This window comes from Hyaena hyaena, unplaced genomic scaffold (assembly GCF_003009895.1).
Source record: "Hyaena hyaena isolate Hyena2069 unplaced genomic scaffold, ASM300989v1 scaffold_412, whole genome shotgun sequence".
In the NCBI taxonomy this organism is placed as follows: Eukaryota; Metazoa; Chordata; class Mammalia; order Carnivora; family Hyaenidae; genus Hyaena; species Hyaena hyaena.
Genome location: NW_024081043.1, coordinates 361,302 through 432,571, shown reverse-complemented (window position 1 = coordinate 432,571; position 71,270 = coordinate 361,302). Strand labels below are relative to the sequence as shown.

General features: G+C 39.9%; 4 protein-coding genes across 10 annotated transcripts in view; 2 read left to right on the top strand and 2 right to left on the bottom strand.

The window, feature by feature from the left end:
• Positions 1-12,750: 12,750 nt before the first annotated feature.
• Positions 12,751-30,666, top strand: CCN6 (cellular communication network factor 6). The gene is made up of 5 exons (XM_039252204.1): positions 12,751-12,798; positions 20,586-20,862; positions 24,207-24,449; positions 27,620-27,813; positions 29,163-30,666. Exons 1-5 carry the CDS (start codon positions 12,751-12,753, stop codon positions 29,442-29,444), a joined length of 1,044 nt encoding a protein of 347 aa, XP_039108135.1. The 3' UTR covers positions 29,445-30,666.
• A 10-nt stretch (positions 30,667-30,676) lies between these two features.
• TUBE1 (tubulin epsilon 1) lies at positions 30,677-47,841 on the bottom strand. Of its 3 annotated transcripts, XM_039252217.1 has the most exons (12): positions 47,776-47,841; positions 47,602-47,675; positions 46,945-46,997; positions 43,982-44,039; positions 41,080-41,195; positions 39,469-39,590; positions 37,082-37,269; positions 36,699-36,874; positions 35,699-35,839; positions 32,960-33,100; positions 32,002-32,176; positions 30,679-31,232 (listed from the first exon to the last, which is right to left on the bottom strand). In XM_039252217.1, exons 1-12 carry the CDS (start codon positions 47,798-47,800, stop codon positions 31,074-31,076), a joined length of 1,428 nt encoding a protein of 475 aa, XP_039108148.1. In that variant the 5' UTR covers positions 47,801-47,841; the 3' UTR covers positions 30,679-31,073. The 3 variants fall into 3 exon arrangements, with proteins under 3 accessions (XP_039108149.1, XP_039108148.1, XP_039108150.1); XM_039252218.1 differs by lacking the exon at positions 35,699-35,839 and having other exon boundaries at positions 30,677-31,232; XM_039252219.1 differs by lacking the exons at positions 43,982-44,039; positions 47,776-47,841 and having other exon boundaries at positions 30,682-31,232; positions 47,602-47,618.
• Positions 47,842-47,988: 147 nt separating this feature from the next.
• Positions 47,989-61,356, top strand: FAM229B (family with sequence similarity 229 member B). 4 transcript variants are annotated; one of them, XM_039252216.1, is made up of 4 exons: positions 47,989-48,087; positions 57,792-57,894; positions 59,690-59,828; positions 61,132-61,356. In XM_039252216.1, the coding sequence occupies exons 3-4, from the start codon at positions 59,704-59,706 to the stop codon at positions 61,247-61,249; spliced, it is 243 nt and encodes an 80-aa protein (XP_039108147.1). In that variant the 5' UTR covers positions 47,989-48,087; positions 57,792-57,894; positions 59,690-59,703; the 3' UTR covers positions 61,250-61,356. The 4 variants fall into 4 exon arrangements, with proteins under 4 accessions (XP_039108147.1, XP_039108145.1, XP_039108144.1 ...); XM_039252214.1 differs by having other exon boundaries at positions 47,991-48,087; positions 57,795-57,951; XM_039252213.1 differs by having other exon boundaries at positions 47,991-48,087; positions 57,792-57,951.
• A 9,533-nt stretch (positions 61,357-70,889) lies between these two features.
• Positions 70,890-71,270, bottom strand: part of LAMA4 (laminin subunit alpha 4) — a 150,404-nt gene continuing 150,023 nt past the window's right edge. For both annotated transcript variants that reach the window (XM_039252211.1, XM_039252212.1), the window contains one exon: positions 70,890-71,270. This exon is cut by the window's right edge and continues 88 nt beyond it. In XM_039252211.1, coding sequence (XP_039108142.1) covers positions 71,213-71,270 — 58 coding nt within the window. In that variant the 3' untranslated portion in view covers positions 70,890-71,212.

Genomic DNA, 71,270 nt, shown 5'->3' with positions numbered 1-71,270 from the left:
CAAAAACACTGTTTTTAAGACTCTGGGGGAGGAGTGTGTCTCATGGAGCCCAAGAGCTGATAATTGCTAAGATTTTGGCAAATGATAGAAACTTGAATGCTTTCAGGATTCTGCCCCTAATATTATTATAATTAATAGTAATATTTATGAAGCACTTATTATGGGCTTGAAGTTATTTTTAATAGCTACTCTGTGAAATCTGAATGAAAATCACTCTCATTTTACAGAGAAGGGAGCCTGGAGAAGTTAAGGCCTGTGGCCAATGTCACATAGTTGTAAGTAAAAGAACAGGTGTGGACCCAAAACCTGTGTGTGTGACCCTCACCAGACTGCATGCTCCTGTTTGGTGCAGACCCTCGGTTCTGCAGACCCCTCATTTCACACCTGCTGTGCATCCGTCAGCCCTGGGAGAGATCACACCTCCCTATGTCCATGTCCCACCGCTCAAGAAAGCAACTGATTGGCCAGCTTGGCTTAGCTGCCAGGGGTGCCGTCACCCTGAATAGCTTTGCTACAGCCAAGTAGATGGGATGGGTGAGGGAGCAAGGCTTCAGGGGTAAGGTGACTGCTTCCAGAAAATAAGGGTTGCTGGCAGCCACACAATGGTCAACTGCAAATTTCAATGTTGCCTTTTGCGTGACTTTTCATTTCACCTTAGTCTCTAGCAATTTAGAAATAAATGAAATTTTCAAAGGCAATGGCTAACTCATTCCATGTGTCTGGGATCATCCATTACTCTTTTATAGAACTGTTTTCTTCTTTTATTTTCATTAGAAAATCTCGATTTTCTTATTTCACACAGCACTTGAGTTTTTGGGTAAGTGACCTTAGAGCCTTTATGGAAGTGGGTGAAGGATAAATCATCCATTAAGAGAGAAAAAGACTACCCAGTTGTGCTGTCCAACATGGTAGCCCCTAGCCACATCTATTTAAATTTGAGCTAAAACTAATTAAAATTAAATAAAAGATTAAATTCCATTTCCCAGTTGCACTAGCCTTATTTTAAATGCCTAATAGCAAGCACAATACAGCTCTAGATTATTGAATATTTCCATCACTGCAGAACGTTCTACTGGGCAGTGTGACCACGGAGGGTTCCAACAATTGCATGGACTGTGGTGAACAACAGGCTCCCTAATGAAAGTGGCTTGCTGACCTGGTGTGACCCACCAGCTCCCAGGAGCTGGGAGTTCCCATTCTCTTTCCCCCTGCTGTGCTTCCTGTCGATCAATTCCTGACTTGCTTCCGTATTCATTTTCTCAAAGCCAACGTTAATACCACATACACTGGAGTTATTTCTTTTCTATTGGAGAAAAGGTGTACAACTGTGATAGAAAGCTTTTGAGCTGGAGGGACATTGTTATGGGATACTGAAGAGAATTTTAGAACTTTTTTTAATGTTTTATTTTTGAGAGAGACACAATATGAGTGGGGGAGGGGCAAAGGAAGAGGGAGACAGAATCCACAAAGCAGGCTTCAGGCTCTGAGCTGTCAGCACAGAGCCTGACACAGGGCTTGAACCCATGAATCACGAGATCATGACCTGAGCCAAAGTAGGATGCTTAACTGACTGGGCCATCCAGGCACCCCAATATTGAAATCTAATGCATTTGCTTAATTATAGTTGGGACTGAAGGAAGGTATGAGCTGGAGATGCTGTTTAACAACATGGAATGCTTGGATGTGGAAATGCTTCAAGAGCCCAACAACAGAGCCCCCACATTCTGCAAGGTGAGCAGCTTTCCTTCCTCCCCTCTTTGTAACTGTCCAGAAAAAAAAAAGATATTCTTGATTAAGACTTATTTCAATGCAACACCAGTCCATCAACTGTTCCTACTACCCCCTTGGTTCTGGAGAAGGTCATGATCCCATCTGAAAGGGCTTATGGCTGTTACTGTTTACAGTAAATTCCACCCCAGAGTGGAAGGGGACAGAGGCCTGTCTTTGGTGTCAACTGGACAGACAGTGAGGGAGAGCTTCTCCTCCAAGACTAGTCAGAGGGCTTGCAAGAGTGGGGGCTGCTCCCTATTCCTTGGCTGTGTGCTGCAGAGATGGAGGGACATCCCTAGGGGAGACCCAAGCCAGAGGGACTGGACCCCAGATGCAGGACCTTCCAGGTCACCGATGATTCTCATACCCCGGGAGTGGGGCAGAAATAGACTCCCGATCTGAAGAACATGGGGGCTGGAACAATGTGGCCTGTGTGTGGCAGGAAGCTAGTTTACCCTGACAAAAATCAGGATGGAGCAGGTGCTGGATAATGATTATGATTCAGTTGCCCATCATCTCTGTGGCAGGGGGACGTGGAGCCACACGTCCCAATTTAAAGGATGCTAAAAATATATGCTATCTGTTGTACATTTGCATTGCAGAACTACTACAATTCCTGCTTGCTGTGGTTGAATATACGGAGTTTGGACATAGAATCTGAGGCTGGTAAGGGCAGTGTCTGTGTGTCTGGCACAGGACATGGATGGTATTCTAGCAGCCAGCAGCCAGAACTGAAGAGTTACTTTCCATAGTCTGAAATTCTGACATGCAACTCACGTTTGAGTGTGTTTTGTGGGGAGCCTCAGCAGCTGACAACCCCTGCTGGAGGGCTGTGAGTGAGCTCGGTTTTGTTCTCCCAGGTCTTAGGCTAGATAGCGTGTGATTTAGCGATTGATTCAATTACATTACATGTGGATTTGGCTAAGTGATAGGTTAAGTGTATACTTTTTTTATCAGTCTCTTGAAGAATGATTATGATTTTTCTGAGGTCAAGTAGAAGCTCTCATAACTTGCCTCCATGTAACAGATTGGCCAGATGAACTAGCTTTCCATTTCCTTTGTGAAATAAACCAACTGTAAATTGAAGCAATGTTTATATCCCCTCAAGATTCAGATGTCGAAATCCTAACCCCCAACGTGAGGATATAGAAGGTGGGTCTTTGGGAAGTTATTAGGTCATGAGCCTTCTCGAATAGGATTGCTTCTTTTATAAGAAAGACCCCAGAGGGGCAACTGGGTGGCTCAGTCAGTTAAGCGTCCGACTTTGGCTCAGGTCGTGATCTCACAGTTCGTGGGTTAGAGCCCCAATTCGGGCTCGGTGATGACAGCTCAGAGCCTGGAGCCTGCTTCAGATTCTGTATCTCCCTCTCTCTGACCCTCCCCTGCTCATGCTCTCTCTCTCTCAGAAGTAAATAAGACATTAAAATTATTTTATAAAAAAGGAGACCCCAGAGAGCTCTCCCCTCCACCATGTGAGTACTCAGTGAGAAGGCTGCACTCTATGAACCGGGAAGGTATCCTCACCGGCACACAACCATGCTACAATCCTGATCTGGGGGCTGCCAGCTTCCACAACTGAGAAATAAATTTGTTGCTTATTAGCCACGCAGCCTTGGTATTGTTTATAGCAACCTGAGCTAAGATGCTAATGCCCATAGTCCACCAACAGCTACTGGCTGATGTGGCAGAAGGGGCTGTTTAGTAGTTCACAGTGTGTGTGTTGGTTTCTTTCTAAACCTGCCCATTCCATTTGACTGTATTCCAATAATCATACAATTTGACTGCATATTATTAAAGCCAGCAATACAAGAATACACGAGAAAGAGGAATGTGTTACCAATGAAAACCTCACTGCTCTGGAAAAAATTCAGTGAAGGAAAGTGGTTTTAAAAAGTGTTGTTAAATTATATTTGATGGTTCTCAGTGCAGTATCTAGAAAAATTCTTGAATCAAGATGCTTTGGACTGTCTTTAAAGACTCATTTTGCTAAGGTAATCCAAATGCTACAGCACAGAGGATGCATTATGGGAGCGGTTCGCAACGCAAGGGGACAAGACAGCATTCTAACCGGCAAATCCATATTCAAAGGCCCTGCAGGCATTGGCCAAACAAAAGGGTTGGGGAGTGAAAGCACATTTTAAAGATTCCTATTAGAACACAATGTTTGCTGTATATATGTATCACTTGGGCGTGTGATTCCCTTTTTGTCCGGATGCATTACTGCCCTCTACTGGTCAGGAGGGAGGGATGCCACCCATGGATCGCATAGAAGCCCCACCCACCATTTAGTTTCGGAGTATCTATTTTCATTTAGAATGTGCAGATTTCCGGTTAAAATGCTGGCTGAAAATGCAGCCCTGGTTCCATCAGTTAATGGTATTGTTTTACATAGATAAATTTTCACCTATTTACAGACGAACGTTGTATAATTGGGTGATGAACCCCCTCACCCCACCCCCACACGATTTTTTTTATTGCCTTTTAATTACACTCGGTAATATTTTAAAATAGATGTTGATTTCAGAGGCAGTGGCTTTCACAAAGTACAGCTGCTATTCTTTGGTGCCGCTATTCACAATGACAATGCGAAATAAAAATGGTTCCGACTAGTGAAAGGTTCCATCTTCCTATGAATGGGAACAACAACGCGTGCAGTCGAGAGCTCTCTCTTCACACATCGTAGGACTTTTTGCAGGGAGGGAAGAGCTTTCTTAAAGGGACGTCGGCGACGCTGCGGACTTGGCGAGATGGCGGCGGGCTCCTCCCACCTCTGCGGCAGCGTCACAATCAATAATGCAGGGCTCTGCGGCAGAGCCGCGCCTTTATCACCGGCGCCCGCAGCGCGCGCGGGAAGGCTGCTCCGTTAGCCCGCTGCGCCATCTACAGTCCGTCCGTGCTCATTGCAGCTGGCCCTGGAAACTGCAATCAAGGTTGCGCATGGGGCAACACTTTGCCTTCGAGAGTGGATCGAATTTACAAAGGCAAAGAAAAACCAAGAGTGGTGCTTATTAATATGCCTGTAAGATGAACAATTTTAAGGCTAGATATTCCAAGTGCCCATCATGTAAGCTAAATAATGGCTATCAAGCATCTGCCAGTCATTTCGTGGGTACCAGGACTATGCCGAGGAGTCTCCTCAGGCTTCACTTTCACGTGACACAGCCTCGTAGGGAAAAATCCATATAAACGTACACCCAGTTAAACTTGAATTTCTGGTCAACCACGAATAACAGTTTTGTGTATGTCCCATATATACTTGCAATTTTTAAGCGGGCATCCTATTATTATTTTTTGTTAGCTAAATCTGACATTCCTGTAGGGAAACAGATGATCGGCCCAGGGGTGGTGCACAAAAGGCTTCAGGAACTTTGGGGTGCTGATTGGGATGGCTTCTCAGGGGAAAGTCACTTGTGCAAATGGTTCACCAGACCAGTGAAAGGTGGGCAGGGTTATCCTGATAGGGCAGCATAAGCAAAGGCAAGGGGCTGGGGAGGCGGAGACCACAGCATAGCAGCTTTGTGCTGCTAGAGCACAGGGGTGAGGAGGGGAGAGGCCCAACGGGGAGCCTGCAGCATCACAGAGGGGCCTCTAAGGTGTTACCCAGGAGCTGGATTTCCTCCTGTATGCTAGGGGGAGTGAAAGAAAGGTTTCTTGTCTTTTTAAAGGATTTTCTCTTTAAGTAGTCTCCACACCCAGCGTGGGGCCCAAACCCACAAACACAAGATCGAGTCCCACGCTCCGCCTACTGAGCCAGGCAGGCACCCTGAAAGGTTTTGAGTAGGAGAGTAACATGGTCAAATGTGTTTTTAAGGAGGTAAATCTGGCACTGTTGAGGATGAATCAGAGGGGTTAAGCACAAAAGGTGGGATGGGGGGAGACTAAGGCCAGTAAGCTAAGAAGTAGCAGAACTTGGATGTGAGCTGGGGTCTTCTGGCTCCGAGTCCAGCCTGCCTGTCACCCGGCCAAGCGGCCTGCCCTTTTATTGGATTAGGATTCACACATGCAGTCATTTTTAAGATCAGGAAGGACATACCACATTGTGCGAGCTGCTCTTCTGAAGGAGGAAGTCCACCCACATTTGAAAATATGGAGAAGAACCCCGTCCTCGCCTTCTCTCCTTTCCTGCTTCTCATGTGGCATCCTCAGTGCCCGCCTCCTCTTTCCCATACGGGCTCCCCCTGCAAACCAGACTAACAGGGCCAAGTAACAAGGTGAATTAGATCCCTCTGAGGTACTTGGCCTTGTTTTCCTTGGGCCACAGCCTTGCGTCTTGATGCCCTGGAACGAGGAGAGGGCACCTGCTTCTTTTCTAAAGATGTGACTGTGAGCCCCCGCAGATGGTGGGGGGGGGGTTGTGGTTGCCAGGGGCTGCCGGTTCTTGGATATGGTTTGCTAAAAGCGGGACAGGAGGGGGCCGCTGACAGTGCCTTCGCATAGGGCAGCGGCTCAGACAACGGGATGCACAGGTGTTGGTAGACCAGGCTCGCACAGGTAAGTGGAGGAAGCAGTGAAAATACACCTGCTCTCTCAGGCTCTGGCACAGAGCTCACGGTGCACTCTCGAGGCTGCAGCTTTCTAAAAAGTTGGGGTACGTTTAAGATGAAGACATAAGGGGGAGCCTGGGTGGCTGAGTCGTGTAAGCCTCAGACTCGGCTCAGGTCATCATCTCACGGTTCGTGGGTTCAAGCCCTACATTGAGATGGTCTTTCACCTTCTCTCCCTGCCCCACAAGTGCTCTTTTTCAAAATAAATTAAAAAAAAAAAAAGAAGAAGAGGGGCACCTGGGTGGTTCATTCATGAAGCATTTAACTCTTGGTTTCAGCTCAGGTCAAGATCTCGCGGCTCCGGAATTAAAGCCCCACATCGGGCTTGCTGCTGTCAGCACAGAGCCTGCTTCGGATCCTCTGTGTCTCTGCCCCTCCCCCACTCGTGCTCTCTCAAAAATAAGTAAGCATTAAAAAAAAAAAGATGAAGACATATGGGGAAAAGGTAAGAAGTGCACTAATTAGTAATAGTTAGAAAAGGAACATAAAAGATGCAGTGAATACAATGTGTACAAAGATAGTCCTGCTTCGCTATGGTAGGGAGAGGGTGATTTTAAAAGGAGTCCTTTTAAGTAACCAACACGTTTTGATTGAACGCCTGCCACGTTCCTGTTCTTCAGCACTGTTACCTCTGCAGTCGCAAGCCGGCTGGGAAAATGAATTATTAGCGATCTGGTTGGAGGCCCTGCTGCAGAGAGCCGCGGGCCAGAGGAAACGGTACAGACGTCCCCAGCTTCCATTTCGGTCCTGAGGCCTGTGAAGTTTCAGGGAAGAGAACGCAGTCAGGGAGCATGGCAATCTCTGGAGACCTAAGGATTTGTAGCAAGCATGGGTGACTCTGCAAGTCTCGTGGTGAAGTGCTGGAAACGCCCATTTCTTCGTGTTCTTCAATTTCAAATTAAAAACTTATTAATTGATTACATTTTAATTAAAGTGAAAATGAAACCAGGCTCCGAACCCCTCCCCTCCCCCTGTCTCCATCTGGAGAGAAATTTATTCTGAGCTATCACTGGTGCGTCCTTTGCCATCTCCAATACCAGCACAGACACCACCGCCAGCACCATCAGAGGCTGAGCAACAACCCAGGGCCCTAGGTGCCCAGGGAAGAGCCAGGTCCCGGGTCTTGACTTTCTGGGCCCTCTGCCCACACCCCGACGCTCCAGGTCTACGTGGGCACTGGAGGCTTTGCCTGCGCACAGACGTCTGCGGGGAGCTTTTGGACGTGGAGGCCCCCATACTGGGTCTGTTCCCAGAAGGCTCTGTTGAACACCAAGTCCCCCTGGGCTTTGACGCGGTCACTTCCGTGGCCTGAGCAGGCGGTCCTGGCCCAGCCCCCCTCCACTCGCTTCCTGCTCTTCTCTGCTGCTTCAAATTCACTCCTGTTCTCTCAGCCTCAGCTCTTCAGTGACATCAAGCTCCCCTAAAAGAGGAGGTCAAGCATCCCAGTGGCTTCCATTTTCTGCTTGGAGGATGGACCAGAGACATTTAAAAGGCCTCATTAACTTCTGGAGTTTGGAGACAGGAACAGGAAGAAGAAAAACACAGAACAAGACTGTCCCAAGGAATCATCCTGCTACAGATTATTCTGAAATTTATAGGCCATGCAGAGAGGTAGAAGAGCATAGGGAGCACATGCTTGGAATCTTGGTTCTCCTGGCTCTCCATGTGGCCTGGCCTGGTGGGTTCCTCATAAGTGACACGAAAGATGTACCCATCCTGCGGCGTTGCCTTGAGCCTCAGACCAGTCAGTACATACACAGATGCCAGCTCAATGAAGGGGCCCCTGAGCACTCCTGTTAGCTCTTATATTCCATCTCCAGCTTCCCCGATGGTAACGCAGGCCCCCCCTCATAGCACACGTTCAGCGTGTTCTTCTACCAATGGTGTCTCCCTCCCACAACACACACGAGAGGAGAAAAGAAGGTGTGGGTTTGGACCTTTGCCTGTCTAAGTGGCTGGTCGTTCCGGGAGAAGGGAATATTCTAGCTGTGATGATGCTCCTGATAGCAGAATTTTGGGAACCTAATGGGAAGGGCAGTGGGCTGTGGTCTTAGCAGATGGAGCTTATCACCGTCAGAGGCGTGCATTTTGCCAATGGAAGGAGCCCTGGAGCAGGAGTCTTCCCCAGCTCTGCAGCGGGCTTCATCTCTCAATTCTATAAGTGCCATTTCCTCAGAGATGTCCTCTCTGCTCCCTGATCTCAATTACCTCCTCCCTGTCATGCTTTCTTAAACTTTCTTGTTCTTTATTATTAGCCTTTACTCAGTTTTTAGTTATGGATACTTTGCATGTATGTTTAGTGACCGCTCTCCAGGTAGATTATATATAGCTCTAGAGGGCAGGGATTAAGTGTGTTTTATTGACCAAGTACAATCACTTAACTTCAAGTTTTTAATATGTTTAATGAGGAAGGTTAATACTGCTTTTGCCTACCTCATTGAGCTGTGAAATTAATAAAGATAATAATGTGAAACTTCCTTATAAATCTTAAAACAGGATGCAAATATTAGCTATGCTCAGCACCACGTCTGTTTGAATGCACATCACACGCCGAACACTTGTGCTCCTGGACAGATGAGCATTTTGTTAAATGAGATAATAAAGGAACATGCTTAGTACAGGATGCACCCCATGATAGGCTTATTAAAGATGGCAGCCCAGGCTCTAAAAATACCATATTCACCTAATCCATCTGTAATAGGCTTGCAGTAGTTAACTAGGAGCATCCCCATGGCTGGAGACGTGTAAACGTGTGACTGAGTAACCCTGAACCAATCAGTCTGTACACTTCAGTGAGGGAGGGGGCTTAATGTTGGTTCTCAGCCAAGAGTTGCTTTCCTCCTAAGAGGCAAGGATAGTGAGAATGACACCTTCCCCTGCCCTGTGCAGAGGGAGTACAGACGGAGGGAAGACCGTTCCAGAAAGATGGCAGCTGCTCTCAGAATTTCAGAGTGAAAGGGAGGAGCATACACAGATATGGGCAGCACCACATTCAGAATGGGGTGGGGGGGAGGGGGGTTGGAGCAGGAGGGATGGAATTGACTAGTACACTAGTCCTCAGCCAGGGCTCCTCTGCTTGGGATGGACCAGCTAGGAGAGGAGAAGCAATCCATTCTGATGGCCAGTGTGGGACATGAATCACTGAGGCTGGGACCCAAAGATCAAACAGTATTAAGCCAGAAAGATAGAAGAAATAGATTGGATTGGATCAAAACAGATACATTTTCCCTTACTAGGCCATTCGCAGGTTTTCTATTTCTTAGGGAGGAAACAGAAGGAATTGACATCACAACCACACTGGATATTCCTTGCAGTTTGGTGTGATATAATTGTGGTTTAATTGACTAATTTAGTAATCTGTGTAGAGTTTGTTTGTACCGTATGGAGTCCCTGGCTCTCTGAAGAGCCCAGATCCCCTGTGGCTGGCAGAGAGCCCAGATTTTCCCCAGCCCCTCGGCACTAGGCTTTACTTCCTGTGTCTTTTTTTTATGTTTTTATTTTTGAGACACACACACACACACACACACACACAGTGAGTGAGTGAGTGAGTGGTGGAGAGGGAGACAGAATCTGAAGCAGGCTCCAGTCTGAGCTGTCAGCACAGAGCCTGACAAGAGGCTTGAACCCACGAACAAGATCATGACCTGAGCTGAAGTCAGATGCTCAACCAACTGAGCCACTCAGGCGCCCCTACAGTCTTTATATAGCTGCGGCTGCTTGAACGAAACCAAGGTGAGCAGAGAACCTGGGAGAGGCAGAGTAACAAAAGATAGAGTGTGTAAAGGGTCAAAAAGAATAGAAATAGGCCCCAGGATGGGGGCAGGATGGTGGACCAGATACGGGATCCAAAGGAAGACAAAGCCCCAATGCAGAGGCACATGGAGATGCCTAAGCCAAGACCAAGGCTGAGAAAGTGGGATGAATGGGATGAACAAAGGTCATGTTGTGCCCGAATCGCGAGTCCCAGAGACCTCCAAGGAGCCGGCACAGATGCAAATACAAAAGGGTCTTTATTACAAGCTCGAGCAGGGGCTCACCAGCCTACCGGTGTCGGGGCAGAAGGTGAAGCCAAGAACAATAGCAAACAGGGTTTTTAAGGAGTAAGGGATGGGGGTGTTACAGTACATGTAGCATCATCACATAAGCACCAGTTACAATTGTACAGCACCCCTGGTAACAGCTTCGACCATTCAGTGTCTGTGAGGTGTTCATTACTTTTGGTGGGACCCAATCATGACTTTTGAGACTCCTTTGAAAATGACCAATGATGAGGTGAGTTCAAAGGGCCCACATGGGGTTCAGGCAAGCGGGGAGAAATTGGCTAGTTTGTATCTGCAGTTCCCAGCCTTGACTCAGACCATAGGAGTGTTTCTTCTTCTTCTTTTTTTTTTTTAAGCTGAACTGAGGGCGGTCCGAGGATGGCTTTAGCCTTGAAAAATCTGAGGCTTTTCCTGGAACTGGGACTGGGGCTACGTGCAGCCCGAGGTTGCTCTTAATGGAGGACTTAATTTTTGGCTCTTCAGTCACATACAACTAACACAGGAGGAGATGGGCTGGTGGCCACACACACCTCAGAGGTGAGATTTAGAAGGAGAAGGGGTACAGACCTGTAGTAAATTTTTTTTTGTCAATCTTCTGCAGGGGTCCAGCCTCTGTAAGCCAGGGTTGGCCTGGAGAGTGATGGTTAGCGTCGGCGAAAGAAGACACAGAGCCAGCCTCTTCAGGTGGACTGCTCAAATTTATTTTTCAGCTTAGGGTTTTTATACAGCAAATTCAAACAATCATGCTTAAACAATTTACATTTTTTGAGTACAGTCATAGGACTTAACATTTCTAAGTTTTCTTGGCTACAGTGACTTCACGGTACATGATTTCCACTTCAACCAATAAGATTTAACCAGATGGTCATAACAAAGTTTTATATATTCTTTACTACGTATGGCAGGGTATCTAAGGATAAGTGGAGCATATTGCCAGAATACAGGAGATCACAGTGCCCTTTAATTGTTTAAATTCAGTGGGCATGCAAAAACAGGATATACTTGTACCCGCGGTTGTAGGTAACAGACTCTCACAACCCCTTACTAAGAAAGAACAATGTCAACATTTATCATAGATGACGTATGGAAATGTTTTACGTGAATCAACTAGAATTTCATCTCTCCATTTACCGATCTCATTCTCTGGCCAGAACAATCCATAAGTTACCTTACAGGCTTGAGGTCAGCAGGCAAATATTTCTCTAATGCTTTTCTGAGAAAGTCCTCCAAAACTAGTAAGTCTTGTTTTTGTCTCTGCTTATAGCATAATATGTATTCTTACTGGCAATTAGACCCATACAAGGAAAATGAATTCTAGGTCTCTTATAGACCCAGCGTATACCGGACTGTCTCCAATTTTGCTAATTGCTACAATATTCATTAGACAACATCTGATTGAGGGGGTGGACATGATATTTAGGTACATTCCATTTTGGAGGAAGAGGGGAACTTGGGGGCAATTCTGGTTTCATATTAACCCTAGAATAGACTAATAGCAGAAGTGAGAGTAAAAGGTACAGACAAAGTAGAGAAGAAGAATTCTTCCGGGGGTTCTTCTGACTGCACTGCAGTCTCTGCCCTGGGCCTTGCCATCAGGGATGACCTGTGCAGTTTTGGTCTCCGGCAATCTTCATTTGTGAAATGCTTGCTAGTGGCATATTGTTTTATCTTAGCCCAAGAAGATTGGGGTTAGCTTTACTTCATCTGTTGTGGGGCTGTGGCCAGAGAGAGGTTCTTCTCTCAGGCCAGATACTCTAGGTGCACCCATATTCCAGCTCCATTTTATCCAGTCCTGAGCCAGCTGGTGTGAGGAATGTGCTGGGATGGAGGGAAGTGCGGGGCACCGTGAGGGCATCTGAGGGAGAATCAGGAGCTGGGCGGGGGAGGGGAGGCAGGGAAGGCCTTTGGCTGTCCGGGGAAAACTCCAGAGCAGGCTGTGGGCAAAGACCAGGCCAGCACTCTGTGCTCCAGGGTCTGGGAGGGAAAGGGCCCTGCGAGAGTCTGGGGCAGGGCCAGCCTAGGGGGCTGAGGGTGAGGAAGGTGACTGTGTCTGCTTTACCATTTAGCCCTAGGGCAGACTCTGATCTCTGGGAACTGGTGAAACAGTTACTCAAGGAAAAGTTACCACCTGACTTACCCTTCTGAGTCCCCAGGAGAGCGCTCACACCCTCCTGACACACTCCACACCCTTGCGAAGGTAAATAGGAGGAGAGTCATAGCAGGAAAGAAAACAGGGTATTAAAGCAGATCCGTGAGAGCTAAAGCCGGGCTGAGAGTGTGAGCACAAGGTCGGTGGCGTGGGGGCTGGAGGCGTGTGTGTCCTGCTGAGGAGACAGAGGGCAGCTTTGTGTGGGGCCCGGTGCCTCCCATCCTCCTGCTGCTGCTTCCTGGGGAACATGCGGGGGCTCCTGCTCTCCACACTCCTCGGAGCCGCTCTGGCACAGGTAAGCTCCCTCTCCTCAGCGCTGCCCCTCAGGAGACTACCCCAGTTTCAGATTTCTTCAGGTCAGAAATTAAAAAGGAAGAAGATGGGGGAAGAGGGGGGATAAATTCCTTGTGGAAAGACTTCATGCCAAACAGGGAGCCATTTTCCTCTCCAAATAAAAGTTGGGTTTTAGTTTAGAAGCTTCAGGAAGGAAGTGGAAAACATCTCTCGCTTTCAGGTAAATGGCACCGAATCCTACTTGCGCTATGTTTGAACGGCTCCCAGGCTTGAATAATGTATACTTTTTAGTGGAGTACGACACACACACACCGTGGAGTCGGGAGGCAGCCGGAATGAACAGTTGCCCCTTCATCTGGGCTCCAGGCTGGGGCTCAACTTTCCGTGGCTGTGTGCGAGATGTGCAGAGAGCCACTGGAAAAAGTGATTCCGACCACTTCCTTCAGTTAAGCTTGTCCTTGTTTGAAAGGAGCACTTCAGATAAACATTTCTATTTTTAAAACATTCTGTTACTTTGTCTCTTCTCCACTCATGTGTTTCTCACTTTGCCTGAGAAGGAAGTGGTCCATGAAGACTTTGAAATAGTTTCAAGCAACAGACCAAAGGGAAATTTAAGAGGAGCAATTCGTTGCCTTGGTATTTTTTAAGAAGATGAAAACAGGGTGCCTTGGGTATGGGGATTTATTTACACGGTGGAGTTTATGGCTTGCACAGAGGACAGAGCTTTTGAAACCTTCTGGTGATTCAGGAAACATGGACGTGTCTGAGTTAGCGGAGTAGGGAGGTCAGTTGTGTTGTAGGAAGCACGAGACTGAAATGTGTGCTACTGTACACAGAGAGATTTAAGACTGTAGAAGAATGCTGACAAGAACACCAGTGGTGTGGTTGATCTGCACTGCTGTGTAGAGGGGCATGTTTCCCCAAGGGAGGTGAGCGGAAGCGGTCTCCCTTCTTGAGTAAAGGCCCATTATTGTTGTTGTGGATTGAACAGTACTCCAACAGACAGAAATGTGTCCAAAATAAACAAAAACACAGACAGGTGTTAAGAGACGGCAACAGGAAAGTGTTATTTTGCTTAGTTTTGCCGTGATGAATTGTTGAGGAATAAAACCTATCACTTGCTGAACCTCTACTACATGCCAAGCACCGTGCTAGGTACTTTAGTCATTACCTTAATCCTCAAAAGAGCCTTATGAGGTGGATTATTATGAAACCCATTTTACAGAGGAGGATTGAGGCTTAAAGAGCAAATAAATGACAGTCACCTAAGCTCACAGAGCTGTGCCAAACCTCAGCTCTGGTGTCAAAACCCCAAAAGAGCCTATTTTGGTGCACCACAAGAGTTCCGTTGCATTTCTTTTCTGTTGCAGCAAGAAGTCTACAGACTCTTGATGTTCCAAGATTTTGGTTTTGAAAACAATCAAAATGTCTGAAGAAAAAAAAAACAACCTAGTTCTTTATACTTCCCAAGTATTTGCTCTTTCTGGGACTCTTCATTTCTTTATTTCTGAATTACTAAATATTGTATTTTTTCATTAGACCGAAGATCCTCCTTTGATATTTTTTGTGAGGCAGGTATGCCAACAACAATTTGTTTTTGTTTAACTGGAAATGCCTGTAATTTCACCTTCCCTTTTGAAAAATGGTTTCACTGGAATTAGAACACAAGGTTGACAGTTGTTTTTTTGTTTTTCCTTTCAGCATATTGGGTTTTCTCTTCCTCCCCCTTCCCTTTTTTAAAAGACTTAATTTTTTTTTTTCAGAGCAGCTTTAAGGTCACAGCAAATTTGAGAGGAAGGTGAAGAGATTTCCTGTATACCACCATTTCATATAAATGCACGGTCTCCCCCCTTATTAACATCTTCCGCTAGAATGGTGCATTGGTTATAAGTGATGAACCTACATAGATATATCAGTATTACCTAAAGCCCATAGTTTACCGTGGGGGTTTCGTGTTTGGTAGTGTGCATCCTACGAGTTTGCACAACTGTATAATGACATGTATCCACCATTACAGTATCATAAGAGGATTATTGCTGCCTTAAAAATCCTCTGTGCTCCACCCCTTCCCCCAATCTCTGGCATCTAGCAATCTTTTTACTGTCTCCATAGTTTTGCCCTTCTCCAGAATGTCATATAGTTGGAATCATACTGTCTGTAGACTTTTCAGATGGGGTTTAAAAAAATTTTTTTTTTTTAATTTCTAGGAGAGAGAGAGAGAGAGACAGCGTGAGCAGGGGAGGGTCAGAGAGAGAGTCACAGACTGAAAGAGGCTCCAGGCTCTGAGCTGGCAGTCAGCACAGAGCCCCACGCGGGGCTCGAACCCACAAACCGCGAGATCATGACCTAATCGAAAGTCGGACGATTAACCGACTAAGCCACTCAGGCGCCCCTAAAAAAAATTTTTTTAATGTTTATTCATTCTTGAGAGACAGACCATGAGTGGGGGAGGGGCAGAGAGAGAGAGAAGGAGACACAGAATCCCAAGCAGTCTCCAGGCTCTAAGCAGTCAGCACAGAGCCCTACACAGGGCTCAAACTCACGAACTGTGAGATCATGACCTGAGCCGAAGTCCTACGCTTAACCAACTAAGCCACCCAGGCGTCCCTCAGATGGGCTTCTTTCACTTTGTAATATGTGTCTTTTCATGGATTGACAGCTCATGTCTTGTTAGTACTGAATAATATTCCGTTGTCTGTATCACAGCTTATCCAAGGCACCTACTGAAGAGTATCTGGGTCTCCTTTGGATGGGAAGTCAGTTCTCATTGTTATTCTCTTGTATGTCATGCTTCTCTTTTCTCAGTACACTTTCAAGGTTTTCTCTTTACCTTGGTTTTCAACAGTTACCTTGTGGCCTCAGAGATTATATAGAAATGCTTCAAGACTGTAAATTAAAACAGGTGTCTCCAGGTGGGCAGGTTGGGGAGTAGGCATTTCCTTAAAAGGAGGCAATATGAGGAAAAGCATGGAGGAGGAAAGTGACCTGGTGAGTCTAGTAAGCAGTAGGGTGCAGGAGGAGAGAGCATTGAAAGCAGAGGCTGGAGAGGAATTCCAGCATGAACCAGCACAGGCTGTAGATAGCATGCTCAGAGTTTTGGACTATATACTGTATCAGTAGGGAACCACTGATCTGTTTTAAAGGGAGGGGCAGTAGAATCAGATAGGTTTTCTGAAGAGAGCCCTCCAGCAGAAATATGGTAGATTCATTTGAGGGGTCATTGAGGGAGGAAGGCCAGTTGGGAAGTTATGGCAGTAGTACTCAGTAGCCACGCAAAAGGGAATGGAGTGGCTAGTTCTAGGATAGGCGGACAAGAAACAGGAGTCACTGAATGGCCATGGGAAGCATGGGAGACAACGATGACCAGGATGACGCCTGGCATCCTAAATCCAAACTTTGGAGAAGCTCTCCAAAGGGGGGTGGGGTGGAGGGGCGAGGAGTTTTGGGAATGGGACATTCTAGTGGGGCTGCCGGGTAGGTGGTCAGCTATGTGGCTTTAGCGATTGGTGGAGAACTCCTGGATGGAGATTTAGTGTTGAAGCTTGCACAGGGTGGAAATGGAAGGCAAGGGGGTAGATGAAATTGCCAAGAGACTGGGCAGAGTGAGAAAAGCAATACAGTAAGGTCATGAAACACCAATTAGTCTAAATGGAAGTCAGATTCTGGGTAACAGGAGTCTGCATAGGAGAGTGAGAAAGTCTGTTGAGGCAGGGGTAGAACTGGGAGGGTCTGGTGTCACGAAAGCCAGGGGAGAGGAGAGGATTAAGAGTCAAACAGGAGGCGCCTGGGTCGCTCAGTTGGTTAAGCATCCATCCGACTTTTGATTTCAGCTCAGGTCATGATCTCACGATTCATGGGATCAAGCTCCACATCTGGCTCCACACTGACCACACTCATGTGCTGTCTCTCCCTCCCTCTCCAAAATAAATAAATAAACATCAAAAAAAAGTCAAACACCTTAGAGAGGGCAAGAGGAAAATAGGGAGTTTTCCATGAACAGGAGCCCAGCTGGGAGGCCACTGAATCCAGCAGGAAGGCCCCGGTAACCACGGCTGAACCAAGGAAAAATTAAGTAGATGCTATTTCTACTTCCTTCTCCACTTTTGTATTTCCAGTCCCCTCCACCTCCTCCAGAATCCCAGCACAGCTTATTCTCAAAGTCTATCCTCACACGGTCTCTTCAGCTTGAATTGTAGTAGAAAGCGTTTCTCTGGGGAACACACTTTATAAGTGATAAGGAAAAAAAAAAAAAAAGGCTGAGGTTGTAATGGAATTTCAAATTCCTACTTTTAAGTGTAGGAGTTTTGAGTTGCAAAGAGGCTTGGATTTCTGGATCAGGGCAAGTGCCTTCAGGCTATCAAACAAAAATTGAGGGTTAATTACAGAAATTACTTGCCAGGCACAGTGCTAGCTGCCAATAACATACCACAAATGAACCATAGGTCCCCGAGGATGGGTAGCTTTAAGCAGGTGGAGAAGACAGGCACTTACACAGATAATTTCACTACAAGGACACGTAAAAGGGAGCGGGCGAGAAGTTGGAAGAAGTTTTCTGGAAAAGGCGATACCTAAACAGAGCTGGATGAAGGACTGGGGGCCAGTGAAGAATGTTCGAGCCGGATGGAACAGCATCGGATATGTAGGGAACTGCAGCCACTTGAACTTGCTAGAACCTAACGGATGTTAGGACTGCGAGAGATGAGGAGGGCCCTGAATGCTGTGCCCAGTAGCTTGGACTTTCCTAGAAGTAACTTTCAGGTGTGCAGGATGAAGGAGGGGAGCAGGTGAGGTCCATTTTCAGCTTCCTGGCTTGGGGAACTCAGCGGCTGGCCCCACCATTCACTAAAAAGAGAACTAGAAGGTGAGGAGCAGGCTGTTGCTGGGAAGGAGAAACCGAGATCCTTATGGGATATCAAAGTGGCTGTCCCCAGTGGAAGTTAAGGAGTTGTAAGCTTAGGGGGAGAGGCCTCGGCTGGAGAGGAGAGACAGATGCAGAGATTAGGTGGTTTAGTATCAAAGCTGGTTTGTGGAGAGACCCGGACGAAGGAAGGAACCAACAGTGAAGGATGGGGCTGAGAGCTCAGGCTCTGAAATCTGCCTGTCTGGTTTAACTCCCCCTTCTACCACTTGATGTATGACCTAGGACAGGTGAAACAATGTGAGGTTCAGTGGCCTCGTTTATGAAATGGGGTGTTTCCTCTTGTTACTGTCACTAATTACCACAAGTTTCGTGGCTTAAAACAACAAAAATTATTTCACAGTTCTGGCTGTCTGTAGTGTGAAAATGGGTCTTATGGGGCTAAAAATCAAGTGTCGGCAGGGCTCTTCCTTCTGGAGAGTCTAGGGGAGAATCTGTTCTTTGCCTTTTGCAGCTTTTTAAAAAGTTTATTTACTTATTTTGAGAGAGAGAAGGTGAGCAGGGGAGGGGCAGACAGAGAGGGAGACAGAATCCCAAGCAGACCCCAACCTATCAGTGCAGAGCCCTTCATGGGGCTCAAACCCATGAGCTTTTAGAATCATGACCTGAGCTAAAGTCAGATGCTCAACCAACTGAGCCACCCAGGCACCCCTGCTTTCTGCAGCTTTCTTCTTTCTTCTTCTTCTTGAGAGAGAGACAGAATGAGTGGGAAAGGGGCAGAGAGAGAGAGAGAGAGGCAGGCTCCAGGCTCTGAGCTGTCAGCACAGAGCCCAACGCGGGGCTCAAACTCACGAGCTGTGAGATCACGAGCTGAGCTGAGTCTAACGCCCACCCAGCAGGCGCCCCTGCTTTCTGCCGCTTTTAAAGGCTCCTGCACTCCTGGTTCATGACCGCCTTTCAGCTGTGACACCACACCTGCCTCTGCTTCTATCATCTCATCTGCTCTGACATTCCTGCCTCTCTCCCAGTGAAGGATACTTGTGGTCACATTGGGTCCACCTGGTTAATCCAGGATACTCTCATCTCAAGGCCTTCAACTGCCTCTGCAAAATCCCCTTCGCTCTGTAAGGTAATCTATTAACAGGTTCTGGGGATTAGAACATGGGCATCTGGGGGCGCCTGGGTGGCTTAGTCGGTTAAGCGTCCGACTTTCGCTTAGGTCATGATCTCACAGTTCGTGGGTTCGAGCCCCGCGTCGGGCTCTGTGCTGACTGCCAGCTCGGAGCCTGGAGCCTGTTTCAGAGTCTGTGACTCCCTCTCTCTCTGACCCTCCCCTGCTCACGCTGTCTCTCTTTCTCTCTCCTAGAGATAAATAAAAACATTTAAAAAAATAAAATAAAAAAAAAAAAAAAAAAAAAAGAACATGGGCATCTGGAAGGAAGAGTTTTTGGGCCTACCACATGTGGGTAACAGCTGCTCCCTACTCTTCTCGTGGAGGCTAAATGACAGTTGTACAAGGCACTTGGCACAGAGGAGGTGCCAGGTTCTTTCATCCAGTACACTTTATCACAGGCAATACGACACTCTGCAAAGAGCTCGCCTTTTCAGGCTCACATTCTTGATGCGTGACTCAGAAAATAAAGTAGAATATATAGAAATAAGATAGGTGGTAAGGAGGTCTGTGGGGAAATGGCTGGGGCAGGGTGCTATTTTATAAAGGTGCTCAGGAAGAGCCTCAATTTGAGCATAGACCTTAGCAACTGAAAGAGTGAGCCGCAGAGATACCTGCGGGAGCAGCGTGCTTGGAGTATTTAAAGAATGAGGAGGCCAGTGTGGACCCGATGTTGCAGGGCCTTAGAGGATCATTTCGCTTTTACGCTGAAATGTGAAGCCATGAGGACGCCACCTCTTATAAGCAAGGAGTGACATGAATTAAAGTATGACTGTAAAAAGATACATATATTAAATGTATACCATTTGATGAGCTCCAGGATATGTATATACTCATTAAAACATCACCACTACCAAAGCCCTAAACATACCCTTCACCTCTCAAAGTTTTCTCCTGCCCCTTCTATTATTGTGTGTGTGTGTGTGTGTGTGTGTGTGTGTGCGCGCGCGCGCGTGTGTGGTAAGAACATTTAAATAGGATCTACTGTTTTAGCAAATTTTAAGTACATAATACAGTACCGTTAGCTATAGGCACTGTAGCTTATTTTATTTTAACCATTGTGCCGAGTGGAGAATCTAGAAGACAAAGGGGGAACCCAGGAGAGAACCTTTAGGAGACTATTATCAACATCTAAAGTGAGAAATAATGGTGGCTTGCGGGTGTTCAGAAATGATTGGCGTTGGGGACATTTTAAAGATCTAATCAGCAGGATTTACTGACAGGATTGGATAGAACATGTGAGAGATAAGTCAAGAATGACCTGACCCCAAGACAATTCTGCAAAAGTGCAACTGGCCTGAGTTCAGCAGGGACGCGCACGGAAGAGGAGACTGGAAGGGAAACCGGGAGCTCGTTCCGGTCACGCTGAGCTCGCTGTGCCTGTCAGACGTCCGAGCGGAGACGCGCAGTTCGCGTCTGGGCTCCGAGGACAGGGCTGGTGGGGGACAGGCGGTTCAGTGAGGCAGGAGCCTTCCGACGCGTTCGCCTCAGGGGGCTCCGTTAGAGGCGCAGAGCGAAGAAAGAGGCGGAGCAGAAGGAGCCGGAGCAGTGAGTGAGGAGGCAGGGGGAAGAAGCAAGAGTGACGTGTGGGAAGCCGAGTGGAGAGAGTTTACGGAGAGGGGGATGGTGACGGTTCCCGATGGGTACTCCAACTCTCCACGCTGTACTCTGCCAGTTCAGGGGAAGCCTTCTGTTTCTAGAAATCTCTGAAATTGGGTTGAGGGACGGCTTCTAACGGCGCCTGTGTTACCCGCCGCAGTTGTGCCGCGGGGCCGCGCCGCCTGAGGGGAGGCCTGCGGACGCGGCGGAGGCGCGCCCGCGGAAGCAGCTCTGTCACTGGCCCTGTGAGTGCCCGCGCCCGAAGCCCCGCTGCCCCCCCGGAGTGAGCCTGCTGCGGGACGGCTGTGGATGCTGTTGGACCTGTGCCAAACAGGCAGGGGACGTCTGCAATGAGGCCGACCTCTGCGACCCGCACAAAGGGCTGTACTGTGACTACTCGGCGGACAGGCCTAGGTACGAGACCGGAGTGTGTGCGTGTAAGTGTCTGCTTCGGGACCCGCGGGACGCGGTTGAGCCCCGACAGCCTCCCTCCCACCCCCTCCCCCTGTAATTGTTAGTTTGGAATAATCAGCTTAGTTTGGCTAGGTTTGAGGTGGGTTTGGCTTTCACACACCCGTGGGACTGGCTTTGTCATATTGGACATGACCTGTTCTGTTTATTGCACTGAAGCCATCATGTAGTTATTGTCAGGTAATTGCTTTTAGTGATAAAAATAGGAGAAACTATGTGAATAGAGCCTGACTTCTTAGAGTGCCACAAAATGACACCTTTTGTTACTATGGTCAAAAGCTTGATCTGAATTCAGCCTTTTCTGCAACTAAAAAATAATCTTGCTTAAAATGTAAGGACCTACGCCCTGCTTTAATCTCCGCCTTTCCCAATGACCATCAAGTTACTGTACTTTTTAACAGAAGCAGATTTGCACAAAGGAAAGTAGGGGTGCCCCAAATCACAAACCTGACCTCAGCTTTATGGATTTCAGCTCTGGAGACTCATGGAGACCATCTAAACCTACACCTTGACAATAACTCAGGATCCTGATTTACCTAGGATTAAACACTAAGATTTCTAAGAGAAGAGAAACATCCGTGTTAGCTGAACATTTTAGTCAGTCTATAGAAAAGACTGCGTAGGCAGGCAAATTACTACCAGGAGTTTGTTTGTGAGCCTGGAATAAGAGCACAGCTTTGGAGTTTGACTGAATGTGTAGGGCCATTCAAGTTTGATGGCCTGACAGCTCTGTCAGCACTAAACAATACTGGCGAAGAATGTAGGCCCTGGGTTCAAATTCTGGACTTTATATGCTGAGCGACCTTGAGGTCATGTTGCTTAACCTCTCTGTGCCCTGGTTACGTCATATATACTTCCTATCTTACAGAGATGCTAGGAGGAACACATGAAATAATGACCCAAAACCTAAAGCACCTCGCAGAATATCTGGTAGGCAGCAGACTCTTATAAATGTTAGCTATTATTTGTGGAAATTCAACAGGTCAACACATCTGTCCGACTCTGGCATCAGGATCCTCCCTTCTCCCAAATGGTGCTGGCCAAGTTATTTCCTTAACCTAAAAAGCACTTAGTGAACAGCCACAAATGAGCCAGGCACTGTGACCAGCAGCTGGAAAAATAGCAAAAAAAAACGAGAACAAGATATAGGCCCTACCCCACAGAGCCCAATTTTACTGTGTCAGACAAAGCTTTCCACAAGTGATTTCACATAGAATGTGATGAATATTTTAAGAGCATAGCCATGAGGGTGGGGGTGGGGATGGCCTCAAATGGGTTACAAACTATGGCCCAGAGGCCACCCAGAGCCTGTTTTTATAAATAACATTTTATTGGAACACAACCACACTATTCAGTTTCGTGGTCTGTGGCTGCTTTATGATAGCAGAGCCCGGTAGTTGTGACAAAAACCAATGGTCTATAAATACATTTGCCAGTCCATGATACAGACCAATGATTTTTAAACTTTGGTCTGAGGACCCCTTTAGTCTCAGAAATTAACGAAGACCCAAAGAGCTTTTGTTTATGTGAGTTATCTCTACTGGTATTTAGATGGATAGAAACTTAAAAATATTTACGGATTCACTTAAAAATAGCAAATCCATTGCAACTTGACAGGAATAATATACTTCTGAAAAGGTTTTATTTCTTAAAACAAAGAAAAAAATAGTGAGAAGAATGGAACTGTTTTACATTTGTGCATCTCTCTAATGTCCAGCTGAACAGAAGATAGCTAGATTTCCCCGTCTGCTTCTGCTTCCAGTCTATTGCTATATGTTATTTTTGTTGAAATATATGAAGGGAATTCAGCCTTATATAGATAGGTCATTGGAAAAGGCGGGGATATTTTAAGAGGATTTTCAGATAATTGTGAATATTCTTTTTAATATTAAAACTTGAGAAGAGGTAATTTCTTGAAAATTAGCTGCATCATGGAATCTGAAACCGTATCCATGAACTTGTCAAACTCTGTGACATTAAAATGCATTAGTCTATTCAAGACATAGTTGGAATGGGTCTTTTACTCATGTATAATTTTGTAATACCATGCACTGGTTATTGGGAAAATACTAGTTTGGAACAAAGGTTACATAGGTGTTCCAAATATTGATACATTTCATATGATAATAAAAATCACGTTAATCAATACCAGTCTCATCAGAAAAGTCTGCGTATTGGGTAGCTATAAAGATTGTAGTGGTGAATATAGATTTTCCAAAATTCTAATTTTTGCTTGAAAGCCTGGATTCTGTCATTGGCCAGAAACTTGTTTTCCTGGAAGTGACAGACTCACTGTTGATTTTCAAGAAAATGTCTGCCAAATACCTGAGTAATCATGGTTTATCTGTCAGTCATTTCCTTAGGTGAAAGTCTCACTAAAAAAGTGGTTTGGTTCAGCCCCAAATTCAAACAATACAATAGGCGCTTCTCCTCAAGATGGTACAATATGTACGGAAATGCTCTCTGTAATACTTCCTACTTTGTCACACAGGATATTAAGAAGACGTATGTTAGATGGTTAAGATTTAATACAATTAGTAATTTTTACTGTGTTATCAGGACATTATTAAGTAAAACTAGCTTTTTTTTCCTGAAGTACATTTATGTACAAGTGCATTGAAAGGAAAAGCACAGGACTAACCTATACATACAGTTTGAGTGTAAGGCTCCAAGAGCAGTTTTGGCCACTATTGCTTTTACACCCTCAGTGCAATACCAACATGGTTAAAAAAGTCAGGCACATCTTAGTGTTCTGAAAGAGTTTTGACTTTGCAGATTCTCTGAAAGGGCCTCAAATACTGCCAAGAGGTGTGAGGGGTCACACTTTTGAGAACCATTGATCCAGGTCAAGAATACTTCTCAGAAGAGTGAAAGTTTCCTCCGGTTCTCTTAACGACAAAAATATTAGTCACTGTGCAATACTGTAGTTAAATTATGGTTTCTTCAGCCATACATGTATCTTCATTTCCTACACATATGTCCTTGCCTGTTGTTGGACATCTGGGGAAACTTCAGTCTTACCAGCCACCAACCCATCTCAGACTTCAGTCATTATCTCAGTGCTATACTAATATTGATCCTGACTTGGTCTAGACTCTGAAAGTGACCAATGGGAGCTGATAGCCTTTAATACAATGAAAATGTCTAATTTTCACCTTTTACACATGTTCTGACAAAGTCCCAATTGGGGCCTAAGAAGCTGAGAACACTACTTCCTAAAGGAGATAGCTATTACCTCTGTGATTTATAACTGGAAGTCTGGATGATCAGTTATGGCTTCTTTGGTGATTTTGCTCTTCTCTCTTTTCAGATCTTATAGCTGTGGGATGTGAGTTCAACAGGGTACATTATCATAATGGCCAAGTCTTTCAGCCCAGTCCCCTGTTCAGCTGTCTCTGTGTGAGTGGGACCATTGGATGCACACCTCTGTTCATACCAAAGCTGGCTGACAGTCACTGCTCTGGGGCTAAAGGTGGAAAGAAGTCTGATCAATCAGACTGTGGCCTGGGACCGATCCAACAACAGCTCTCAACGAGCTACAAAACAATGCCAGGTGCTTAGAGGCATATTGAGTTTTCATGTACGGCTTCCTGTGATTTTCTCTCACGTTCCTTTTATGTACCACAGGTACTCAGTAAGTACTTAGGGATTAGTGGTCAGTCTGAGAGTTAGTTTGGGTGTGCCATCTTACTCAGTCTCTGCCTCAGACAGGTATATTCTAAATATCTCTAAAGGAAACGTTATAATGTATTAGATTTTGCCAGTAAAATACTCCAGTTTTTACAAGCTCTGCTATGTCAGAAAAACTCTTCTATGCCTCTGCATGTTCCCACTCAAACTCTTCTAAGGAAAATTGACCAAACATTGTTCACATGCACCCGAGAGAAACTTTTACTTGTCTTGTTATATTATGGGCAAGATGTGTGACCCATTCAGTTCCAGAAATTTTCAAAGGCAACTCTTGTATATGACAAAAGCAGAAATGGAAGCCTAGTTATTAAAAATATTTGAGAATATGTTTTGAATTTGTAAATACTGTTTCTAAAATTAGGAGAATGCTGACCTATGATTATTTTTTCATTCAGTCTGAAAACGAAGCTCTACAGTTACCAACCTCTCTCTAAATAAACGCACATGCAGGCATTTTAAAGTAGGTTTCCCAGGTATGTATGTAGTCAGAAACCTGTAATGAGACTCTTTCTCATCATGAGCACTTGGCCATTTAGTTAGTGTCCGTATATTCATAAACACCGTATTCTGGTCTGCTTTAAGTTAACATCTTGTTTAAGTGCCAGGGCATTTTGGGGTCAGGAGTTTGAGAAAGACCAACAAATGAAGTACAGATGAGGAAGAACTCAAAAGGGTCAGTATTCATGCCTGGTATTATTCACATCTGTGTTTTCACCCAGAAATCAAGAATGCCTTTTTACTGAAATTTGGAGCTTAGTGAATGAAAGGTGCCATGGGAATACAGAAGGAATATTTATATATACTAAAAACTCCTAAGTTGTTATGTAGATATTTAATAAAAGCAACTATAATCAGAGCAATGGGTTTTAGATATTTAAAAAACCAACTCTATGAAAGGAACATTCTCAAAGACTTCCATTATGCCAGTTAATTTGAAAATAATTGAACAGGTTGTGGTGAATTTGCATTTACAACACTTAGTTATTCAGCTAAAAACATGACACTACTAATGCTCTGAAACCTCTAAAATTATAAGCCAAACTGTTCTTTTTTTCCAAAATGTCCTGGAACAGTTGATTTTCTGAATTGGATCTGAGTGGCTTAGTCTAAGTTATTGGGACCCACGCATGAACCTCACTGGCGAGAGAACGCCCCAGGGCAGCAAGTTACCACTAGTGAAGCCCTTTGGGTCAAGTTCAGTCGACGTCTCATTTGTGGAGGGAGAGCAGTGCTCGCTTCGGCAGCACATATACTAAAATTGTGGAGGGAGAGCAGTTGCAGAGCATCACTGGAACCTGGTTGGAGGGGGTGTTACATGGTCATTCCCAGTGGCTCGTGCTTTGCTACAAAAAACAAGGAAATCTGCCACTGTACTCTCTGGTAATTGAGACTACAGGCCTAGTTATGTTAGTGTATGTTCCATCTCAAGTCTCTCCTCTGCTTAACCGTGAAACTGTGTTTAGGGGCCCAAAGAGAAGCTTGGTTTTTAAAAATAAGCACAGTGACAAACATATTTTAAGGTGTATCTGGGCATACTTGACTCCAGATGGCCTACGGTTGGATTCTAGCTTTTGCTTGCTCACTTGAAGCATATGCGATGACATAGTGCTCCATGCTTTTCTCACTGCTCACCAAATTCTAAACTATTACTTTAAAAGCTCTTCTAGTCTTCTTGCTTCTCAATGAATGTTAGATTCCTGAATGGCAGCCCTTGGCTTAACTTTTTAAGGGGGTTATTGGTAATGTGATAATCGAACCTACCTTTATTTATTGCAGATGCGTGCCAGGCTTTTAATCTGCTTCCTGCATTGAGGTCTTTACACTGTTGTCTACCTTCCAGGTACCTGCAGGTTTCTGCTTCCTCTCTCTCAGTTCCTTGTGCAGTTGCAACATCCTACTGTTAATAACACTGAAAGCAGTAAAGTATCATTTATTTGAAGATAGCACATACTTCAAAGTGACTGATCTTTCCTATCAAGAAGGTAGTTGTTGGGAGAGGGGCGTCCTTCCATAGTTTTAAATTTGCATTTTGGAGTAATATAGCCAGAGTTTTGCTTTACTCAACAGCAGACTCAAATCACAACCTTATTCCAAGCATCCCTTTTAGGATACATATTAACCTTAAGGAAATGCTTTGAGACAATGAACTAAAATGTAGTTTGTTTAAAATGAACCAATGGCCTGACTCATTCATGAGCAGAACAAGAAGCTCCCAGTGCTCTATAAGGATGGAGGAATTATTATGCACTCATTATATTCTCATTATTCATCCCCTTCTCCACTCTTCTGCTAAGTAGCAATCAGTGGAGGGACCTCCATCTGTCCAGCAACTTACCCACCTACCCAGAGATCTATCCATCTTTTCCTTTGCCATGGCTTTCTATAAATGATTTGAAATGGCTAGCCAATAGAAGGAATACCATGGGCCTGATACCACAGGGAATGTAGCAATTAAGCTGAATGAACAAAATAGATTACACATTTGCCATGATTTAGTATATGGTTATTTTGATTAGTTCAGTGTAATGTAGAGAATTTTCTAGAAGACTAGATTAAAACAAGTAGAGGAAAAGTAACTGGCTTAATGGTTTATTCTCAAATATAACTTTTGTATTTTAGATTGTAAGATGCCATGAAATTTAACATTAAGACATCATTCTGATTAATACCTCAAATTTCTTAATCTGACTAATGTCTATGTCATTTTTGAAAATAATATCCAGCAAGAGGCAAGTAGTTTAGTACTTAGAGGATGAGCTAAGCAGAAGCAAATGGATACACTTACTCAGATTTTTCAAAGATAAATTATCTTTATTCTTCCTAAGAAATTGTACTGTAATACAATTGATTACAAGGTAATCTGGAAAGTAGGAAAAAGAGAGAATGATGAATTAGACTAAAGCTTATTTTATTCGGAGTTACACTGCATAAAAGGAAAAGTTCTGACCTATTTACTATTAGCTTAAAAATAATTTTTAAAAGTTGTCTGAGTACATACATGTATACACATGTACTTTTCCCCCTTTATTTTAGCTTATCGGAATCTCCCACTTATTTGGAAAAGAAAATGTCTTGTGCAAGCAACAAAATGGAGCCCTTGCTCCAGAACCTGTGGGATGGGAATATCTGATAGGGTGACCAATGAAAATAGCAACTGTGAAATGAGAAAAGAGAAAAGACTGTGTTATATTCAACCCTGCGACAGTAATATATCAAAGAGAGTAAAGGTAAAATTTAATTAGATTTAGCTTCATTGTAATTCAATATTAAGAGACTCCTGAAAAGTGTGTGTTTTAGAGGGATAGACAGTGTGTGATTCTTACAAAAAAAAAAAAAAAAATCACCTCATTGTAACTCTTAAACTATCTCCGAGGAAAGCAAGTATTAATCTAACTGCACTTCATGGGGAAAATTTTACCAAGCGGGGAAAGCGGGGAGGTCCTGTTAACCTGTTGATTCTGGATACTCTGGTAGCTTAACAGTGTGGCCTTGAGCAGCCTGATTTGTTGTGGTACACCCACTATGCATTTTTTAAAAATTTTTTTTTAATGTTTTATTTCTGAGAGAGAGAGAGAGAGATTGACAGCGTGAGTGGGGAGGGTCAGAGAGAGAGGGAGATACAGAATCTGAAACCTGCTCCAGGCTCTGAGCTGGCAGTCAGCACAGAGCCCGACGCGGGGCTCGAACCACGAACTGTGAGATCATGACCTGAGCTGAAGTCGGACACACAGCCGACTGAGCCACCCAGGCGCCCCTATGCATTTTTTTTTTCAAGTAAATCCTTTTAAAAAAAAATAAAAAGTAAATCCTTTTCGGATTCTGACTTTTAAAAAATATATTAATTTTATGTAGTGGAATCAAAACAATGGATAAAAGATTCTGACTGCTGTATCCTAATTATGAAAACCGACATTATGAACATCAGAGAAGCTCTGATCTTGGTTATAGATTCACCAATAACCAAGGGAGAAGCCACCATTTCCAAAATGCTCTGTGCTTATTAAAAAAGAAACTTGCCCAAGGACTATGATAAAATATTTACCCTGAAATTGTTTGGTATAACTAGAGCTGGCCCTACTTCTAGAACAAGGCAAGACGACTGTCTCAAGAGTAAGTTCAGGAATGCTACAAAACCCTTCTCATCCCCAGGTTACTCCCTGTCGTATTAAGAAGTTGACAACTCAATTTTAAAGGGATTAAGATATTTATTGATTCATTTATTCATCCACTCAAAACTGAGCTGTGTTAGGGAATTTGCTAAGCCTTAGGTAAATAAACATTTAATAAGGCCTGGCCCTTGATATTAAATGAGACGGAAATTTTCAGTGTGGAAATTGTGGAACTAAGTGAAGGGTGGAGAGCAAAAATCCCAGGGAGTGGGTCCTGTGATGGAGCAAGACTAGGGAGGACAGGCCTCTGGGGAGGGGGTTGCAAAGTTAGAAAACAGAGTGCTGAGTCACCAAATAAGAAATATTAGTGCCCTGGAAATAATTATACCTGTGTGTTTGTGCTATAAAAATTTTCTGTATATAGTATCGCTTTTCTAATGGCTTCTTCATGTTGTATGCCTTTTCAGATCCCTAAAGGAAAAACGTGCCAACCTACTTTCCAACTCCTCAAAGCTGAAAAATTCGTCTTTTCTGGATGCTCAAGCACTCAGAGTTATAAGCCCACTTTCTGCGGAGTATGCTTAGATAAGAGATGCTGTGTCCCTAACAAGTCTAAAATGATTACTGTTCAATTTGATTGCCCAAATGAAGGGTCCTTTAAATGGAAGATGCTGTGGATTACATCTTGTGTATGTCAAAGAAACTGCAGAGATCCAGGAGATATATTTTCTGAGCTCAAGATCCTATAAAACCAAATTTATATGGGAAAAGTTAAGTTCAGGTAATCATGTCATTACATCGGAAAATTAGAATGGTTTTAAAGGATGGCAAATCTACCTGATTGATTCAGAACAGTAAGAATGCCTACCTATTCTCATATGACTCTATTTAAGGCAATAGAAAATTTTAAAAAGGTTTTCTTAAAGTCTAAACACCTTAAAACTGAACTCTTACTTTAAAATGTATAATTATGAAATACACAGATACTTGGTTCCATCTACATATTCCATACATGATAGAAAAATTATACAATTTACAAGAAAACATTTCATTCTATAAAGTAATCTGGAATACTTTGGTGAAGATGTGTAAAAAGTTTAAAACTTTTTTAAAACTATGTTTTAAAACTTTATGTGTACTTTGACAATGTAGCCTAGGATCTCATCAGATGATAATCATTATGTGGGTGAGCAAGAGTCTATGTTAATTCTTAAATAGGAATAAGATTACACTGTAAATATATTTATAGTTTCCATTGCCCTATCCTAAATATGAGTTTATTAAGATTTCTTTTGGAAAGAGGAAGTAGAACTTCTTCGGCCATTGTAGACAACTGTAATCTAAAAGTTTATATACAAAATACTGTAAAAAGTTAAATCTCTAACATAAAGATCAAGAGCAGTATCCTTACTTTGAAAAGGAAAGAAACTTAAGACTATAACACTAAAGAAAGCACACAATAGATTATTTTGGTTTGAAAATAAATTGTTCCTAAAAAGTACTTCCTTAAATGACAAATCCATCTATGGATATAAAATATATATTATATTTAAAGGTAAATTAATGTTAAAAACTAGAGCTGGAGATTATAGTTACTGGAACACTTTCACTAGACTATTACAGCCTTTTAGTGCAAAGTTTGGAAGAAGATATCAAGCTGAGTAACATTCCGTTTGCTTACGTAAGTGGTGAGAAGCAAAACCAATAAGAAGTTATACTATATAAAAATATGAATATTTATGATTATAAAATCAACTGGTTTAATAAAAAGCATTATATTTAAAAATAACTTAATACAAATACCTGTTAAAATAAATGTAAATTTTGACTCTTTTCAGTGCAAACAAGTAGTTATACAAAGAAACAATACCTCCTTAATAGCTGTTATAATAAAACCTATCCCTGAAAAGTTAATTACATAGAAATATTTATATTGTGGTCTTCTAGTATTCTTCATACTTTTAAAGAATCAGGAGAATTTAACCAAAGTATGAAAAAATAAATTATACATAAATATATAAAAATCTGTGTAAGATTTTTATTGAAGACATGATTACCATTGTACGAATGCCTGAACATGAAACTATAAATAAAGTAAAATGTTGAACTCTGTTTTCTCAATTTTAGAAAAGGGCAACTTCCTGAAGACAAATGTTTGAAGCTAAAGGTACTAGGACTTCACTAATGTCACACACTGGTATCATCCACAAATTGTGACGAAAGGAAAGCCACTCTTTTTTTTTAAGACAAAAATGCTTTCTAACATGAAACGTGCAAACTAGGCTTTCTGAATCACAGTAGTTCTGAAACAGAAAGATAAAGTGACAAAAAAATGTGACATTCAGGAAAGTAAAAGTGGTCCTTTTGGGTTTTCTGTTTTACACGACGACGCTTAGTCTAGGCACATCTTCCGCAGGCACACTTAGTGTGGCATCCAGTTGGTTATACTCCTCTATGAGCCCGGATAATGATGACACAGCTTCCACGAAACAGCTTTCCTCCATCCCTTCGATTTGTAGATAGTGATGAAGATGAGCCTATAAACAAACAAAAACGGATAATGTTGACCATTTTCAGGAAACCTGATACAAATATAACTGTCCTAAAACATATTTTTTTATGTTTATTTTTGAGAGAGAGAGAGAGACATAGCATGACTTGGGGAGGGGCAGAGAGAGAGGGTGACACAGAATCTGAAGCAGGTCCAGGCTCTGACATGTCAGCATAGAGCCTGATGTGGGGCTTGAAGCCATGAACTGTGAGATCATGACCGGAGCCAAAGTCAGACATGTAACCGAATAGGCCACTTAGGTGCACCAAAACATAGATATACTTTATTAAAATAATAGATCACTCAGTTTTACAAGAGAAACAATTTTAAAAGAGAGACTCAAATCCTATAAACTCACGAGATTTTTCATTTAGATAGTCTGAGTAAATCTCTCCTCTTCATTTATAATCAGTACAATGAATATAGCAGTCAGGGGTGCCCCTGACTTTTTTTTTTTTTAATATTTTTTATTTATTTCTGAGAGAGAGAGACAGCATGAACAGCGGAGGGTCAGGGAGAGAGGGAGACACAGAATCTGAAACAGGCTCCAGGGTCTGAGCTAGCCGTCAGCGCAGAGCCCAATGCGGGGCTCGAACCCACGAACTGTGAGATCATGACCTGAGCCGAAGTCGGACGCTTAACCGACTGAGCCACCCAGGTGCCCCGCCCCTGACTCTTAATAGTGTAATTCACAAGAAAACATCTTAAATAATCCAAATAAAAACATATAGTTACAAAAGCGTACTGATATTTACCTTTTTCTTGTAGAGCCTCATGAATCGCTCTCTCAGTTCCATGAAGGTAGGCTTCACGCATGTGTTATTTGATAGAGCTAGTAATGAATGGGAATGGCCCACGGGAGGTACTGAACACAGGCTTGTTTTCCAACCTTCTTGATTCCAGGAGATAAACTGTAGAGAAGGTTTTAATCTGAGATAGAAAAACCCAAAGGTGAGAATGAAGGTACTGAAAACATCTGCCGTATGTGGCAATGGACATTACTGATGGTAATTACCATTCTAATTGCTTAATATATAAGGTAAGTTATCTATGTTTTATTCTTAGCAGTACCATGGTACAGTCTGACTGTGAACTAAGGGACATTTAGTGAGGAGGACATAAAATCTGGCAAAGAAAAAGAAATGAAAGTAATACAATTTTCCTTACTTTGTAATTCAATAGAGTTTTCCTAAAAAAAAACAGACTGTCAAAAAATAGTAAAATATAAACTTAGAAGCAATGCAGTGGTAGTGGTGGTAGTAAACAACAATAGTTAAATTTTCTGAACAGTTTCAGAAAATAAAATATCTTGGGGCATCTGGGTGGCTCAGTCAGGTAAGCATCCAACTTTGGTTCCGGTCATGATCTCACAGTTTGTGAGTTCGAGCCTCGCATCAAACTCTGTGCTGACAGCTCAGAGCCTGGAGCCTGCTTCAGATTCTGTGTCTCCCTCCATTCTGCCCCTCCCTTGCTTGCTTACGCATGCTCTCTCAAAAATAAACATTAAAAAAACTGAAAATAAAACATCATGAGATGTTTTATTCGTTATTCATAAATAACAATTTTGTACTATAATCCTTATTTTACATTTGAAAAAAGTCAAGGTCACACTTAAATGGCAAATGCTAGGATTGGAAGAGAGGCCATCTGAGCTACCATGCTACATTGTCACAAGTGGTACACATAAATTATCAGGAAAATATAAAATCAAACCTTTCAATATTTCTGCGAAGATCTGAAACCTGTACATTTCCTCTAACCATAAGGGCACAGGCTAGGTAGAGACTATGTTTGGGGTCAGCCCGAATTAGCTGGTGATCTTTACTAAAGGCATCCGAAAACATCTGATCCAACCTAGAACAATGAAAGAATCGCTGTTTATACCAAATATTACTTCTTCTATGTATACCTTCTATGTATACAAAGTGCAGGGACAGTCATCTATAGGTAAATAAACTTCATACACAAATACATTCTAAATATCAGCTATCATTTTCTTGAAGCAACCTTGATGAAAAATATGAAAAAAGAGGACATCTTTTATCCTTCATTTAAAGAGAGGAAGAAAAAGGTGCTCACAAGTTTATATCTAACAATTCACGGCATCCTAGGTCCTTAATATAGCTCCAGTCTGGTTCTTAAATCTCACCTGCCTCAATACAGATATGATTAGGTTCCTTAGGTAACTCTGACCAAGGTTCTGTACGCTGAATCTGCAGAATGTCTGGGAAGAGCTGCAGAAATCACTGTGTTACCTACTCATTCGACAGTTACTTACCAAAAGCCTACTACGTGCCAGGCACTATTTTAAGTGCAAGAGACTCAGCAGTTAACAGTACCAAAAATTTCCTACTCTAATGAGCTTACATTCTGTCTTGGTCATGTGACGGCAAGAACAGAAGGCTCCTTTAAGGAGTGAGCTATGGTGGATTCATAAATCTTCTGCTACTGTGTTCAAAACTGTGTTGTGCTATGTGCTTTTGGGCATTTTCATGGAGTTAAGGAGACCCAGAAAAGGTTAAGAATCACCATACAACAAGTGGGCAAACTTGTTCGTGATTTATTTTCTGACACAAAATTTAAAAACGAGTAAGGGGCTATCTGTGAGTCTGGAATACTTATCTTTATTTACATAAGAAATATGGAATTTCAAGAAACATACATTAATTCTACAATGCGCTCATTATTTTCATGTGATAAAAATGGGACTGACTATTCAGAAATGACATTAATAAAAGGTACAACAAAAAACATTCTCACTTGTTTAGAAACTACTAATAAGAAATTAAAGAATTTTAAAACTGTGACTTTTAATAGTACAATTTTAAAATATTTTATTACTTTTCTCAAGGACAAATGTGTTCATGTGCTGATACAGCAGCCTCTGAATTATCTACAGTACAGCAGAAAAGAAGAACACTGAGATAGAAAGAACACTGTGACAAGCTCTTTAAGAGTCTAAAATCTTTACAGTCCCTTATATATTTTCACAAACACGCTTTAATTAAAAATAAACCTTTGTAACAAATTATGACTATATGAATAAAAAATGTTGAAACAGTATTATTTTTATCAAAATATGCTGAAAAGCAGGATTAAAAGAAATTTAATTGGCTTTGAAACATTCAGGTGGAAAGACCAAGTCGAACATTTTCTCCTTTATTAAGTGTACTTAATTAAGTGTAAAAAATGTCTGGATTATCACTGTTGTATAATAAATAGTTTAGCATGAATTTACATTGTATGTGTCCACATTAAAGATGAACGTTTTATTTAAATACTCACATTTTTAATATGTTGGGCTGATAAAAACAGTGAATATTTAATGGTCACCATATTCCATATACTATGCAAGTTGCTTAACTTAAGGTTATCAGCATCCTGAGCAGAAAGAGTCCTATCTGTTAGCTGGCATAACTGGGTATTTGTTACCAGTTAAATAAAAGTTAGTTAATATCACTGTGACATCCCACACAGTGTAGACTTGTTATTTTGCCAAAACTTAAACTATAAAAACTTTAATCTAGTTTTTACTTTATAATTTGCTTACTAGCATACTACCCTCTTACAGAGTGTGACAGGACCTTTTCCCTCAATTGTCGATGCCAGTTGGACCTTTTCAAGCTCATTATCACTGAATATGCTCTGAGTATTTTTCAGCTACGTTTTTTTGTTAAGTAGCCTCTTAAGTGTTTTGCTTATAAATGACACCCACTTACAAAGCAAGGTGTTCTGGAAATGATATGTAACAGCTACCGTGAACAATAACATTGGAAAGCCTAGTTCTATGGTATGAGACTGTGATAAGAGCTTTAAAGGATACTCTTATTTAATATACCCAACAAGCGAATGAGATAGGTGCATTGATTCTCATTTTTACAGATGAGAAAAATGAAAAGAAAGTTTGTCACTTGCCCAAGGTCCTGTAGCTAGTGACATAATTAGCATTCAGACTCAGTATGTCAGACTTCAAAGCCTTTAGATCTTTTTCAATAAAAACTATATCTTTATTAATTTAATTGGCTTAGAAATTTAGATTTAATTTAAAATAGTTTAATATTGACTTTTTAAAAAGTTTACTTATTTTGAGAGAGAGAGACAGAGATAGAGCACACAAGTAGGGGAGGGGCAGAGAGAAAGGGTGAGAAAGAGAATCCTAAGCCAGCTCCGCACTGTCAGCACAGAGCTCGATGTGGGGCTCAAACCCATGAACTGTGACCTGAGCTGAAGTCAGGAGCCCAAGGCTTAACCAACTGAGCCACCTGGGTGCCCCTTAATATTGACTTTTAATCAATGACTTGAAAATAAAGAAGAATTCAAATCATGAAAAAATGGTTGTCATCAACTGTAAATGATATGAAGAAATACCCAGAGTTATTATAAGCTTTAAAAAATTTTTTCAAAAAGTAAATCAAATTATCAAGTAACTGGAATAAAATTACTACACTTTACCTTCGGGTAGGAATGTTAACATCTGCCAGTGTATATAGAGGTGTTAGGCTTGACACAAGATAATGTAGTTGAGGAAAAGGAACTAAATTCATGCTGATTTCATTAAGATCCATATTAAGGGACCCTTCAAACCTTGCAGAGCTAAAAAATTATCATTAAAGCAAGAGAAAAAAATTAATTTAAAATCTTTATAATTTGAACATGGCTAGATTTATTCAGCAGGCATTCTTAAACCCTTTTGTACACTGTTCTTCAGTTAGGGAATATATGCTTTTTTTTTCTGTATTAGTGAAATTTAGTATCATGAATATCATATATAAAGACAATTGAAATACAATACACATGTATAGCAATTCTTATTTGTGGATTATATGATGTATAACCAAAACGCTATTATGAGGCATATTACATACACACAAGTATCTTACTTAAAATAGACTTTAGATTGAGTTAAGCACATACAGGTCAATGATTATTTAACTGTCTTATAAATTTTACTAAATTCCTCAAGAGTTTGCTTAATGTGTTCTATAATTTGGAATATAATAATGCCAAAGCAATCTTCTAGACCAAAGTCAAGGAAATATTTTGGACCAGCTAATGAATGAGGAGGTAAACATTAGCTGGTTTGAAAGACGAAGACATTCTACAGAAAAAAAAAAAAAAAAAGCTGCTTTTATTTAATCAGGTTCTCAAGTGTCTCTGTAATAATTTTTTCATTTAATATCTACTAATATTATATAGAATAGATACATTCTATTCTATACATAATACATTAATGCATTCTACAGAATGTATCTGAGGAAATGCCACTTTGGAGCCATAGAAATGAAAATTCTGGTCAATCACTCCATGGTCTGAAAATACTAGACAAAATAAAAAGAAGCTCTTATGACGTAGGAAAACTAAAAACTGCTACTACAAGAATGCTACTGCAAGCCTCATCAGAAGCGAAGTGAAGTCTGTAAACTGTCCTCAGGTATACCATCAATAGGATTACCTGGTCAGGTTCAGGAGCAAATTTGCCACAATGTTGTTCATTGCATCAAAGGGCTTCTGGTGCTGCTTTTTCAAAGCCCCAGCACTCGAAGTAAGCAGACTCTTTGGCTTTACAGTTGTACCCAACTTTCTAGAATTCACCATGAGGTCAATTTTGCTAACGATGTCAAACAAAGACTTTTAAAGGAAAAATATTGGGAGAGAAGCTATTAAGAGCGGACACAGATGCCATTCTACCAGGAAGAAAAGAAGAGAAAGAAAAACAATTTATACTTATTTTTCCTCTTAGATGGGAAGGCTGAAAGGTGAAGACAATGTTTCATAAGCACGACATAGGACAGAATGTATACACGATATACCCATAAGTCACATGTCATTTCTTACTTGGTTGTCAATGGGCAACACACAGTCTGCATGCTCATTAAGTTCCTTCATTGCCAAGATGCTATTGTAAGGTGAGGTTATGACATCATCCTCACCAGAAGGATAAACTGAAGTCACAAATCGGTATACTTCTGGGAATTCATCCTCAAGCACCTTTAAGAGAAATGTGCCAAGTCCAGATCCTGTTCCTAAGAATCAAAATTGCAAAAAATGAAAACAAAACCCAGCATAAATGATTCAAAATAAAATTATGAGGAACTTGGAATTTTACATTTTTTTTTGTAGAAACATATATTAAACACCAGAGCCATCATAGAGAAGACTGTTTTAATTCCATTAAAAAATTTTAAGCACCATATAAATATATACATATAAAATCCATAAACAAAATGAAGAGGGCAAACTAAGAAAAAATTTCCAACACATATGATGAAGGACTAAATTGCTTTAATAAAGAGGTCTCACAAATCAATAACCAAAAATCCATGAATAATAGAAAAATGGGCAAAGTATGTAAATATGTAATTCATAATAAATCAATTGGTGAATAGATACGAATGTGCTTAACCTTTCTTATAATCAAAGACATCCAAATTAAAACAATCTAATTTTGAATATATTAGACAGCTTTAGGTCTTCTAATACTCAGTGTTGGTGACAGCGTGGGGAAATAAAAACTTGTACAAATTGTTGCTAATAATATGGATTGGTGAGGGGCGCCTGGGTGGCTTAGTTGGTTAAGCGTCCGACTTTCACTTGGGTCATGGTCTCGCGGTTCGTGGGTTCGAGCCCCGCGTCGGGCTCTGTGCTGACTGCCAGCTCAGAGCCTGGAGCTTGTTTCAGTCTGTGACTCCCTCTCTCTCTGACCCTCCCCTGCTCACGCTGTCTCTCTCTCTCCTAGAAATAAATAAAACATTAAAAAAAAAAAAATTTAAAAAAAAATGGATTGGTGAAATAATGTAGGAAGGTATTTATTTATATGAATCAAAATTTAAAACGTACATACTCTTTGGTCCCACCTTCCTTTTGGGAATATTACCTACAGCTAGAGAGCCACAAATGAGCAGAAATGTACGTACCAGATATTCAACTGAGGACTGTCTGTCATAACTGAACAGCATAAACTTAACAACTACTAATGAGAAATAGACTTTAAAAATTATTAACACAATTGAATTCTATGTGACACAGATGATATTCAAAGGCATTTGGGAAAGACACAGTGAAAAAATTAGAGTAATAAGCATCTCATAATCTTGTTTATGTAAAACTATGCATACACATAAAACAGGCATTGAAAATATCTGGAAGTACAGACACTGGCAAACTTGATTACCTCTGAGGAAAGAAACTAGGAATTAAGATGTGAGAGAGGAGACTATTTTCAACCTTCACTATTACTTATTTTTTCCAGTATATTATGAATAAAGTATAATCTGAGATTTTGAATAGAAAGATTTCAAAAGGCACTGTAATGAAATATAAATCAAAAAGTTTTAAACGTATCCAAACTTGTAGGTTAATTACACTAGTAGAGAGAGAATTTACTTCTTTTTATTTTTTTTTGAGAATTTGTTTTTTAATTCAGTGATTATGATGGTCCTCTAAAGGCATGGTTTACAAAGCAATTATAACTTTAATTTCAAAATACTATCATACTGCATAATAGATATGTATAAAAATCAATTTATATAACCTGTTGAATATAAAATCCTAATATTAGCTCGGAGAAAAAGAGCATCATGGCAAATTTTTCTTTTAAAATTCGCTAATCCTATTTGAAATAGCAAAATACAATGTTTCTAGTTCATGGGACAGAGGAGCAAGATACTTCATTTGCAAGGTACAGGCTTTCCTGGGAAAAGAAAGCAGTGCAGATCATTTATTATAAGTCAAGGTAATTGCCATGTAAGGAAAGATTTAAAGGAGCTGATGAAAGGATTTCTTTTATTTATGTCTCTTACTGGACACAAGAAAGGTTTGAAGGTAGTTGAAGGATACGGACAGTTTTTAGCCAGAAATGCTCCCTCTAGTTAGGATACGAGACTGCACACGCAAACTCTTAAGAGAAAGTCAGCATTCCCAGGAAGCTCATATATACTGAAATGTCGTTGGAAATTTTGTAAAAGAAACTAAAGGTAGAAGAAAAACAATTCAGATTCAGCTCTCCTGACTCTTAACAGGGCTTAAATTTTAAAAAAAATATGGTAATAGCAACAAAATCTGACAAAAATCTAAAATAAAAAGCAGTTATGTACATACTCATAAACACAGTGTTAAAAGTTCTACCTTTATGAAGCATAAGTCTGAAAACATACTTCAGTTTGCAAAATGAGTTCCCACTCACACTTTCACATTATTATAGGGAAACGATTGAATAACTTTACCTCCTCCCATGGAATGTATGATAAAAAAACACTGTAAACAATCACAGTGCTCTGCCGACTTTCTGAGTTTCTCTAAAATCTGTTCTTGATAAAGGCTGCCAAACACTTTGTGACCCACAGCCCTGAGGAAAAAAAGATATAAATTACAAAATCACCCTGGCATTTATTATTTCAAGATTTTATTTTTCTGATCTAAATGAAAAGATTATAGAAAAATTTGAAGAAGCAGTTTTACTGTATTAAGTAAATTCTTCTGCTTTCCTATCAATGAATCATATTATGATATTTCAAAGACACTAGGTAGAAGATGTAACAAATAATGTATCTATAATCCTCAAATATCTGGACAAAATAGCTCATTATCAGTGGATATTAAACTATGGTTTTCTATATTTATCTTCTCTTTTTTTTAGACATAATTATAAGACTTTATTTACATAGCTGTTTCTTATCTCCATTTAAAACAAACTCTGCAGTAAATTTTACATATTGAAAAGTAGAATGTAGTCAACTAGAATGACATTAAAAATAAAAATTTTGAACATATTGGTTTAATATATGAGAAAACATAAGTCATGTGATATGATTACAGAAACTGGCACAGAAAAAAAAACTGATACTCATGACTCTGCAAGCCTTTTTGGCTAATCAGATTTGCAAGTAGCACTTTGATGCATTAAAAATGATTAAATGATTAAAAAATAAATGATTTTCCCACAACATATATCAGGCTGTGTAACTCAAAAATTACAAGTTACACAATAATTAGTGGAAAGCCAGTTAAGTGGGCATGTGAATTCATTTAGTGACTGGTCCTCCCCAGATGAGTCTCTAAGAACACAAAGTATAAATTCGTGCTTTAAAGTTGTATTTATTTAAGTAATCTCTGCACCCAACATGGGGCTCAAACTTAGGACCCACAGATCAAGAACTGCACACTCTTCTGAAAAAGCCAGCCGGGTACCCGGTAATTATGCATCCACAGTAGGAACTTGAGGGATTGACTGTAAATAGATAAAATAATACTAGATTTGCAAGTAACAAGGAGCTACTTAATTTTTAAAAAGCAGCGAAACAGTTTCAATGGCAATTATTATTAAATGATCGTTGTTGAAGATTTTTACCCCATTAAGGAGAACAGACCATTATATTTAAAGCTAAACAGCCTCGGGCTGAGCCTAAATACTGGGACACTGGTCTGGCTTGCACATCTTAGTCTTATCAATCATATTAAATCTGACCAACGGAGAACTTGATAGAATCAAATAATATAGGTAAGAGAAGAGTTTATAAAAATACCTTTGTCATTATTTAGTCACTTTTGTCACTATTTAGTAGTATTTAAGAATCAATTTACAACAAGGAGTTTGGTAAATCAATTTTTCGTAATTTTTTTCTTAAAAAAATGAGAAAGAACTATGATTCAGGTGACTTTTAAGTACTGAGAAACACCATCATTTTTCAAGGAAAAGATGATGGGCTGTTTCAGCTTAGAGGCAGGTGTAGCAGGTTAGATCTTGCTCTCATGTCAGCAGGACCTATTAGAATGAAGGAACGATTGTTCATTTTTTTTCAGGTGACATTCAATTTTTACACACAGCACATTCTCACCAATTATTCCCTGAGCCAGAAATATCAGTGATGAGCTGCTTGCTATCGAATACATCTCTCAATGGTCCCTGCAGAATTTCATTTACTACCCCTTCCTCCATGTCAATCAAGACAGCCTGAGAAAGAGAAATAAAATTTAATTAGCATACTTTTCTTTAGAGCTACTCTGTAAATGAATTTATGAGCTAAAAGTTGCGCTGCTCTTTTTACAGCTTAAGATTAATGAAATCTTCATTTGAATCTTCATGTAGCATCTGTTACAAGAATGAAAAGGTAATTTCACTCTGCTCAGGAGGTGGAATACAATTAAAAGATGGATTCTAAACTCTTATCCTACTCCAGAATACCATGTGGGGGCAAAAAAGGAACTGAATAATCCCCTCAACTGATTTCCTCTAATAATTCTCTTACTCATGTGCCTGTGTGACTGTAAATGTTTTGAGAAAAAGGACTCAGAAATTTAAAAGGCGCCTTAACTAGAAAAAAATTCTTAGTAAATGTAGGGTATGTTAATGGCTCTCTGCTCACTTGAGCAACCATGCTGCTCTTCACGAATCACAGCCCCAAACTGTCCAATTCAAATCCGTAAACATACTATTATGTGCAAATCAAGGTGCTGGATCATTGTCAAAGATGACAACAGGGTCCCTCTCTGACCAAGGAAACCTAATTCATTACCACAAACATTATTGACATGGGAGATAACCTCTATTCCTCAGAGGAAAATGAGGATATAGAACATAAAATTAACTATGGAAAGAAAAACAGAGAAGACTGGAGGAAAATGTAAGCAGGGATGGCAAGAGAATTATATAACCCCCCCCCCTCACACACACCGTCTTGTACTTCCTACATTTTCTACACTGAGGAAGATGAGTGAAAACGGAAATAGTTAAATAAATTAAAAAGCTAAAAAAAATATGAAATAACCTTAGAGTACATTACAAAGCTATTAATTCTGATTCAGTGTCACAGGGAAAGTGTTTGGTTTATGGGCTTTTTTTAAGTTCTTGTGACCCCGTTATGTTAAGCACTTACTACATGTTGGGGCTCTAAGTGCTTTGTGCACATCACCCCATTTGATCCTCACAACCTTATGTGTAGTGCTACAGTTACCATCACGTAACACGTGAAAAAACTAAGGCCTAGGAAAGTTAAACAACTTCAACCCAGCTAGTGAGTGCTGGAGCAAAGATTCAAACCGGGTTACCCTGGTACAGAATCTTCACCCTTACCCACCAAACTCCATGCTCTGCTATCTTATTGACAGGAGACAGTCAAGTTCAATATTTAGGGAGCACTAACTACCTTGAAGTTGCAATTTATGCCCATTTAAATTCTGTGAATTCAATTATTGGTGTAGTTAATTAACTATGCTACTATAAGCAAGCAATTTAAAAAATTGTCTTCCACAGAATATCAGAAATATTATATTTCTAATTGTATAATAGTATATCACAGTCGTATATTAGAAAGACTATACAGGAGCGCCTGGGTGGCTTAGTCGGTTAAGTGTCCGAATTCAGCTCAGGTCATGATCTCATGTTTCATGGGTTCAAGCCCCACATCAGGCTCTGTGCTGACAGCTCAGTCTGTAGCCTGCTTTGGATTCGGAGTCTCCCTCTCTCTCTGCCCTTTCCCGCTCATGCTGTCTCTCTCTGTCTCTCAAAAAAAAATTTTTTTTTAATTTTTTTTAAATTAAAAAAAAAACCCTATACAATATTTAGGTATTGCAAATGTGCTGTTCTGTATACGCTTTATGTATACTGGACTATATAGGGTTATTTACTGGTAATTTAGGGATTTTCTAGATATTTATGATGCTATGCAACTTCTACCTCAAATGTTGACTTTAACACCTGATCAACCACATAAGAGACACTTCCTTGTTTGGGCAAACTGTAGTGTACTACGAGTTGTGTAGGATTACAAAAAGAAAAAACATTATCTTATATTGGCCTTGTTCCAAAACAGATTTATTTAAAATAATTTGTGGGCAATTACCTCAATTACCTTACATTCTGACAAAGGAAGTAACATGCAGAATGCATAGTGACATTCAAGCATCTCTTGGAGTCAGTTTTGATAGAATCAGCACAATTCCTTCCATAGCACTTCAACTGCCTTTCTTTTTTGCTACAAAAATAACTTATCACGAACTGGAAAAAACAGTTTGTTGTAGACCAACAATCACAAAAGAGAAATGTTGCTGGAATGAGATTAAGAGTAAATGTGGGCTACTGACTTGAAGCATGTTTGTTCAACAGGTCTTACATGGTTGTGGTATTCACTATAATGTGGCTGGATTCATGCTTTGTGTTGGGAATAGTAATTCTGAGGCAAAGAAATCTTCCATTATCTTCAAATGAAAAATTATCCTGCATTAATATGTATTTCACGCTTAGAGTTAAGAAAATTCCTTGTGTTATCATTTATCTAGATGTACATCTCCCCTGAAACATTCACACACAAAAAATGAGAAATAGGCAGTGTTTTTACTTAAAGCACACAACTTTTCCCCTAAAGTTTCAGGTAGACATAAATATCTGCTTATTTACACTAAAATGTGACCTTTTATTTTTTTAATGTTTATTCATTTTTGAGAGAGACAGTGTGAGCAGGGGAGGGGCAGAGAGAGAAGGACGCACAGAACCCAAAGCAGGCTCCAGGCTCTGAACTGTCAGCACAGAGCCCGACACACGCGGGGCTCAAACTCACAGACCACAACAGGATCATGAATGAGCCGAGGTCGGGTGCTCAACTGACTGAGCCACCAGGCGCTCCAGTCAATACTTTTTTTAATTTGCAAAGTTAAACTAAAATTTTATTCTCATGACAGTTACAAAAGTACAGTTGTTTTAAAAACATATGCAATATAAGAATCCAAGCATATCGATCTTACTCGTGCTTTCAAAGAACAAATTTTCCCCTTGGAAATACTGCCACCATCACCAACCACTCTGAAAGATAAGAAAATGAGAAAAGGTCAAAAGATCCTTCAAGGCTAATACTGCTATTAGATAATAGAGTTAACTCCCATTTATATAACAAAGCTACTTACAGGCCCAGTGGGGAAGACACAAAAGGCAAGAGAAGATGCCATACCTATTCCTCTCCCTTGCCTACCCTCCTATGAGGCTGAAAAAGTGAGGTACTTTTTCCCCTGGCTTTCTTTGTAGTTAGGGCTGGCCATGTAATCCAGTTCTGACTGAGATAAAAAGGACGTATGATGGGAAGCTTTTCTGATACGAGGACCAGATGCAGACTGGTGCCAAGTCTTCCTTTTTTCCCATGTTGAACATGAGTATGGATGCGTGGAGTGGTGGCTGCCGCTTTAGTTATGAAATAATAAATATGAGGATAAGATGCCAACACAATAGGAATCATGAAGTGACAGTGCCTCGGTCTTTAAAGCACTTCTCCAAGCCTAGATCATCAGATTTCCAGATTTCTTTTCTATGAGATAACTGGATACTTTTACTGCTTAAGCCACCAGTTACATATCACTGTATATTTAAGGTTGTTCCTAGAATTTCATGTAGAACAAAAGTTACTAAAGTAAGTACATCTATAACCAAACATAGAATATAAGTCAATATAGTTTACAAGAAGACAGAATATATGAAAGGAATTTGAATTAAGTACAGATGATGCTATAGGTAGAGCTGGTAAATGGTGGTCCTTGGGCTAACTCTGACCAGCTGCTTATTTTCCTAAATAAAGTTTTATTCAAACACAGTCTTTCCCATTTGCTTATGCACTAGTAAGCTGTCTGCATTCCCGCTACAACAGCAGATTCAAACCAATGTGACATGGAACTTATGGTCTGCAAAACCTGAAATATTTACCATCTGGTCCTTTATAGAAATGGTTTGTTAACCTCTAGTATAGGTAAATTCCCAGGATGCTATTAAAAAGTTGTGGTCATTTCCTGAAAAAGATATAGAAGTGTATACAAATATGTGATCTTGTTTTTGAGTTTTTTAATTAAAAAAATTTTTTTTAATGTTTTATTTATTTCTGAGAGAGAAAGAGAGACAGCATGAGCAGGGGAGGGTCAGAGAGAAAGGGAGACACAGAATCTGAAACAGGCTTTAGGCTCTTAGCTGGCAGTCAGCACAGAGCCTGACGTGGGGCTCGAACCCACGAACCACGAGATCATGACCTAAGCGAAAGTCGGACCTTAACCAACTAAGCCACCCAGGCGCCCTGAGTTTTTTGTATTAATGTGGAACAGATGCTCCCAGGTGATGATAGTACATAGAATAGTAAGATACCAAGACTCAGCTCTCCTTTTTGGAGAAACTTGGGATTGGGGAAATAAGAATGCTTTCAGGTTAAATTATTATAAAACAGAGTACATAAGAGTACAGTTATATAGTCAATTATTAAGAAAGAATAGCTGCTAGACTGAGTCTCAACTAAGTAATACTTGAAAAAAAAATTTTTTTAATTTATTTTTGAGAGAGACGGCACCAGCAGGGGAGGGGCAGAGAGGGACAGAGGATCCAAAGCCTGCTCTGAGCTGACAGGCTGACAGCAGTGAGCCTGATTGCGGGGCTCTAACTCACAAACTGCAAGATCATGACCGGAGCCGAAGTCAGATGCTCACCCGACTGAGCCACCCAGGCGCCCCTCAACTAAGTAATACTTAGTGAAAGGATTTGCCATCAAGAGTAGAGGGGTTGAGAGTGGATATTTAGATAGAAGCATGTAAAAGGAAGTATCAAAAGGCAAATTTTAGTCTTTTAACAGTATTTAGGGGGAAACGATGTTCTAGAATCTAGTTCTAGATTCTGGGGAATCTAGATGGCAGATATTTCCACATAATAAAAATAAATGACACCAGCCATTAAGGTAATACACCTAACTTCCCTTGGTCTGATTCCATGGTCACCAAGCAACTTTTTATTTAGGCAGATTTCCTACAGAAGAGAATGTGCTTTTGAAGGTAAAGGAAGATCTAGTGTCTTGAGTTAACAGTCCCTACTGTCAATTACTACATTGACCTTCTGTGTATTAATGTCCCATTCTTTTTGAGTTTGGTTTATCTACCTGTGCAGGAGAGCAATGGACTTATTCTCAAGATGTCAACAAGTTTTCTAAGGTTGCAAGCCTGAGGGTCAGACTCTGAAATTCCCCAAGGAAGTGGGGACTAATTAGCTTTCTCTAGGAGATAACTACCTCAAATACCCAACGAACTAATTCAAACTAGAACTAGAATGTTTATTGAATTACATAAAGATGGATTATTCACTCTGTATTTTTCAGTTCAAGTCCACCACAGTTTAAGTATTTTGAAAACACACATACTTAATGATTATACATTAAAACCTTATGGACATACCTTGAATGTCAACATTACTCTTTCAAATAAAACATCGTTATATAGATTCTTTATTAAATAAACAAAAGTAATTTGACAATTGCTTTTCTTCTTTTTAGTACATTCTATTCATAGAGCCAATATTCCTGACTACAAATAATATCACAGAAATATAAAAATACATTTTTCTTTTAAAAGTTAGCATTCTTGAATGCATTAAAAAGATACACTGAGGGAAATTTCCAGCAGTCCTTCGGTAAAAGTTTATTCAAGGTCATGTTAAATAAAAGAAGGCACACTAAAGGTTCTTTTTGTTCCTTAATATGGTCTTAAAAACAAACCTGGTGTCTTGCTCTGCATAATAATATGAGAAATATTAATGATGTGGGAATAAGAATGAGAAAAATGCTTTTAATAATGAGAAAAACAAAAAACTTCTTTATAGCTATCAACTATTTTATTATTCTTTGAAGAATTCTCGCCCAATCTGATGACATGGAAAGAATCATTCGATGTGACAGGTTTTAATCCCACCTTACCTGGTATCCACATTTCTAAAGAAGCTGCTTATTGCCTCGTCATAAATTCCTTTCTAAAAAGAAAAAAATATATTTATAGCATTTGATTAAGTTTTGCTTCTTTCCCGAATGAAAACCTTTCGATTTAATATTCTCACAATACTGTAATGGCTGGTATTTGGCTATAACAATAACAAAACTACAAGTTATCATAAAATGCACTGATTCTTCCTCCCTAAAGAGTGAATGCCGTAGGATCTATGGATTAAGTTTAGCAGAGGGCGCTGAAGGAAGGAGCCCCACAGGATTGGAGAACAGGTGCATCAAGAAAGCTTTCTCTGGATTCCTGGTGATCATTTTAAAATTGACTAAACTCAGGAATATAGTACAACATGTTTCCAATTTTACAAAGTACTTCCTCTAATACTACTCCTTGCTCTTCAAGAGACTCCTGATAAAAATGAGACTCTGAGAATCAGGGAGACTCCAGACTTAAGGTATTTGGCCAGCGTTTGGTCTGGGTGTGACGCCAACAAACGCTTAAAAACCAGTTCTTTCCTGAAAAGACCCCATACAACTTATATCAGTCAGATAAAAGGTCAAATGGGCTGATCCTTGCTTAGTTGTTGGGCGAGCCTCGGTGACAGGGGAGGGGTCTCCTGGCGGCTGGGCGGGTACCTGGTTGACCGCGGCGTGCTCCCTTAGCGCCAGATCCCAGAAGCAGCAGCCGATCTGGTTTCCGCACTGGCCGACTGCGATCAGCGAGAGGAGGGAAAGAGAGTAGCCATTAGAAGAAACAACAAGGCTGGTCGCCTGCGCGGCGACAAGGTGCCTCCCCTCCCCGCAGCTCACCCTGTACGACCACCGACTGGGTCATGCTGCGGCGCGACCGGACCCCAGCACTCGGGAGCGCGCTCTCACTTTCGTACTTCCCGCCCCGCCCACGAGCAGCGCTCCCCGAGGGGCGGGGCAGCCGTAAGTCACGCAGCTGCCGAAAGTCGCTGCTGTCGCTACGCTCTCCTCTCGGTTCAAGCTAAGCTTTTCCGTCAGAAGGCCACGCAAGTGCACCTGCGTCCCACCGTTGCCATAGCGACTGGGGCCTCCGGACCGCAGATCATAGCTGCTTGCCAACATCTTTGAGCTTCGGCAGCTGCGGAGGCCAGGGTAACTGGCGGGTAACTAGGCTTTGGAGTAGGATTTTAAAATGTGTGTCTTTAAAACTGTTTATGGGCTGTCAGAGGTCCAGTTTTTGTTCACAGTCTCAACACCCTGGGGGGTGGGGGGGTCCGATTCCGTTGAATCAGGTTCCCTGGGACGCAGCTTTAATGCGTCAATCCAGGAAGCCCTTTGTTTGAACAGAAAACGGTGTAGAGGAGCACAAAGAAACCCCAAATAGGCGTGTCAGGGTACACCCGAAACTAGGCTGTTTATACACTTTGACAAAACGCTTCAGAGACCCAGTCAGTGTTCGTTGAAGCTGTATGCTCCCTACATTAACTTCTAGGTCCTCTAGGGTATTCAGAAGAAATCAAGACATAGATCCAGCTCCAAGAAGCTTACAATCTTAACATACACATGAAATACTAAAAAAATATTTTGACTTACATATTATGTGTTGCTGACTAAGTGCAGTAGGATTCAGTGGATGAGGATGTAGATCAGTAAATAGATGTCTGGTGGAAGAGATGAAATTAAAACTAGGCATTTGCTTTATGTAAACTAGATTCAAGGAAGGAGAAGATATCAGGCATTCCTGAACATTACCAAGTACTGAAAATTGTCAAACATTGAAAAATACTCTGAACTCCTATTGATCTTTTTAGAACAGATTTCAATTAAGAACTCCAGCACTTCTTTACTGAAATTAATTTTTCTACAAAAATTCTGAGGAACTACAAAATCGTAGGAAGCCATCTCCATTAAAAACAAAGTTAAATTATATGGGCAATTAGTGTGTGGTGATGGTAACTTACAATATTTGTTTTATTGGAACACCTTATTCCTCCACGAAGACCAATAATTAGTTGTTACTACATTTCTCTAATGCCTGGTAGGCTTGAAATTGCAATGGGTGGCTTATGGTGCTGAGGCTTTCTCCTGTTTCCATTTGGATATTTTTCACCTTAGTGAAAAATAGTACTTACATCTCTGGTGATTAATAGGCAACTTTTAATCAGGAATGTTCTGCAATTGCTGAATTTTTCTCTTAACTGCTTATTGGTGAGCCTGGAGTTAGTGGTGGAGGTGCAGTCTGGAACCTCCAACACTTGACTTAAGGTCTTGATGTTGAAGTCTCAAAGTCTGGGGCTTTCAGAATTTGCAAAGTTTGGTCCAGTTTGTAGGCAGTGATGGAAGTAGGTCTATGCCAGTGAGTTATGGTGTTGGCTCATCTGGTATCCTGTCCTCTCAGAGCTCTATCTCTCTCTCTCTCTTTTTAAAAAAATCTATTTATTTCTGAGAGAGAGAGAGAGAGAGAGAGAGAGAGAAAGGGAGGGTCAGAGAGAGAGGGAGAAACAGAATTCAAAACAGCCTCCAGGCTCTGAGCTAGCTGTCAGCACAGAGCCCAATGCAGGGCTTGAACCCATGAACCATGAGATCATGACCTGAGCTGGAGTCGGACGCTTAACTGACTGAGCCACCCAGGCACCGCTCAGAGCTCTATCTCTCATATGGTGGTTAGGTCTAAGTCATTATTCCCCACAGGTCATACATGGGAACAAGTTAAATTAAGAAAGTCCTAACTACAACAACAGTTCTAACAAGTCTCATAACTTCAGTCTGGAGAGAATCAGACTAAGAGAATTCTGCTTAAGAATCAAGGCAGAACCTTGTATACCAGCCATTTCTGGACCTTAGTAGCAGATGAACTTTTTAGGATTTATATTTTCCAGGAGTCCACATCTAAGTCATATATTTGAGCTTATCCTGGAGTTGAATACACTCCTAATTAGATGGATTGAGACCTCATTTAAGATATTCAGCAAGCTCAGTAAAGCAAGCAGAACCCAGGCCATCCAGGGAAGCTAAACATAGCTCTAGCGGAGTTCTGGTATACCTCCTCTGATACAAACACAGTGAAAAAAAATAATTTAATTTTCAAATTCTACCTGTAAGTGGAAGAACTAGTCTTAGATATGAAGAATTAGAAGCATGAGGAAGTAGAGCATGATTTCAGAGAGCTGAAAATCGAATTACTGATGTAGATGAGAAGTTTGAGATAATCACAGATAATACTGAGGCAAAAGACAAAGGTATTAAAGCTCTTAGAAGATAATATATGTGAAAGAGACAAAGATGGATCAACATTAGATTAATAAGTGCCCCTGAATAGAGAACACAGCAACTGGAAGAAGAAATGTCCTGATGGGCATGGAGGAGGGCACTTTGGGGATGAGCACTGAGTGTTATGTGGAAACTAATTTGACAATAAACTATTTGTAAAAAAAATAAAAATAAATAAAAAAACAATATGCTAATCTTTCTAAAAAAAAAAAAAAAGAAATGTCCTTACTGATATAAAAATAATAAAGGAAAGAAAATCTCCAGATTAAAAGAATACAGGACTAAGGATTATAGAAAAAATAGAGTACACTGATAATGATGAATACTGAGTAATGTATAGAAATATCTAAAACTAATATAGTAGTGTATGTTAATTATACTTCAATAAAAAGAGGATATACCAGAATCCATGGAAAAATTTCTTTAGAACAGTCAACATGAGGATATATCCTGGTTAAGCTACTCAATTTTCAGAATAAAAGAACTCTTTGGGTACCAGGCAAGAAACAGAAGTGGCAGTGGAAGGATGGTAGTGGTAGAGAAAAAACTGTTGGGGTTTGTTAGAATCCTATATAGCACATTCAGTAGTGGACGACATTGAAAGCCTGTTTCAAAGTTCTGAGGGGCATACAATGTGTTCCAAGCAAATTATACTCCTTTAATTTTCCAAGTTGTGACTTAAGTATCATTAGAGTTTGTGAGGGCTCTATCTGTTTTTATTCCTGTTGGCACACTGCATTTCTGAGCCCATCTCTCTTTCATATAACTTGACAAACACACCCATAGCAACCAACGTGTTACCAACATTGCCTTCTAACCTCTTCCCGTGGAATTCAGGTTCATTAGTAAATCATCTGTCTTCTAGGTTATCACAAGAGTTTTTCAAAGTTTTTTTTTTTTTCTAATATGCTTTCTTCTAATAACATAAGTAACTATCCTTTCAGTTTCCAGTGACAGTTTCCTTGTCACCTGCTGCCTGACCACTATCCTAGTGACATATTTTAGATTTTTGTTATGGCAGTTCTAAGTCTGTATAAATCATGATAAATGTTGCTAAGTTATGAAAACAACTAACTCCTAAATCTCAGTGATGTAAAACAATAAAGGTTTATTTTTATTTTTTGGCACATGATTCATGTCTTTTGGGAGGTATCTATGGTTATGCTTTATGTTTTCCTCACTCTGGCACCCAGATCGCTGAGCTACCACTATTTCGTACGTTCTTGGCTTTTGTGGCAGAAAGAGGATCTTACACTGCAGTTAACTCACTGGCCAAAACTAGTCACATGGGCTCTAAGTAATCATAAGGGGGTCAGGAATTGTAATTTCCAGAAGATAGAAAGCCAGAAACATTTGATAAACAAGATTTATAAGTACATGACAAGCATTCTCAGACATGATAGAATATAGCATCTGTGGTAAGCAGCCTCTAAGAGGGTACCTAATGATCTCTGCCCCCCACTTTTGTGTAATCCCCTCTACTTGAATCTGGACTGGACCTGTGACTTCTCTGAACAGAGTTCACACACAGCCCAGCAGCCATCCTGAGTTGGGGAGTCAGAATTGAAAATTCTGGGGAAACAAGGCAGCTAGAATTTTCAGAGCAAAGTACAAGAGTGCAGTGAGTGTATGAAGAAAGCTCTGGAGATCTTCAGGGAATTTCTCTGAGCCTTAAGCTGAGTACTGATCAGAACGTGCATGTGGGGAAACTACCCCTACTGAGGAATGAACCACTGGGCGAAGCCAGCAGAACATTTTTGGTAGTTCACACAAGGGTGGAACTAGTTTACATTCCCAACATCTTGAGTGGAAGAACCCTGTAGTATCTGGAGGTATTGAATTGAGTACAGTAAAGGAAACTGCCTCAGCAGTGGAGACAAATCAGCCATAGATGAAAGGCTGTTCTGATTTAGCCTAGGAAAGCATAAAATCAAGTCTCCAAAGGACCAGGCTATTTCCAAATAATTGTCTCAGATTGAAACTTGAAAGTGCTTAGAAAACTAAAAATAAAATCCAGCATCCAACAACGTAAAATTCACAATGTCTGTCATCAAATGAAAAATTGTAAGATTTTAAAAATGTAGAAACCACACTCCAGATGAGGGTAAAAAGAATCAGTAAAAACAAAACAAGAAATGGCACAAATGAAAGAATTAGTAGACAAGGACATTAACATAAATGCTCCATATGTTCAAAAAGGCAGAGGGAAGCATGAAAAGATTAAGAAGGCACTAATATAAAAGACCCAAGTCAGACTTCTAGAGTTAAAAAATGCAGTGTCGAAAATGAAAAATATACTAGATGGAATTAAGAGCAGATTAGACATTGCAAATGAAAAGAGTAGCGAACTTAAAGATTTAACAGTAGAAACTGTCCAAAATAAAACAGAATCAAAAGATAATAAAAAGGATCAGTGAGCTGTGGGACAACTTTAGACAGCTTTATATAAACTGTATAATTGGAGTTCCAGAAAGAGGAAACAAAAACATACTTGAAGAGATAATGTCTGAAGAGTTTTTCACATGTGATAAAAATTATGAACCCAGAGACCCAAGAAGCTCAATGAAATTTTAGACACAGGAATAAAACCACACCAAGCACATTATAATCAAATTATAATATTATAATAAGCGGCCAAGAAAAAATTTAAAATTACTCAGAGAAAAAAAAGACTACATGTAGAGGAACAAAGCAGACTCTTGGAAACCATGCAAGTCAGAAAACTTGAGCAAAAATCTTTAGGTACTTAAAAAAAAGAAGCCCCACAAAATACAACTGCTGACTTAGGATTTTATGCTCAGCAAAAATACTGTTCAAAAATGGAGATGAAGTGGGGTGCCTGTGAGGCTCAGTCAAGTGTCCAACTTTGACTCAGGTCATGGTCTCATGGTTTATGAGTTCGAGCCATGCATCAGGCTTTGCTCTGACAGTGCAGAGCCTCCTTGGGATTTCTCTCTCTCCCTCTCTCTCTGATCCTCCCCCACTTGCACATACTCTCTCTCAAAATAAATAAACACAAAAATGGAGATGAAGTAAAAACATACAAAAACGCAATGAATTGATCACTAGTAGACTAGAACTGTTAAATGAAAACATTCAGATAAAAGGGCAATGATGTTGGGTGGAAATCTGGACCTACTCAAGGGAATAAAAACACTGAAAATGTGGGTAAGTATAAAAGACTTTCCTTGTTTTAAAACATTTCTTCAAAAAGAATGCTTAAAGAGAAACATAATAATAATGTGTTATGGAGTTTATAGTATAGAATATAGAACTAGAATGTATGGCAAAATAATACAGGGAGGAGGGAGGAAATGATTCAATGTTTCTTTTTTAAGAAAAAAAAATTTTTAATTTATTTTATTTTGAGAGAGAGAGAAAGGGAGGGACAGAGAGAGAAGGGAACAGAGGATTTGAAGTGGGCTCAGCAGATCCCAATGTGAGGCTCCAACTAATGAACTGAGAGATCATGACCTGACCTGAAGTCGGACGCCACCTAACTGACTCAGGCACCCAGGCACCCCAGTGTGAATTTCTTTTAGTGTAAGGTTCTTTTAGTGTATGTGAAGTGGTATAATGTTATTTAATGCAAACTGAAAAGTTAAAAATGTGTACTATGAACTCTAAAGAAACCAAAAGCAAAGCCAAAGATTGTAAAGCGATAAGCCAATAATGGAGGTAGAATAGATACATAAAATATACTACATTATTTCAAAAGAACAGAATAAACAAAAAGGAACAAAGAACAGCACAAAAAGAACACAAATAGCAAGAGGGCAAGCAAATGCAATCGTACCTATCACATTAAATGTCAATAATTGAAACACCCTAATTAAAAGTCAGAGATCAGGGGCGCCTGGGTGGCTTAGTTGGTTGAGCCTCTGACTTTCGCTTAGGTCATGATCTCACGGTTCGTGGGTTCGAGCCCCGCGTCGGGCTCTGTGCTGACTGCCAGCTCGGAGCCTGGAGCCTGTTTCAGTCTGTGACTCCCTCTCTCTCTGACCCTCCCCTGTTCACGCTGTCTGTCTCTCTCTCTCCTAGAAATGAATAAAAAAAAACATTTAAAAAAAAATTAAAAAAAAATAAAAATAAAAAAAAGTCAGAGATCATTAGAGCAGATCTCTGAGCATATAGTTGAGCAAGACTCAACTATATACTGTTTATAAGAAAACCACTTTAACTATAAAGGAGGCCAAATAGGCTAATAGTAAAAAGATAGGAAAAGATACATTATACTAACATTAATGAATATAAAGTAGCTTTATATATTTCAGACAATAGATTTCAGAGCATAGACTATTATACTAGAGAAAAGAAGGATAGTTTTTAATAATAAAGTTGTCAATTCATCAGGAGGACATAACACTACTAAATATTTATGCACCTAATATCAGAGCTTCAAAACACATGATTCAAAAACCAGCAGAATAGAAAAGAAAAACATACATTCATAAGTATAGTTGGAGATTTCAACATCTTATTTCAGTAATTGATGAAGAATACAGAAAATCAGTAAGAATACAGAGGCTTGAACAACTGTCAGCCAACTAATTACATGGATAGAACACTTCACCCAGTGACAACAAATTCTGCTGGAACATTTGCCATGGTAGCCCAAATTGTGACCATAAGTAAGTCTCTATAAATTAAAAAGAATTATAATTATATGACAAATATTCTCTGCCAACAATGGAATGTAAGAAATCAGTAAAAGAGAAGTACCTAGAATATCTCCAAATATTTGAAAACAAAATAACTCAGTTTTAAATAACCCATAGATCAAAGAGGAAACCAAAAGGGGAAACTTTAATAGAAGGTAATGAAAATACAAAATTTCAAAATTTTTGGAATAAATCTAAAGCAGTACTTCGATGACATTTATAGAATTAAATGCTTATATTAAGAAGGTAGGTCTCAAATCAATGGCCTAAGCTTCCATCTTAAGAAACTAGAAAAAGAAAAGCAAATTTAGTCTAAAGTAAACATAAAAAGGAAATACTAAAGATTGTAGAAGAAATCAAATAAATAGAAAACAGAAAATAAACAGAAAAATCAATGAAACCTAGTATGTTTCCTGAGAAATTAAATTTCTTTTGTGAGCTCCCTTGCTTGTAAGTAAAAGTCTAAAATCTTTGACTTGGGTTTATGTTCTTGCTTGGTTTAGCCTCTACTTATTTCTCTGACCTGAGTTTTATTTTCTCTGCTGTGGTTATGCTGGCCTTTCGTATTTTCGGTTGTCCACTCTACTGGCCCATGACTTTTGTACATGCTGTTTCCTCTGTTTGTCCCCTCCCCAACTGTCTCAATGTTTTTCCTTCCCACTGTATTTTCACCTAGTTAATGCCTACTCATCCTTTAGATTTGCGTTTGATAGCCTAGTCAAGGACATACCCCACCCTAACCTGTAAACTCTACTACCCTAACCTATAAACTCTACTAGGATAGGCACTGTGTTTGTTTTGCTCAATATTTTATCTTCAGCACTTAGCACATGCCTGGCTAATGGTGAATTCTCAGCAAATATTTGTTGTATTAATGAATTATTTCTAGTAGTAGATCTGTTTTCTTAGGATATGCTAAGTTCAAGCATTACCCCTTTCTGCATCTCATGAATCAATATTCTGAGGATTGGAAGATTATTACTCTTGGGCTTATGAGGAATAAGAGTATTTAGAGATTTCACCATTTCCACCCGCCCCTCCCGATACTTCACATATTCATCTATTTCTCTTGTTGGAAAGTCAAGTTCATTTTGTCTTCTGATGAGTATTATTACTCTAGTACTAGGAAGTTTCATCATTAAGACTATTGTTTGGTTTGTTTCATTGTATCATCCATACTAAAAAAGGAAACTTGGTACAATTTGTGCCAAAGAACTAGTTAAAATTAGTGGTAAATTAGAGGATTTTTGACTATTTTACATGCAGATACTTACTTTGTAGTTTAAAAATACATCAATGACTAAAAAGTGAAATCAATGTTTGAACACTCTGATGTCAAGAATTATGCACTAAGAGATTATATGGTGATGGAATTTTGTATCCCAGACATGGGAGATTTTTTTGTTCCTCAGAATAACTCTATGATGTAGAAATTAATGCCATTTTTTTCAGGCAAACTTTTTGTGATTTGCTCACAGTCTCAGAGTTAACATGGTATTAAAATACAAACCTAATTATCATGTCAAAACCCATTAGTTTCCTACTGCCACCTCTACCAGAAAATGTAAACTTAAAAAATGTTGCCATCCTAAGGATTGAATGTTTAGGTTCTAATGATACATTAGCTAATAACTGCCAGGATTATTTCAGTTTGTCTGACTATGACACAGTCAGTTAAATGGTTTCTCGAAGCTAAAATTATGATCAGCTGTTCACAGATAGTACCCTGGTAAAAAAAAGAAGGTAGAGGTAAGATTTTGTCTAACATCAATTTAATTATGTAAAGTGCTAATTTCTATAACATGAATCATATGAAAACAGAGCAATGGGAAACAGCATAAAATGTAGGTAGGAAAAAACATTTTTTAAAAAATATTTTTATTTATTTCTAGGAGAGAGAGAGAGAGAGAGAGAGAGAGAGAGAGAGTGTGACAGGGGAGGGTCAGAGAGAGAGGGAGATACAGACTCTGAAATAGGCTCCAGGCTCTGAGCTGGCAGTCAGCACAGAGCCCAACGCGGGGCTCTAACCCACGAATCGCGAGATCATGACCTAAGTGAAAGTCGGACGCTTAACCAACTAAGCCACCCAGGCGCCCCAGGAAAGAACATTTAAATGCTTAATGTCATTTAATAGTTTGCCATCAACTATGAAAATTGAAAAACAAAAAGAGATTAGTTGAAGAGAAATGTTCTGGCTTAAGAGTTATATTTTAGTATTATATTCAGTGAGGTAAGCTGTTGACACAGAAATTGGGAGAGGAAGGGTAGTCCAGAAGATAAGTTGCATCTTGTTGCTGGAGCTATGAATTGAGACAATTTATTCTTTAGCAGATAGGAACCTATGTGAAAAAATTCTGCTGTCATAATTTCTCATGTTGCTGGGACATTTGATCATTGTTCCTTTGACAAGGTGATACAACAGAGGACAGAGGCTCAAGATCCAGGGAACAAAACAGGACAGTACAGAATGTATTCTTATTTTCTCAACTGGCCTTATTTCTGTCATCTGGGAGATTCAAGGCTCTTGAGGAAATAGCAAAGGAGAGGTAGTCTAGGCATTAAGGAGAGAGTGGGTATAAAGAATCCCACATAGGAAGAGCCAAAGAGAAATGTATAAGGGTGCAGCTTGGGGCCTTTGGTGTGGGATGAGGACATAGTTAGGTTGGATTAGTTTGTGTTAAGGAAAAAAAACTGGAAGATAAAGATAATGAAGAAAGTGGGATATAAAGTGAGAAGAATCTCATGATTTTGTACAGATTAGATTGTAGGCTTAGAATATAGATAAATTCACTCATAGATTAAAATACTTCACATTGTTGGAGAATAAGGCAGTGACAAGAACAATACTGTCAAACTTTAGAGACAACTTTTAGCTAAGTTTTGGCCTGCTGCTGGAGCCATGAATTGTGACCTTTTGTTCTTTAGCAGATAGGAAACTATGTGAAAGAATCCTCTGATGTAATAATTTCTAAGCGTCACTGGAACATTTGATCATCATTCCTTTGGCAATTCCAATCTTCTATGGAAGGTCAGTAGAAGCAGTTGATTTATTCACCTCTACAGAAATCAGACTCAGCCTATTTTGGTAAGTCTATGTATTCTTGATCAAGTTAGCTAAGACTTCATACCTACAGAAGTTAGATAGGAATACTAAACCATAGATTTCACTGTGGTTTTACTAACTTGTCATTGAGCATCACTTTTTTCCTTGATAAAGGAAGCACATAGTCTATAAAAAACATTATATACAATATTCAAATTATTAAACTTTGATAATTTAGTTTTATTATTCCCACAAAAAACACTTTTTAGGCGTAGAATACTGTACTAGGAATAAGAAACCATAATAAGACATATTTCACTTTTCCTGTCTTTTGTTGAACACATGTAAATTTAGACAAAATAGTTACTAATTACTGTGTGCCAGCCACTGTTCTAGGTATTAAGCATTCAGTCAGTGGTGGCAAAGACAGACATGAAGACATGAGACATAGGGATGGGGGAGGGGGACAATGATTAACCAAAAGCATTTACAAAAAATTAGGGCATAGTTCTCATCATGGGGTGATTTATTCTCCTTCTCCACCACGGGACATTTGGTAATGTCTGGAGACATTTTTGATTGTCTCAACTTTTGGGGAAAGGTGCTCTTGGCATGTAGTAGGTGGAGGCCTTGGATGCAAAACATCCTACAAAGCACAGGCCAACTTCTTCCCTCCCCAACAGAAAACTATCTGGCCTCTAATGTCCATGGTGTCATAGTTGAGAAATACATAATTGTAATACCTATTACAAAGCAAAAATAGAGAGTGCTATGAAAATTTATATAATGGAGTGGTTATGGAAGGCTTTCCTGAGAAAGTGAAATGCAAATTCAGACTTAATGAATGAGCTGGTCCTAGCAAGTAAGGAGTGGGAGCAGTGGGGTGGGGAACAATTCCAAGTAGAGGCAATAGTAGTCGCTAAAGAGCTTATGTTCTAAACATTTGCATGTGTATATGTGTGTTTGTGTGTACGTGTATCATATCATATATATCATATATACATTATGTTAAATTGCATGTGTGTGTACATATATTTAATAATGCTCAATAGCATCTGCTGGGTAATAATAACATTTATTGAACACTGACTATGTGTTAGGCACTGTATTTTACATGTGGTTTACATTTTGCCTAATTTAATCACATTTAATACATTTTACCTTATTTAATTCACACTGTTACCCTGGAAGTAGATATACTATTATTCTCAAATTATCCTTGAGAAACCTACTTGGTCAAGTTGCTTGCTTAGGATTACATAGTCAGTCTATCTCGCCCAAGGCGCGTTCTTACCTAAGGTGATGTAAATGTAGAGAGGAGGGGAAATGAATGATTGTCAGGAACAAGGTTAATCGAAGGCATCACGGAGGATGTGAGGCTCAGCTATACCTCAGAGGAAGAGAAGGGCTTAGGTAGACTGAGAGGCAGTGGGGAGTGTTGGTAGGGACTCAAGCTTGTTTATTGTAACAACCATCTCAAGCAAACTTTTCTTTTCCCCCACACAGTAGAAATAGACTTCAGTAATTTAACAATAGGGCATAGTTCACTTCTACCATTTAATGGCTGTTTTATATTTGTTGCTAGACTTAATATTGTAGTAAGGAGGGGTTGTGTCCTTACATGTATCCCTACATGGCATTTATATACTTTTAAAGATATTTTAAAACATCATTTTCAGCATGTTTCCATATAACTAGACAAAATAATAACATTAAAGACTCCAAAGGACTTTTTGAAGACAGCTCACACCCACTCCATTATTTTAACTTTCTAATATAGGTTTTCAGTGAATTATGCCTTTTCGGTTCGGGACCCAGCCAAGGAGGTTTCCAGTGGAAGGAGGAGATTCTTCAGTTGGGCTAGAATCTGGGCTGAGCTCCAGTGCTGCCTGTAATGTGAAAGAGATGTCACCAACCAGGTCTGGTGTTCCCATCCCGATGGCTGAGGAAATGTGTAATGGCTATCATCAATATAAGCTTTAGTTGATGTTCAGTATTAGCAGGAAAAAAGTCCAGGACCATTAAATTAGTATTAACAAACTTTGCTGATTGCTGTTATGAAATTAGTATTAACAGATTCCAGGTGTTCTTAGCACAGTTTGCTTTTGGTAACTCTGTCTCAGTGATAGACCAGTTCTTTCCTTTTTCTTTCTTTCTTTTTTTCTAGCTAACAATCTTTAGCTAGATTGTTGTTGTTGTTGATAGTTACAAGAAAGATAACATTCATTTAAATAAGCAAATCTTCAGTCCTTTTACATGTTAGGCGTAAGGCTACAAATATAAAGAAGACTATGACCTCCGAATTAGTGTCATGTTGGCTTTGATTTGACCTTTAGCAGAAAGCTAGTGATATAGAGTATGAATGTTCTATAAAACAAAAATTGTTTTTTGCAAAATTGAAGGAAACCATAATAAATAGAATTTGTTCCACTTTCCTGCTGTTTACCATATCAAAACATCAGTTACTACACTGTTAGACTTCTCATGGTTTGGAAACTTTTAGAACACAGATTTAAGCTTCATAAGGTAGGTACTTTAAAAATCAGAGTTATTTAAGGATGCAGTGGGCTATGTTAGGAAGTACTAAGCACTGGTGTTTAGAAATGTTTGACATTGGGTGATTATCTGGTGGGAATGATGGAATAGAAATTCAAGCACTGGATGTATTTTTGGACTAGATGTCATTTAAGGATTCAATCAATATCTGAATAGTACATGGAATAGTATGTTCGGTTTTATATTTTCCCACATATTCTAGGTTTTAGAATTCCTGTAAATCACTCAATTGAAGTTATTTTAAGGTGTTAGTATGTTCGGTTTTATATTTTTTCCACATATTCTAATTTAGGTTCCTTTAAATCACTCAATTGAAGTTATTTTAAGGTGCATATATGTATAAATGTTTACAACTATGCACTCTGCCTGCCCGCCTGCTTTTTTTTTTTTTTTTTTTTTTGCCATTTAGCAATCACTGCATACCTTTCAAAATGATCACTTAGTGGATTACTTTATATTTATGATTTCCTGTGACTAAATGTATAGCAACAATTATAATTTCTTTGCAACAGAAGTCTAAAATGTCTGGCTCATCAACGTCATCAATATTGTGACATTCAGAGATTTCAAAATGATTTAAAACAGTTGATATGAACTCAAACTTTGCTGCTCTGGGAATATTTCCCTTTTAGTATCTAACCGCATGTGCTTTGCTTTTTTATTCAGGCAACTCCGAAGATGCCCTGGAAGTCATTGCCTGACGATAACTGATGTTCCCATCACTGTCTATACAACAATGCGAAAGGCACCTGCACAAAGCAGCAAGGAAATGCATCCTAAATAGCATCATTAAGTCTTTTGTAGAGGTTTGACTAGGTCAAGGGTAATGGGTCAGTATCATCTTATGATCTGATAAACAAATAAAGTGGTGGCACCTTTGGATGATGACAACAGTTGAAATACTTACTTTTAGTAGGAAAAGACAACGTCGTCTGTAAAATGTGTGGTATTAAGCCATCAGTTACGTTTGATGGATAAGACAGAATAATATTTCACAATTAGAACGTCCTTTGGAGATCATCTTGTTCACAGTGGATCGTTAATATCAATATTTCAAGATGAAGGTTAATCCACCTTGATTATCAATCATGAAGGGCCTTTTCTAAGCACTTAATGTGTTTTAGGCTGGTTTCCTTTGTTTATATTTGGGTTGCCTCTTAGCTGAATCCTTTTACTTGAATACCCTCATACCTGGCTTGATATCTTTTGATAATGTTCTGAGGAGGAATAATTATCTTAGGTAAGAAATGGAGCCCAGTAGATCATGCATTTTGGAAAGAATACCTGAGACCAAAGAAAGTTCTTAGTCCATAGTTCATCTGCAAAGCATATAACTTTACATATGGGAGCTCAGGTTATTGGTTAAATTTATTACAAATGAGGGTCAAGACTATGTCTCTAACACCTATTTTCCATGAAAAAATGATGTCCCATCATTACGCTGTCCCTTAGATCCCTCCAGTCTTCTTGAAATTGTTTATAATTGGTATTGAGAAACCTCAGGTAGATCTTTTTGTTTGATTAGATCTAAGAATCAGTTTTGAGGTCTAGGCCAGCTCTCTGTTTTTATCATTCATTCATTCATTCATTTAATTTTTTCTTGCACTAGTCCAAAGAAACTGATCCTGTTTTGTTTTCCTCTTGATGGTTACCATCCACCATTCATCCTATGAAATTGTCTTCTCCAAAAGGCTGACTTTAGGGTCAAGTACAGTTCCCCCAGTTTCTTGTTTCCCTTGCTGCACCTGAAAATATACATATAAGGCCTTTTTAAATGAAGAATTTATAGGCTTATAAGTACATAATTATATGTACAGGTGTACTACATGAAGTGAAAAGAATAACTACCAGGGATTTATAGATGGAAAAATACTGAGTTTTATAATGTAATATGTGATAATATGTATAAGTACATAATATATAATATAAATTGAAAAATTCACACAGTGCCTAGAGGTGTTTTAATTCCAACCAGCCAGAGTAGAAAGACCTTGGGGGATTGAAGAGAGACCTCAAAAAGATCACACCTTAGTAGGAGGTCTAAATTAGCACTAGATTGAAAGCTAAAATTAGATTTGAGAGAGTCACAGTGATTCTTAAGTAACTTAATTACATGACAAATAAAATTTTAATACTTCTTAAAACAAGAGAACAAAATCCAGGAAGGAAATTTTCCAAGACTGGGGAAAGAACAGTAGGAAAGGAGAAAGGAGTTATGAAAAGTTCCTCAGAGTCCATACAAGGCTGGAAATAAATTATGTTTAAATTATAGTGGAAAGATCTTTTAATACATGGAGCATTGGAACATTTAATAGAGTTATCAGCAAGATATTGCCTCAGTGCGGTTGGCTTTGGGGTGGGAGTTAGTAATAACTTTAGGCTAAAAGCTGTTCTGGACCTTCCCTGAGAATGTTTAAGAACAAGATTTGGAAGGATCAAACTGATTCCAAGTAACTGAACTACATTCAAGGAGGGAAAAAACCTTAAGATTTAAAGAATTACAGGGGTGCCTGGCTGGCTCAGTCAGTAGAGCTTGGAACTCTTTTTTTGTTTTGTTTTGTTTCGTTTAATGTTTATTTATGGTTGAGAGAAGAGAGAAAGACAGAGTGTGAGTTGGGGAAGGGCAGAGAAAGAGGGAGACACAGAATCCAAGGCAGGCTCCAGGCTCGGAATTGTCAGCACAGAGCCCAGTGTGGGGCTCAAACTTATGAACTGTGAGATCATGACCTGAGCTGAAGTTGGGCACTTAACTGACTGAGCCACCCAGGCACCCCAAGCATGGAACTCTTAATCGCCAGATTGTAAGGTTGAGCCCTATGTTGGGTGTAGAGATTACTTAAAATCTTTTTTTTTTTTATCATTTATTTTTGAGAGACAGAGACAGAGCACACAAGAGAGGGGCAGAGAGAGAAGGAGACACAGAATCTGATGCAGGCTCCAGGCTCTGAGCTGTTAGCACAGGGCGCAACGTGGAGCTCAAACCCATGAAGCGTAAGATTATGACCTGAGCTGAAGTTGGAGGCTTAGCTGACTGAGTCATCCAGGTTGAGCCTTATAATTAAATCTTCAAAAAAAAAAAAAAGATTTAAATAACTACAATAAAATTCAGTGCCAAAAATGTAAAATTCACAATGATCACCATTCAATAAAAAATTACCAGTTATACAAAAAAGAATATACAATCCATAGTCAAGAGAATTATTAGTCAATGGAAACAGAATCAGAATGATAGATGATAGCATTCGCAGACAAGTTCCTATAAACAGGTAGTAGATGAAAGCATAATCATGATGAGAGAAATGGAACGTATATAAGGACCCAAACTGAACTTTTAGAGACTAAAAATACAGTATCTGAAATAAAAATATGCATGGAATGATATTAAGAACAAATTAGACACTGTAGAAGAAAAGATTAATGGACATACAAATTATCAAAAAATGAAATACAAAAAAAGGACTGAAAATACGAATTTTGTGTTTCAATATCAAGCAGTCTAAAATATATGTAAGTAGCTTCCCAGAAGGAGGAGGCAGGTATAGAAAAATATTAGAAGAAATAATGGCCAAATTTTTTCCATATTTAATTAAAACTGTAAATTCACAGATCCAAGTAGTTTAACCAACCCCAAGAAGAAGAAACATGAAGAAAATGAAACAAGTGAAAGAGCTATGTAATTAAATTATCTGAAAACCAAGCATAAAGAGATAATTTTGTTTAAAAATTTTTTTAAATGTTTTATTTATTTCTGAGAGAGAGAGAGAAAGAGAGAGAGAGAGAGCGTGTGCAGGGGAGGGTCAGAGAGAGAGGGAGATACAGAATTTGAAACAGGCTCCAGGCTCTGAGCTAGCTGTCAGCACAGAGCCAGATGCGGGGCTCGAACCCACGAACCGTGAGATCATGACCTGAGCCAAAGTCGAACGCTTAACCAACTGAGCCACCCAGGCACCCCATAAAGAGATAATTTTTAAATGTGAGAGAAAATTCTTTCAGAAGAACAAAAATAAGAATTAGAGTACACTTGTCATCAGAAATCATGCAGGCAAAAAGGAAATAGAACAGTTTTTTAAAGTATCTTTCAAAAGCCATGAAGAAAAGACATTTCAGCCCCCCTAAAAAATGCTGAGAAAATTCAGCACCAGCAAACCTGTACTATAGGGTACATTAGAGGAAGTTTTTTAGGCAGAAAGAAAATGACATCAGATAGAAATTTGGATCTGCAAAAGAAAGAGCACCAGAAATGGAGAATATGTGGATAAATAAAACAGCTCTTTTCTCATATTTAAATATTTGACAGGTAACTGTTTAAAGCAAAATAATAACAATGATTTAAAGTTTTTTTAATGTTTATTTGTTTTTGAGAGAGAGAGTGTGTGTGAGAGAGAGAGAGAGCATGAGTGGGGAAGGGGCAGAGAGAGAGAGAGAGACACAGAATCTGAAGCAGTCTCCAGGCTCTGAGCTGTCAGCACAGAGCCTGATGAGGGGCTTGAACTCATGGGCCATGAGATCATGACCTGAGCCAAAGTTGGATGCTTAACCGACTGAGCCACCCAGGCACCCCAATAACAATGATTATATAAAAGTATAATGTATAATAAAAATAGCCAAAAGACAGCAGTAGGAAAACAGAAGTTTACTCTTGTGTTGTAGACTATAAAATGGCATAATGATATTTGAAGATAGACCATGTTAAGTAAATATATAATTGTAAACTTTAGAGTTATCTCTAAAAACAAATGATAACAGAGCTAATGCCCAATAGTGGAGATAAAATGGAATAAATATCACTCATTCCTAAAAAAGGCAGGAAAAAGGAACAAAGATAATGATTTAAGCCAAACTATATTGTTATTTATGTAAATCACCAAAGTTCTAAATACTTCAATGAAAAGGCAGAAATTCTCAGATTGTCTGGAAAAGAAGATACTATCTGAGTCCTTAAATACTAAGAGACACAAATTCAAAATATAAAATGTAAAACTACATATACCATGTAATCATTAATAAAAATAAAGTTGGAATAGCTTATATTAATAAGAGACAAGACAATTTTAGAGCAAAGAATACCACAAGAAATAAAGAGAGACATTTCATAATTTTAAAAGGATCTTACCAATTTTAAGTGTTTATGCAGAGCTTCAAAGTACATGAATCAAGAACTGATGAAATGGAAAAGAAACAACTGCATTCATAGTCGGAGATTTCAACATCTTTCAACAACTGATGGTGGAATGACAGTGTGGCAGAAACTGTACATATTTTTCATATATACACATGGAAAACTCACCAAGAACCTACCATGTTGTAGGCAACAAAGCAAGTCTCAATAAATTGAAAAGTACTCGAAATATGCAGAGTATGCAAGCATATTCCACAGCAGGATTAAGTTAGAAATCAACAGAAAAATATCTGGAGAATCTTCAAATACTGGGCTACTAAGTGACAGATTTTCAAATAGCCCATAAATAAAGAAGAAATGACAGGAGAAATTAGAAGTGTATTTTGAATGGAATGAAAATGGAAACAGAACATATCAAAATGAATGGGGCACAGATGAGTAGTACTTAGAAAATGTAAATTCTTTCATTAGAAAAGAGGAAACATCTCAAGTGAATGATCTAAGCTTTCATCTTAAGAAAGCAGTAAATGTGAGCAAAGTAAACTGAAAATAAGCAGTAAGAAAGAAAGAAGACCAGACATCAATAAAATAAAATAAATAATAGAGAAAAACCAATGAAACAAAAAAGCTGGTATTTTGAAAAGATTAATAAAATGGATAAACCTCTAAAAAGAATTATCAGGGAAAAAAGAAAATACAAACTACTAATATCAGGAATTAGAGTGGAGATGTTACTATAGATCATAAAGACTTAGTTCATATTAAAGGGATAAACCAATAAGTTTTCAACCAGTATGGGAAATCTTAAGTCGTCTATAGCCTCTGCCTTGAGCAAATGCCTTCCTACATTGCTCACATTGCTAGATATGGGCTTTAGGGCAACCCTGTGGCATCATGCTTTCACAACCTTCTTCCAGGTTAACGTCAGCTCATTAATCATTCATCTTTAGTTGTGATCATTTGAAAACATTTGTTGAGGTAGCTGATTAAGCTCACTGCCCAAAAGTCTGGCCAGGCTGGTGAGGCACTGAGTGTGAGCAGCCACCATTACTGTACTTTAGAAGCTCCTTGAGGGATTCAATTGCTGCTTCTGTCTGGTGGTATGCTAACTTCCTTTGATGCGTGTGCTTTGCTGTCCAATGCTTTCGCAGATGAGAACAGGCTTCTAGTCCTCAATCTCATCTACCCCCCACTTGCCCCATCCTGCCCCCTTTAGCAGTGTCCTCTGGGAATGATGTCCTCTGGTATTGTGAAGTTTAAAAAACTGAATGGCCTGATCCATCCATGTAGCCAAACTTCTCCCCTACTTTTCAGGACCTGAAAGGTTACCACTGACTTGAGGGAGTGTTTCTTGTCTCTCTGGTGGGCTGCACCATTTTTTCCCTCATCTACTCCCTACAGCTCAGCCTCCCTACATCCCTGGGGCTCAGGGGATCCCAAATGGAGAAGTCAATACCAGTTTTTCCCTCCTCAGATTTCCATGAAAATTACTAGTGATTGTGTTAGGAGGTGAGGTGAGGGGTAACATTTATGGAAATTCTGTCTTCCTGAAATTCAGTCAATAAATATTTATTGAGTATAAACGTACATGTCAGGTGCTATTCCATTGCTCTTATAACACATGAGTGAATAACACAGATACAATTTCACGGAGCTTACATTCTGGATAGTGCTTCATCTTGTTGTCTTCCTAGCCTCTTTATATAGTGTATGTGTGTGGGGTGTGTGTGTGTGTGTGTGTGAGATGTTGGGGGAGTGTGGTGTTACATTGCTGGTTATTCTGAAATAGCTTCTCTGAGTCAGTCCTAAAGAAGAGACTGACTCCACATTCCAAATGTGATGTATTTCCTGCTTTATGTTCCCAGCTATAGACTGTAGTCACAAATTTAGGGAAACAGAAGAGAATCTACTTGACACCCTATACTATCATATTGCATACAATGGGGGCCCAGAGATATGGGGGCCCAGAGAACAAATACATCCCAGTATCTTAGGAAATATACTACCCCCCGAAACTCCAGACTGAGGCCTGAGGTGGTTTGTACTAGACAAAGGGCAGATGGATGTATTATCCTACATCTACAGACTGGGAAATGCTAACTTCTTTTTCTTCCTTTCTTTTCTTTTTTTAAAAACTGTGTGTGTATAAATGTGTGCGGTAAACACTTAAAACCATAATTTCAGATTGTTGTTTTATTTTGGCCTCAGCTTCTACTGCCAAATGCTTGATTCTTTTCATGTTTCCCAATTCAAAGTTTTATTTTTCATTTCATTTTACTTCTTCTAATATTTACTTTTTGAGAGACACACACAGAGTGGGAGTGGGGGAGGGGCAGAGAGAGAGGGAGGCACAGAATCTGAAGCAGGCTCCAGGCTCTGAGCTGTCAGCACAGAACCTGATGCAGGGCTTGAACCCATGAACTGTGATATCATGACCTGAGCTGAAGTTGTACACTTAACTGACTGAGCCACCCAGATGCCCCTTCATTTTACTTTTTAAATGTCCATTTATTTTGAGAGAGAGGGAGAGAGAGAGAGAGAGAGGCAGAGGGACATAAAGAGAATCCCTAGCAGGCTCCCCACTCAGTGAGGAGCCCAGTGCAGGGCTTGATTCCATGACCCTGGGATCATGGCCTGAGCCGAAATCAAGAGTTAGATGCTCAACTGATTGAGACACCCAGGCGCCCCTCCCAATTCAGAATTCTGAAAGAAAATGTCTGATTGTTTGAGTTCATCTTTTCACACTGCCAGATAATGGGATGTTGCCTCCCTGGGAAGCCATAGTTTGGTACTCTTGTCCAATCGGCTGTAGTCATGAGAGGAGGAGGTAGGACCCAGGCCTAAATAGAGCTCCTCCTTCAAAGTGGAGCAGTTTGAAAGGGCTCTGAACTGGCAGGGACCAAAACAACAGTTGGTCAAAATTATTATGAGCACCCAACCCATGTTCCTCTATATGAAGTCCTGATATAGACAGAAGCTGGGAGAAGATGGAGTCCTGCTGTTAAGAATGGTAAATGCAAAGTTTCAGGTCATTGTGTGGTTTGTTAAGAGGTATATGGGTCAGTATATTCAATAAATCCTCATTTGCTAAGCATAAGAATATGGAATACAAACGCTGCAAAGTGGTCTTGTAAATTGTCGAGAAGGTAGGATTTCCGTGGTTTTCGTCTATATATGAGTCCCTGTGTGTGCCTGTGGAGCTACTGCAGGTCCAGACAGCGTCTGCAGCTTGGCCAGTTTTGTGTACTTCCTGCTACTTCTGAGGATGAGGATAGGTGGCCCTCTAGGATGCATCAGGAAAATGTTTTGGTGGGTGTTTCAGAACCACTTCTTCCTGCTTGGGTCTGATGGAGGGCATGTGAGGGTGCAGTGTGTTTTGATCACTGGTTCAATCTGTACTTGGTAAGGCTCTAGACTCTTGGTTTCAGAGTTTTTAGCCTATACATCACATACGGCTCTCAGAAGGTTTTGTTTAGTTAGCTGGTATTGTGGTTGCTGTGCCTATAATTTAATTAGTTTCTAACTGAAAAAGTGGGCCGTTCCCAAACTCCCCGAATTTTGCACTTTCAGCTTCTGTTGGAAATTCTGGTCCTTTAAGACTTGTGTTCTTTCATGGTGATAGTTAGCTGAGTTGAGCGCCTGCTGCCTTTCTAGATGAACCTGGCAAGTGCACCCTGATTTTGTTAATCAGACCCCACCAACTTTCCTACTTTGTGGTTAACTCTCTGGCTCTATAGGCCTTTGGGCTTGTGACTCCAGCCTTAGAGAACAGCTGATAATTGCCACAGTCCTCTGGAGGTAGGAAGCAAGGGGATAATTAAGCTGTCTGTTTTGAATCTTGGCTAGCTGAATGATAGCCAACAACAGTATATATCTAACTTATCTATATCTCAGGTTTCTCATATTTGAATGCCATCTCAAAGGAGTAATATAATGATCAAATGAAATAAACTTTAGCTTATCATGGAGGTTGGCATGCAGTAATCCTTCTATGAATTGGTGTTAGCTTTTTTTGATTGATATCTTCAATGTTATTACTAATGTACATGAGACAGGAAGGTAGCAGGGGAATATATAATAATTTACATATATATTTTTCCTCCAAGGTCAGAGATTATTTTATTCCCGTAGTAATTCCTCAAAATATTTTATGCCCTCACCCCTTGCCCCCAGAGTTATTCCTTTTACCTAGTTTTAATCCTATTGATACAAGGGCCTATTTTTTCTCATTCAGTCTTCAATGTTGATTATCTTTTCATGTATAATTCTTTTACTTCAGTTTCTGCATTTTAATATAACACCAGCTACTTAAGCCTAATTTTTTCTAGACTTAATGAATATAGTTACCTAAAAACTGATTTTAGAAATAATACTAGTTGTATTGCAGTTATGTGGGGGAAAACTTTTAATAAAAAACTTTTATACTTTTCAATAGAATTTTATGATTGTGTGATACTTTCTTTGCTGTAATGTCCTTCATGAGTCTTATAAAAAACACAGTAATAATATCTTAACAAGAGCTTCTCCTAATGCCATTTTATTTTTCTTTTGAAGAAATAAGGGTTGGGAGGAATGCCTGGGTGGCTCAGTCAGTTAAGCATCTGACTCTTGTTCTCAGCGCAGGTTATGGTCTCAGAATTCATGAGCTCGAGCCCTGTGTCAGGCTCTGCACTGACATCATGGAGCCTGCTTGGAATTCTCTCTCTCCTCTCTCTGCCCTTCCCCTGCTCAGGCGCATGTGTTTTCTCTCTCTCTCTTTCTCAAGATAAACCTTTAAAAACACAGAAATATGGGGGGAAAGTGGTTTAACTCCTTTTTTTCTTATCTAGAAAAATTATAATTCCATTTTCTAATAATTTGTTAGAAATTTACTTTATTTGGGGTACTTGGGTGGCTCAGTCAGTTAAGCATCTGACTTTGCCTCAGGTCATGATCTCACAGTTCATGGTTTTGTGCCCTGCATCAGGTTTTGTGCTGACAGGTCAGAGCCTGGAGCCTGCTTCAGATTCTGTGTCTCCCTCTCTCTCTGCCCCTTCCCTGCTTGCACCCTGTCTCTCTTGGCCTCTCAAAAATAAATGTTAAAAAATATTTTAAAAAAGAAATTTATTTTATTAAATCTTGTAACTATTATCCTTGTTATACTGATAGATCAAACAAAAGTGCTAAAAGCAAACCTGTCTTCCAACTTTAGACTTTATGTAAATTCATAAATGTTTTCAGGATAAAGAAAAGTATACTTCAGATATTTTGGTGCAATCCAATTAAAATATTGTCCCTGAAAGAAAGATGAATCTGAGAATGTAGCCATACTTAAAAAATGTGTGCCAGGGTTTATTTAGGATCCCCTCTATTTTATTAGAAACAGGAACAGTAATTTCACCAGCAGGAAGTAATACAAGTAAGTGTAACACTCCTTTGATTGTTGATCATTGCAGACATTTTGGATCCAAGGTAAGAATCCAAATGAGAAATTATTAATAAACATCCAGTCCCTGACAATTCATTTTAAGTCCTGCTCAACTAGATGAAAGCTCTCACTAGGAGGAAAAGTTGCTGTTCCTCCTGGCTGGCTTTGTGTTTCTTTCAGTGCTCTCAAGAACTTTGTAGAGGCAGCTTTGCTCTGCTGTGTCAGGCTGCTGGGCAAGAGTTGATGCTCACGGCGCCGCTGACCAGGGCTGCTTTACTG

Bases quoted from the DNA above. Each gene is read 5' to 3' on its own strand.
- CCN6 (XM_039252204.1), top strand. From the start codon at position 12,751: ATGCGGGGGCTCCTGCTCTCCACACTCCTCGGAGCCGCTCTGGCACAG. The intron at 24,450-27,619 runs GTGCTTAGAGGC...CCTTTATTTTAG, and splicing joins GAGCTACAAAACAATGCCAG to CTTATCGGAATCTCCCACTT. The intron at 27,814-29,162 runs GTAAAATTTAAT...ATGCCTTTTCAG, and splicing joins ATATATCAAAGAGAGTAAAG to ATCCCTAAAGGAAAAACGTG.
- TUBE1 (XM_039252217.1), bottom strand. From the start codon at position 47,800: ATGACCCAGTCGGTGGTCGTACAGG. The intron at 39,591-41,079 runs GTGAGAATGTGC...TTTTTTCCTCAG, and splicing joins TCTGGCTCAGGGAATAATTG to GGCTGTGGGTCACAAAGTGT. The intron at 33,101-35,698 runs GTAAAGTGTAGT...TCATTGTTCTAG, and splicing joins GTTAACATTCCTACCCGAAG to GTTGGATCAGATGTTTTCGG.
- FAM229B (XM_039252216.1), top strand. From the start codon at position 59,704: ATGCCTTTTCGGTTCGGGACCCAGCCAAGGAGGTTTCCAGTGGAAGGA. The intron at 59,829-61,131 runs GTCTGGTGTTCC...TTTTTTATTCAG, and splicing joins AAAGAGATGTCACCAACCAG to GCAACTCCGAAGATGCCCTG.